General features: G+C 40.5%; 2 protein-coding genes across 8 annotated transcripts in view; one reads left to right on the top strand and one right to left on the bottom strand.

Moving 5' to 3' along the window:
• The window catches only part of TTC7A (tetratricopeptide repeat domain 7A), a 169,749-nt gene extending 150,014 nt beyond the window's left edge, over positions 1–19,735 (bottom strand). For 5 of the 7 annotated variants that reach the window (XM_031950434.1, XM_031950438.1, XM_031950437.1 and 2 more), the window contains exons 1-2: positions 18,441–18,836; positions 14,138–14,301 (exon numbers count right to left, since the gene is read on the bottom strand). In XM_031950434.1, coding sequence (XP_031806294.1) covers positions 14,138–14,301; positions 18,441–18,624 — 348 coding nt within the window. In that variant the 5' untranslated portion in view covers positions 18,625–18,836. Of the gene's footprint in view, positions 1–14,137; positions 14,302–16,794; positions 17,152–18,440; positions 18,837–19,166 lie in introns of those variants that run through there. The other 2 variants (XM_031950439.1, XM_031950440.1) reach the window with 2 other exon arrangements.
• A 32,142-nt stretch (positions 19,736–51,877) lies between these two features.
• On the top strand, positions 51,878–62,267 carry MCFD2 (multiple coagulation factor deficiency 2, ER cargo receptor complex subunit). Its single transcript, XM_031950441.1, has 4 exons — positions 51,878–52,268; positions 57,030–57,183; positions 57,702–57,861; positions 60,725–62,267. Exons 2-4 carry the CDS (start codon positions 57,053–57,055, stop codon positions 60,854–60,856), a joined length of 423 nt encoding a protein of 140 aa, XP_031806301.1. The 5' UTR covers positions 51,878–52,268; positions 57,030–57,052; the 3' UTR covers positions 60,857–62,267.
• The last annotated feature ends 9,822 nt before the right edge of the window (positions 62,268–72,089 follow it).

The following is a 72,089-nucleotide window of genomic DNA, read 5'->3' as shown; positions in this document are numbered from 1 at the left end:
CTCACTTCATGTGGTTCTGTTACCCTAACCTAGACTAAATAATCTGAGAGCAACATTCCTTTAAGTAAAAAACAAAATCCCCAAAACTTAGCACTCTAAAAACATAAACCAAATAAGTTTAAAACTGAACCAAGTTACAGCAATCCTCTTTTGGTCATTAAACTTCATGATCAGTGACCCCAATTTCCCTACCACCTTTATAACTCTTTGCACTCTTACCTACATAGGTCCATTCAGAGGCAAATGGAAACTAGAACCTATTTTTTTTAAGGTCTGTATTCCAAAGAAAACAAAGGGAAAAGGATCTATTTGTACACAAATATTTTTATAGTATATTATAATAATATTTTATATAGCTCTTTCTATAGTAGCAAAGAATTGGAAATCAAGGGGACATCATCAACTGGGGAATGGCTGAACAAGTTGTGGTGTATGATTGTGATGAAAAATTGTGCTATAAAAAATGAGGAGGAGGAGGATGGTTATAGAAAATCCTGGAAAGACTTATATGAACTCATGCAAACTGAAGTGATCATTACCAGAATACTGTACACAGTAACAGCAATATTGTTAACATGGATCAACTAGAAAAGACTTAGTTACTCCAATCAAAACTATGATCTAAAACAATTCCAAAGGACCCATGAGGAAAATGCTACACATCTCCAGAGAGAGAACTGATGAATTCTGAATATCAACTGAAGCTTTTTTTTTAACTTTATTTTATTGTCTTATTTTGTGTTTTCTTTTGCAACAAGACTAATAGGATAATACGTTTAATAATTGAAATCAAATGGCTTGCCTTTTCAAGGTAGGGGGGAAGAGTAGAAGAGGAGGAAGAGAATTTGGAACTCAGAGCATTTAAAAAATGATTGTTAAAATTTTTTTTACATATAATTGGAAAATATTTAATAAAATAAATAAAAATAATTTCAAAAAACCCTAATGATATAAATAAAGACATAGATCAAACCTGCAAGTCACATGAACTTGACAGGAATAATTAATATACTAGATGACAAAGTTAGGACCTAAAAAAACCTCGGTGAACTTGAAAATTGGGCTGAAATTAGTAAAATGAAATGTAATCAAGAAAAAAAAGTAGGGAAGGTATATTTCATAGATTATTATGGAAAAATCTTTAATTTTTGGTTTGATCAATCTTCTTACCCACCCCTAGGCCAACAGAATTCAAGCCTTTCAGTCAGTTAACAAGTACCTGTTGAATGTCTCTGGGCCCAACCCCATGTGTTTTTCCAGAGTCTAGAGGCTAACCTGTTTGCAAAGCTCTTCAGGGAAATAGTTTTTGTTTCTATCCCTCTTCAACCAATAAGAAGGTCTTGGATATGTTTGTTCACTCTTCCCTTTCCCTCAACACCCAACAACTATTCTTACCCACAGGGGGAATTAGAAAATAGATATGCTTTTCCAATGTTCCAGGAATTCCCAATAATCCTGAAGAAAATTGGCCACTGTTGCCTACACATCTTGGGTTTTTTCAAGCAAAGGAACCCAGCAAACCCTTAGAATTTGTCTTAGAAACAAATCTCCCCCCTCTCTGTACTTGTTCTTTCCTGTTAAGACTTCCCAGAATGTTCCCCTTGCTCTTCTCCAGGGGTACCTTTGGCACAAAACCTTCTCTGGCCACCCCAGACCAATCCTTCCTCCTCCCGACTTTTCAAAGTGATTCCTATTGACATCACTCTTTAAATAAAGCTGTTGCTATGTACAGGGAACACAAATTCAAGGAAACAAGCCCTCTTCTCAAATGAGCTTAGGTTTTTGATGAGGAGGAGCATCAGTACTGATAGACTCCGGATGAAAGCTGTTGAGGAAGGTGGCAAGATGCACAAAGCAGCTCTAGTGGGGGTGAAGTGGGCATGGTGAGGAGTCTGGCCTCCAGAGTTCCACTCCTAAGAACACGCTTCCCAATGTGAGTGGTTCTCCCTGGGGGAAGTGCAAGGAATGAGCTGAGTGAGAAATGAAATGAGCATGGCTCTGGCCTCTTATGGGCAGCCGGGAGCCATCAAGATTAACACTATTTTTATGACAAGAGTGCAAAGACCATGACAGCTAGAAAATGAAGAAGAGCATGTGGTGAATACAGTAATCAAGCAGGGGGGTAGGGGAGAGCCTGCTGAAGTGACCCACTTCATCTGAGAATTCATAGTGGAGAAGCTGAGGAAAGACAGAAGGGATGCTGTCACCGAGGCATAGTGGGATTAGAGAGAGCAAACAGGTGCAGACTTGGGGAGCACCTAACAAGCTGCTTCAGTCCTTTCAACAAGCAGAGCAGTTCTCCATTTTTGGACTCAATGTAACCCAGGGTGTCCCAAGACTTATCAGAACCTGAAGCTCTACTAGGCTACAAGTGCACTCAGGCTTCTGAGACACTCTACATATTCACTCCATCCTTCACAAGGGTAGAGAACCTTCTTCTAATTGGTAAAAACTGGAAACAAAGGTGTGCTCAGTGAAGGATGGCCTATGAATAACAGAATACACTGTGCTCTAAGTGACAGGACTGACAGCTTCAGAGGAAACTAGAAAGAGTCCTATGAATTGATTCAGAATACAGTGAGACATGCTAAGAAACAATGACATTATAAAGACAAAAACTTGGAAAGATTTTAGAATTCCCATCAATGCAATGATAAACCACAATTCTAGAGGTAGGTAAGGTGATGCAGTGGAGGGGGGAGCTGGACCTGAAGTCAGCAAAATCTATCAAATCTAGTCTCAAATATTTGCTAGCTTTATGACTCTGGGGAAGTCATATTGACTTCTGCCTGTTTCTGAAATGGGGAAAACAGTACCTACCCTTCCCAGGGTTGTGATAAGGATCAAATGAGATGTTTGTAAAGAGCTTTGCAAACCTTATAGGACTACATAAATGTTAGCTATCATGAGCTGATATTATTAGGACTAAGAATAAAGCACATCACACCCATTCTTATCAAAATTAATGGACTTAAAAAGCAAAAATGAGACACATTTTGTACATGGCTAATGTGGGGAATCTGTTTGGATATACTAAATATATTATGCAGGTTTTAGCTTTTAAAAAAATTATTATTATCCTTGTTGTTGTTCAGTGGGATAGTGGGAGGTGGGGAAATAATCCCTGCAAGAAATAAATGATTTTTTTAAAAACATAAAATAGGTAGAGAAACCAAGAAGGGAAACTTTTATTCTCATCTCATGAACTAGTTGCTGTGAGGGGCAGAGGGGGGATGGGATGGGGCAGAGTGACCCACTTCAGCTGAAAATTCATAGTGGAGAAGCTGAGGAAAGACAAGCCTGATGTGAATTTCACAGCAGAGCTCAGGAGAACATATTCCCAAGAGTTTAGAGAAAGGTTAAGTACTAAAAGTTATTATGACCCAACATTCTACAAAGAAAAATATTCAGCCATGGAGGGAAGGAAGTTCTCAAAAGCAAAATTCTCAGGACAGGAAGATAAATGATCCCAACGAGGAAAAGGTAGTCTAAAGAGACTAATATGGATACACATGGAATTCATCAACCAGCTCCTATTTTAAAAAGACAGAAGAGAAGGGCAAAGAACATAGAATAAACATATAAGCATAATGTGGCCCTGTGAGAATAGTACCAGAATCACTAAAGCTAAGGAAAACAAACAGGTTTGTTGTTCTTGTTATTGGTTAGCTCTCCTAAAAAGAAAGGATAGAGCTGCTCTTGGGTAGATAAGGCTGTAAGTGACAACAGAGAGAAATTACACTCAATTTTTACTATGCTTCTATTTTTTCTTTGTCAAAGAGAATGATCTTTGGATAATAAAAAACAAGCACAAATCGACTAATAATAGAAGGTTGACAGTGAAATGAGAGATGATAGTTGCCCTTGATGAAATCAAGTCACCCGGCCCAGGCAAACTTTGTTACATTCAGTTGAACATGACTATGTCAATCGATAGGATTTTCTTGGCAAAGAGAACAGAATGGCTTGCTATTTCTTTCTCTAGTGTGTCCCCACGAGGAACTGAGGCAAACAAGTGTTAAGTAACTCACCTAGGATCGAAGAGTAGTACAAACTACTACTATAATCCATCCTTATTCCAAACCTGTACTCCCTTCCCACTCTTCCTGACTCTCAACTTAACTACATGCTGAATTTCTCTCACTTTAACAAACTGTAAACAAATTCCCACAGGAACAGCCTTGGGAAAGTAAGAGCCATTGACAATGCTACTGTTTGCTTCTTCAGCTTCTAAACTTCTCTTATCTCCATTCTCTAGCCGCCAATCCCTTTATGGGTGTGGTCTACGGAGGAGAAAGGAAGCTCCTTGTAGGCAGGGACTATCTTCAACCTATATTTCCAGTCCTTAGAACAGTGCTTGGAACATAGTAAATGCTTAATAAATGCTTTTCCATTCATTTATTCATTAAGTGATAAGTCAACATAATAGATGAGTTTTGAAAAGTCTTGGAGGAAGATAAATGCTGTTTCTTTTCTTTTTTTTTTTAATGAGAAGGAAATCAGAGTGATGAAAAATTTTAAAATAGTTAAAGGAAAGTCAGCGTGACATGGTAGATGGAGAACCAGCCCTGGAGCTAGAAGGGTCCGAGTCCCACTTCTGACACATAATAGCTGGGTAACTCTGATGATCAGTTGCAGAAAGAGGCCCATCTTTACTGGTAAAAGGAGTTTCTTCCTAAGAAGCTCCTCTGCCAGAGAATCCACAGGTCCAGCTTCCATCCCCTGGGAAAGCCTGGTAGCAGTGGTCAGCTAAGGATGAAGGCCTGCCCTCTTTGTGACTAGGTAGAAGAGGCCATTCCCTGCCTCGTTTCTTGCCTTGTCTCAAAGACCGTGGCTTAAGGGGACCCCTGCATGTGGGCCACCTCCACTCCTGCTGCTGCCTCTGGCCACCGGACCCCAAGGCCTCCAGAGGCCTGGGTGTTGCCACACCACCTCTCTGAAGGAAGGAGCACCCCCCCCACACACACTCATCTCTGCGTGACCTCAGCGCCCCTTCTGCCCCTCCCCAGCTCTAGGGGACCCTCCTTTTCTCTGCTTCTCCTGCTCCCTTTCTGGGTTCCTTTGGCAGAATCCTCTCCCATTTCTCTGGCCCCCCAAGCGCGTGTTCTCCTCTCTTTGCCTTAGGCCCATCACCTTTACAAAAGGCCTCGCACACCTGTGCCAGCAGCCCTAAGCTCCCTTCCAGACTCTCACTCAGGTGGCCCTCGGTGCAACCCTGCCTCGGGCAAGCGCCCTTATTCCTTGTGAGGGGAGCACCTCCTCCCGAGGGGAGCACCATTTCCCAGCCACTTCACTGAACAGTTGCTGAGTAAATCTAGAATCATTCCCCTCATCCAGCAGATTAACCCCCCCCCCACCCCAGTTAAGCCCTATTAGCTCTATCTCCACAACACAGGATGCCAAACTGGAGAGCACCTCAAAGACATTGAGTCCAACCTCCTTTTTGTTTTGTTTTCTTCAACAATTAAGGAAACAGCTGCTTCTGGAGGTTGCAACTTACAACTTATCACAAGTGTGTCATGTATCGGAGACAGGATCCAAAGCCAGTACTTTTCTGCTCTACACACTTTTAGGAACACAGTTCTAGTTAATCACCTCTCATCTGATCTTTTACAGCAACCTCCTGCTTCCAGTTTCCCCTCTCTAGTAATCTCCCCAAGACCAAAGACTTGTCATTTTCTTGTTCAAAACCTAGGGAACAGCTCCTTACTTTCACTAAGATTTTAAAAGCAAACTGGTATGAAAAGTCCTCTCCAATATGGCTTCAGTTGATGTTCCCATCCTCATCTTGTTTTACTTTCTCCCGTCACGAGAATGCCCTGGCGTAGCAAGGCTGCTGCCCGAGTTTGTCGCTCCGTTTCTTACCTGCAATGTCCGCACCCACTGAGCGATCAGATGTACCCCATGTCCAGGGAAGTGGCATCTCCACTGTTGGGAATACTGGCGCACCCGCAGCCTTTTCCCAAGCTCAGTCCAAGGTGTCTCTTTCCTTTAAGGCCTTCCCTGATGCCTCCCTACTGCTTGTTGGTATGCCCTTCTTCCTGTTCCCCTTATATTTGCTTCTCCATGTAGTGCCATTCTCTGTCCCACCGCCTTCCTGAGGAACTCAAATTCTTAGAGAGCTGGGGCCATTTAGTCTCTGTCTTTGTGTACTCGCCCTCTAGCTTCCCTTTTTCCAAATATGTTTATTTAGCATTGCCTTTTTAAAAATCCCTTTTCTCTTGAGAGTCAGCACATTTTTAGTTTTACTCAAACTTCCTGGATCCCAATCTATCTCACTGCCAGATGTCATGGTGAGGTTTGGCCCACATTCTGGCCTGAGACCTTTTCAGATCTCGGGCTATGTCATCTGCCAAGTTGGCTATCAGTCTGTAAAAGTACTAAGTACCCTGTTTTCTACCTTGATTTAAGGCATTGATAAAATAGTGTGAAGCCAACTAAAGATCACTGGTCATAACACAAGAGATCTTTCAAGAATCACTCGTGATTATTCTTCAGGTCTGGTTTTTCCACCAGTTCTGAATTCACTTGGATGCTAAAATATGTATCTCTATCTTTTTCACAAGAACAGGACGCAAGAACTGGTCAGGTACTTTGCCAGACTACCTATAACAGGCCCTTCATATGCTGATCACTATTGCTTTTTCTAGCTCTTTCATAACCAGTCTTTAATAGGGGATAAAGGAGAGCAATTTGGGACTATGCTATAACAGTGCACACCTAAAGGCATACAAAAAAAGGGAAGGACCTATTTATACAAAAATATTATAGCAATTCTTTTAGTGGTGACTAAAGATTGGAAATCAAAGGGATGCCCATCAAATGGGGAATAGCCAAACAAGCTATATTATATGATTGCAATAGAATATTATTGTGTTATAAAAAATTATAAGGATGACTTCAGAAAAACCTGGAAAGATTTACATGAATTGATGTAATTCTGTAATAAACAGAACCAGGAGAAAGTTGTACACAGTTAATGCAATACTGTATGATGAAGAACTGTGAATGATTTAACTATTCTCAGCAATACTATGATCTAAGATAATCCCAAAGGACTAATGATGAATACTATCTGCCTCTAGAGAAATAACAGCTATTATTTAAACAGACTGAAGCATGCTATTTTTCATGTTCTTTAATTGCTTTGAGTCTCATACAAAATGACATATGGAAATTGCATATATATAACCTGTATGATTGTTTACCATCTGGGGGAGGAAAGGAGAGGACAGATAGAATTTGGAAGTCAAAATTTTAAATAAAAATGTTTTAAAATTTAATAAAATTTAAGTGGTATTAAAAAATTAATTGGGGAGGGATGGAAAGAAATTCAGGAGAATTCAGCAAATATAATTTGTCAGACTTTGCTCAAGATAAAGAAACATTTACCTAGATGATAACATAGCTAAGTCAGTTCAGAGTTAATGGTTCAATGTCCATTAAAAGGAGCAAAGTCTCTATTGAAGTGCTCCAGGGATCTGTCCTCAGTCTTGGGTTTAACATTTAACATTTTCATCAAGAAGCTAGACATACATGGACAGCATACTTATGAGATTATGGATGACAAATTTAGGAGAGACAGATATCACCTTGGGATGACAAAGTCAGAATCAAAAAAGATAAAAAGGTTAGAACGTTAAGCCAATGCTAACATAAAACTTAATGCAGCCTTATACTTGGATTCAACAATGTCAACCTCATTAATACAAGTTGGAAAAAAAAAAAAACTACACGACACTAACATCTGAAAAAAGTTTGGAGACTTTACCAGCTTGCAAGCTCAATGAATAATAACATCAAATGTCAAAAACATTGTAAAATAACAACAATAATAGTAGCTAATATTTATATAATGCATTGAGGTGTGCAAAGCACTTTACAAACAACATTTCACTTAATTCTCACAATCCTGTAACATGGGCACTATTATTCTCATTTGATAGATAAAGAAACTAAGGCAGGGATTAAATGACTTGCCCAGAACCAAACCGCTAGTGTCTCAGGTAAGATTTGAACTCATGTCTTCCTTACTCCAAGTAAAACATTCTATCCACACGCTAGGTGCTCTGAATCAATAGGATACACACAGAGGCCATTAAGCAGCCAAAAATGATAAACATTTAGATAAACGTCATCTCCAGGAGTAGGTAGGTAATGGTCCAACTTGCCCTTTCCAGGTCAGACCACATTTTAGTAAAGTTATTGATGAGGAAGAAGAAGCTTGGAGAAGAGCAATCAGATTAATGAAGATTCTCAAAATCATGTCGCATGACAATGGACTGGAGACCGTCAGACTAAAGGTAGGTGTGGGAAGAGAGGGAATTCATGGAATCTCTCAAGTTAAAAGGACCCATGAAGACCATTTATATCAACTTGTAGCTGAATCTGAATTTTCTTTACAAAATATCCCATCCTACAAATAGCATCTTAGCCTTTGCTTAAAGGTCATGACAGCTGTCTTCAAGGAATGTGAAGGGCTATCATATGGAAAAAGGATTAGGCTTATACTGCTAGACCCCAGAAGCAGAACCAGGAAGAGATAAAAATAACAGAATCAAATTTAAATTCAATATAAAGAAAAATCTTTTTAAAATAGCTTTTTATTTTCAAAATACATGCAAAAATAGCTTTCAACACTCACCCTTGCAAAACCTTGTTCCAAATTTCTCCCTCTCCCTTTCCCCCAGCTTCCCTGGACAGCAAGTAATCCAATATATATTAAACATGTACAATTCAAGAAAAACTTTCTAATAAAGTGTTTCCCAAAACACAAAAAGTCCAGCTGATTAACAGTCAGCTAGACTATACAGGTTAATCTGTTCAGTTGTCAGTTAAGACTAGGTAGCCTTCTAGGTCCCCCCCCTCCATCACCAAGATTCTGGAAATTGATTATACTCCATGGCTGAAAGGAAGAAATGGAGACTAAAAAAGACTAGATAGAGGATGAGAACTAAAACTGGAGTTCGTTCTCAAGACAAAGAGCTGGTTTAGAAGAAGCTGGAGGAGAGATCATGACCCTAGAGGAGACTTACAGAGTTTAAATTAAGAAGATAGAATAGTACTGAGTTACTTGGGAAAGACCAAGGTATGACCACTCCTTTCAGTGGCTGATCCAGGAGAAAGAGAGAGAGGAAAAGGAGAGGTCGGTCATAAGAGTTGATGCTGATGAAGTGGAAGGCTAGGGTTCTCACCAGCATGAATAATAAAACCTCTCAATTCAACCCCCGAAACATTAGTTAAGCACCCACTAACACGGATATAGGAACAGCACTAGAGGCTAGGGACTAGGGATACAAACATCAAAATGGAAATACTCCTCGCCTTTAATGAGCTTACATTCTACTGGGAGGAATGTAATACCCAGATAAATAAATACGTCATTTTAGCAGAGAGGGAGCTCTAACTGGAGTAGAGGGAATTCTAACTGGAGTAGAGGGAGAGAAATTAGGAAAGGCCTCAAATTAATTAATAAGGATTTATTAAATACCTTCTGTAGGGCTTATAAGCACTGTACGAGATGATAATGTAGTAATGTAGCTGTGCCTTGAATGAATTGAGGGATTCCAAGATGCTAAGGTGAGGAAGGAGTGCATGAAGGACAGACTATATACAAAGGCGCTGAGGCAAGAGATAATCACTCGTGGGGAACAGCCAAACAGGCAGTTTGACTGGAACATCGAACACATGAGGGAAGTCTGAAAACAAAAAGTGGAGTCAGGCTGTAAAAGGTTTTAAATCTTAAACTGAGAAGTTTGTGTTTTATCTTGGACATAACAGGGAGCCACCACTGAAGCTCCCTGAGAAAGAGAATGACACGATTAAACATGAACCCAGGAATTAGAATGGAGAAAAAGACTAGTCAGGTGCTTAACTTCTTTTTTGGGGGGGGAGAGGGGAGGGAATAAAAGGATACCTTGAGAAAAAAAGATCTTAAATTAAGCAACAAGAATTTATTAAAGATCTTTTGTTCAGTGCTTTATTTTTTAAAACTTGTCCAACTCTTTGTGACCCCATTTGAAGTTTTCTAGGGAAAGATACTAGCATGGTCTTCTATTTCCTTCTCCAAATCATTTTACAGATGAGAAAATTAATGCAAATAATTAAGTGACTTGCCCAAAGTCACACAGCTAGTGACTGAGGCCACATCTGCATTAAGGAAAATGAGTCTTTCTGATTCCAGGTCTGGGGCTCTATCCACTGTGACACCTTGCTATCCCTATACCAAATCCTGTGCATAAAAAATAAAAAACTAAGTGGTCCTTGCCCTCAGAGTTTAAATTTTATTGTGAGAAAACAGCATGTACACCTATAAATATATCAAAACTAAATACCAGACAAATGGGGGGGGGGGGGGGGGGGGGGCATCAGCAACTGAGGAAAGCTAGAAAGGCTGGAGAAGTTACTGTCTGAGAAAAGAAGCAATCTGGCTTTGAACCAGGTGAGATGGATAGAAGAAAGGCTATGGAAGGATATCAGAAACAGGTACTAAACTGGCAAGATTCCCAAGAAATGGGAAGATTTCTTCTTTGCCTCATGTATGCAGATAAGGATGGAGATTAAAAGGAGAGAATGTCTAAAGATAAGGCATTACTCAGAGAAAGCAAGATAGAAAGGAGATGAAGCATTTCAGAATAAGGGAGCATTTTCTAACCAGCTCAGTGATATCCTGGAGAGAAACAGCATTGACTCTGGTGTCAGGAAGACCCAAGTTTAAATCTAGCCTCAGACATTAAACAGCTGTGTGATCCTGTGCAAATCACTTAACCTGTTTGCCCATTTCCCCATCTGCAAAATGGGGATAATTGTATTTACCTACCAGGGCTCTTGTGAGGGTCAAATGAGAAGATTTGTAAAGTGCTCTGCAAACTTAAAAACACTAGCAAGCAAGAGGAACAGTATTAACAACAGGACAAGAGACTGAGTAAATTAGGTAATACCTGGACAACATGCTGGAGAGGGAGAGCCAAGAGGAGAAGCAGGAGTTATCAGAAGAAAAGAGGGGTTTGGGGGGGGGGGGTGTTTTTAATAATCTCTGCAAAGAAGTGACTCTGAATCATAGGGATTAGGGAAACAAGAAGTACGAGTCTACTAGCAAAGTACCAGCTGACTTGACTGAGCCAGGGAGACTGTTGTGATAGTTGTCCCAGGCAGTAAATGAGCAAGAGACAAAAGCTTCACAGTCCTGGAAATCACTAAGAGTTGAATGGGAAGAGTCGTAAAGGAGCCCCTCTCTAGTCCTGGGCCACCAGTTCTCGCTGGTGGAGACCAGAGTTATAGAGACTCCCCTTCTGCAGCCACAGCACCCATCCCCCAAGGCCTGCTGGCAAAGGAGGTGCGGGCGTCTGAGATGGCAACATCTGGCAGCGAGCTGGGACAGAGTACCAGTGCCTATGCTCTTTCTCCCAAGGCAGGCTTGGGCATGCGCACATGCTCCAGCACGCAAATCTGCAAACACAGGAGTTCCTCGGGCTTGAGATAGGTCTTGTTAGCACAGCCCAACGGGAGGCCCTGGGAGGTGAAGTGACTTGATTGCCCGGGACCCCTTCTGGCGCTAAAACTAGGAGTGATCCTAACATATCCTTGTTGAGGTTATTGTCTCCTTAGACTATTAATTAGTTCAAGTTGTGTCTTGTTTCTTCTGCAGCCACACTAAGCTAAGAGATGGGAATTCAAATGTATCTATTACATGCTGGGGACCTAAGAAGCAACCAAGGCTGTGACATTTGGGGGGGAGGGTGTTTCCCAAGCCCCATTTCTAATATACACTGCTGGGCACAGCCCTCTCGAGTTCCACGGTAACAAATGAATCATGACCTGCATCTTTAGAAAGGGCTTTATATCCTGGGGCTTTCCTCTACCCATTTTCTTTCCATTTTATCCCCGGAACATCTCTGGAAGGTAGGAAGGACCAGAAGTCTGTCATCTCGGTTTTAATTTTTTTTTTCCCCACCAATGAACAAAAAAATCAATTTTCTTTTCTCCTTCATTATCCTATCTTATAGATAGGATCAGGCTATAAGAACAAAAAAAAAAAAAAAAAAAAAAAAAAAAAGAAGTGCTTTGCCTAAGACTTCTCAGACAGACATTCTGCCATCTCTGTCCCTCAGGGGCAATGGACAGCCTCAACAGGTCAACAGCCTGTCACTAAACAAAGGATCAAGAACAATGTTGTCCTCTGAAGAACCAAGAGGAGTCAGCAAAGCTGGCAAACCCCAGGAACCCGAGATCCACTTTTGCTGGACAAACTCTGGGCAGGTTTGCATTGCCCCCTGTATCTTGGTTTCCTCATTTCTATGAGGCCAAGAATCACTACTTCTACCACCCATAATAATGAAGATGGTGGGGATGATAATAATAGTCATGATGCCTCGTCCTTACCCTTCCCTCACAAGGAAATAGAGAAAATTAATGGGCTAGCAGAGAGAAAGGGCTTTGAACTTTCCTGAAGAATAATAGCATGAGGTAAAACAGGGTAGGACCCAATCATCTAAAGGGAAAAAGCAGGAAAGTTCTTCTGGAGTGACAGGGAGTGACCTGGCAAAAGCAGCCCTAGGCAAAGAGTCTGGATGCCTACCCAATTAAACTCAGGCAATTCATTTTCTATGCTGTACTACCTATATAAGAGAAATTCTCTGGCTTTTCCATCTTCATAAGAATCTGTTTTAGGGGTACAGGAGAGATCGGGAAGTATTTTATTTTTCTTTTTTTCCCAGACTAACAAAAATAAGGCATCACTAACTTTCTAATTTTAATTTAAATATTTTATTTTCAGAGTTTATACAGGTAGGCATACCAGGTAGGCAGACTGTGGTGTCAGGAAAGATCATGGAGTAAAGGGAAAAGCTCTGGCTTTGGAGGCCCAAGTCCTAAATTCGGATTCTGCCTCCAATACTGACTAGTTGGGAAATTAGGCAAATCCTGTTCATCTCTCTGAGCTTCAGTCTTCACATAAATATCCCTTCCCCTTCTTGATCCAGAGTTCTACAATCCAGATTCCTGTCCAACTCCTGATTCCATACTATCTGTGTGACCAAGGCCAAATCCCAATCTCAAAATGCCCCCAGATAATTCTCTAAGTTACAGAAAAAATCAGAGAAGGAAGTTCTATATGTTCCCTTCACTCCAGGGATATAACCTAAAGCCCCAAAAGCCAATGTCAAAGTGGACTTAAATTGGAACCTGTTTTTCCCCCCAAGAAAAACAATTTTAGTCACAGACAGGAGACAGGAACAAAAAAGCAACCCCAATCCTCTCTTGCTCAGGATCCCCCTATAATGAGTAGCTTAAGAAATGCTGGTGGAATGGAACAGAAGCCAACCAGAGAGTCAAGCTCCTGCTGCCATCTGCTGCATTACTTGCCACCAATTCAGTCTTTCCCCTCTTTGCAAAGAATTCAGGAGCTACCGGAGCTGGAGGGTGTTCTCCAAAGTTTGTGCATCCAACTTCTGTTATGTGGTCTCTACAAGCAATTTAAAAGCCCAGCTCCCAGAGATCCTCCCACATGAGCTACACGGAGAAACTCCTTGGGGATAGGTAGGCCAATGGCCAAGTCTCAGCTCTGTCACCACCTTGCTATGTGACCTACAGCAAGCTGCCTCACCCCTAGGGCCCTCCTTCTTCCCCTGCCAAGTGAAGGTGTTAGACCAGAATCTCCAAGGTTTCTTCCAGCATTTGCAGTCTGTGACCATCTTTTCTATTAGGAAGGGTCAGTCCAGCTCGGTTCTTTTCCTCTCTCAGGGCCCAGCACAACATCCTGTGTCTAGGGGGATGGAGGGGCAGGTCCCCTAAAGTAGATCAAAAAGTCAGCCATCACAAGGGGCTAGAGAGCTGCTCCAGGAACTGGGAGAGTGAGCATTTTGTCCAAGGTTATCAAGCACATGTATGGCAGGGGACCCGGGAAGGCCGAGGACATCCTCCCATTTCACAGTGAAGGGAGCTAAGGCTCAGAAAGCTAAGTCACACAGTTAGTGAGCATGGGATCTGAATCCAAACTATCCGACCTCCAAGTTCAGCAGCCTATCAACATACTGCACTGCCTTCTCACTGGCACACAGGAGATCTTTCATAAATGCATTCTGAATCCCCTAGGCCCACAATGTCTGCGTCCCTCCCCCAATGTTGGGCAGCTACTTACCGACAACTTCCCTCTGTTGAGGATACTAGTCAGATACTTTTTGGCCTCAAACATTTTGGGCTGGTTCTTCTCCACCAAAGGGATGGACTCTTTTACGTCACTAACATTTTCCTTCAAACACTGCTCCAGCATGGCCTCTGCAAGGAGGAGCTTCCCAAAGTCATCTGAAAGACAGAGCCCCAGAAACAAAGGCAGAAGGTAAGGGCAGCGGTCAAGGAAAGGAACTGGGATCTGGGGTGGGGGGGGAAGCCCACCCAGCCAAAGCCTAATAATAATCATTCCCATCAGACTGTGAACTCAGGGAGACCTGGGGTCCTGGGTTAGTCACGTGTCTCCCATGATGACTCAAATGATGACTTTGGGCAGAGGGAGAGAAAAGAGGGAAATCTAGACCAGTGATTTAATTTGCTGTGGATGACTCTGAGCATGGAAACTGCCCTCCAGAAGGTTGTTATCAGCAACTTCTGGTTTTTGACAGTTACCTGGGAACACTGACCAAGCTGAAAGACTTGCTCATGAATGCCCAAAGTGAATGATCTATAACAGAACTAGTATGGATCACAGAGCACTTCAAACACTTCAAATTATTATCTCAGAAAATACAACAACCTTGTGAGTTAGGTAGGTCAGATATCATTCTCTTCATTTTATGCAGGAGGAAAATTATTGCCAAGAACTTATATAAATGATTTGCCCACAGCCCCATGGCAAGTAAGTGACAAAGCTGGCATTCTTAGATTCAATTATGACAAGTTGTTTACCTCTGAAGTAGACCAGGCTCCTCACTCCTTTGAGCCCCAGCCCCCTCAGACCACCCAACACTCTTCCCCAAAGCATTTTGTTTTTTTAAAGTGTAAACTTTAAATTTTATTTGTACACACACACACACACACACACACACACACTTTCATTTCTCCATGTTAAAGATATCAGCATTTCTGCCAAAGATTGAGATCTTAAAGTTAGAAGATATCTAAACATAGACCAGCCTGCCTCAGGAGGTTATGGATTTCCCCGCACTCTAAGTCTTTAAGTCAAGGATAGAAGATTACCAGATGTAGTTTCAAGGAGATTCCATGCTCAGAACTGTGAGAGACTAGGATGTCCTTGGAGGCCTGTGATGTGGGGTGTAGTTTTACTCAGTAAAATGTGCTACTTCAAAAAAAGACCACATATCAGCCAACATTGGCAAAGTCTGCTCAGGAAGCTTAAGGTCCTGTGACAGTTACAGACTGGCATTCTTTTTACTCTCTCATGGGGCAGGGCTCAACTTCTCTCAGTTCCCTTCTCAATCAATCAGCATCCTTCTCTGGGATGAGAATGTTTTCTGACTGTTGTACAAACATCTCCAAAGCCCAAAACCAACAAGAGTTTTCTCACAATGCTGAAATCTATTTTCTGAGAGTAACTTTCTTCTGACTGTTGGAGGCAATGGATGGTTCAGGCAAACCCTACTTTCAATATATATTTTTATTAATGTTTTGACCAAAAACAACCTGGGAAACAAGAGTCAAATTCCTCCAACAAATACTTGTTGAAGGCCCCACATTTCACTTAGGCTATCACCAGGTAATGTAAGATTCATTCTCTACAATCAATCAATGAGGAGACACTCTGTAAAAGTGTCATACTATGTTTCTGATCTGGTGTGCCTTCCCTTTCAGACACAGAAGCAGAAATTTAAAATGAGAAAGGACTTCAGGAAGGCACCTAATGACTTCCAACCTACTTTTAAAGAGGAGTCAAGGGATTCAATTAAGGTCAAAGAGATTGATGTTGAACCTTCTAATTCCAAGGCCAACTTGAGTATCCAATCTCATTTCGAGGTGGGGGTGGGGGAGATAAGTAAGGAACATGGGTGAAATAATCTTTTACATAAGTAGTAAACAGCAGATTTTGGATTCAAACCCATTACACTGAGTAAATCCAGCATTTTATCTCTCACATCACATTGTCTGGTTCAGTACTTCCTCTCCCTTTTCATAAAACATAAAACAGCCCTCTGAATCCAAGACAGTTGGATTTAGTTCCCAAGCCTTCCATGCCGGATAGTTTGTCTCCTAGCTTCTAAGGAAAACGCTGCTTATAGCATTTAAAAAACAAAAACAAAAACACTGGAAACACCAGGAAACCTCAAGCCCTGACATGCTAGAACATAAATACCTTCTCTTCAAGAGGAAATTTATTTTTTTTTGAAAACAGTAGCAGCGAACTTCATTAATGAGAGAGGGTGATGATACGAAAAATGCCCGGCACAAACCCACATATATCCCAGGACAGGCAGGTGCTGATGACCGCACAGAGGGCTAAAATGGGGGGGAGGGAGAAGAATGATCCCACCTTCTGAGTCCTGGAAAAAGGCAAAAACACTTCTCTCCTAACGGCCTGTGCTAATAGGGGTCCTGGAGAAAACCGTAAGCAGCTTTGGGGGCCACCTGAGTAAAAGTTAAAGTGGGAGCAGACCTCTGTCCCGCCACTCGGTGCCCTTTTAGGAGCGCCACTTTCCCTCTTGGGCCCTCGGCTTCCTCAGGCGTAAAACGAGAGCTCGCTCACCACGGTCCGAGCCAGAGGGCTTCTGCTTGGCCCCGGCACCGGGGACCCGGGAAGGCTGCAGCCAGCTTCCTACGGCACGGGGCCCCCAGCCCGGGCTCACTCACCGAGTCCCGCGCTCGGGGGCGGCCTCGGAGACTTTTTCCTCCCCAGCTCTAATGCACGCCCCTCCTTCACTCAGGAGGCTTTTTAATGTGCACGCCTGGGACACGGGTGGACTTCTCTGGCGCGGTGTTCTGGGTAACAGGTAGGTCCAATACGAGTGCTTAAAAATTGCACGGACGAGAGCCTGCGATTCTGTTTCAGACACAAACTGGCAACAGGAGCTCACGGCCACGCGCGAAAACAGGCGTTCTCTGCGTTCACACGGACCGCTGACTCCGGGCTGGGGAGAAGCGATGGAGTCTTACTCGGGTCTGAGGAGCCTCCTCCCCGTTATCGGGAGCTTTAAGGGGGAGCCACTGCGGAGGGAGATGGGTTCAGAAAGCTTCGCCCCCTCCCCCTTCCCTCTTCCCCAGCCCCCGGCACCGGTGCAAGGTGGCTCGGGCTCGCGGTCACTGCGCCCCCCCAGCAGTCTCCCCAGGTGGCCGGCCATTCAGAACGGCTTTCCTAAGGGGCTGGCGGTGCGGCAGCGACCGTAGCGCTGCAAAGGGGGCCGGAACCCCCTTTAAGGCTTGCAAAAGCCCGACTTCTAGTCTCCGGCAGCTTTTCGGAAGCACTTAACAGCAAGGCCGACGCAAGGTGCCCAGTTCCCCTTTCAGCCCTACTTCTCCCAGCGTTTCGGTTTCTCTCCATTTGCCCCACCCTCCCTACCTTCCTCTTCCACCAGCCCCCGCCCCTCCTCCCAGCCCAGAGCAGGAAGGGGGGCGGGGAAAGGTCCGTCCCAGGAAGGCAGGGAAGGCCGCTCTGGGGGCCCCCAGACAGCGCCTGGGACAAGATTCGGCCCCCGTTCATGCGGAGCAACGTGCCTCCCGCGGGCACACGGCCCAGAGTCCCCCTGAGACAAAGTCCGGCCTGCCCGGGCCCCGGCCCCGGAGGCGGGAAGGCTGCTCTCGGGCCGTCCCAGGAGGACCGGTGCAGTCCGGGGAGGGAGCCGGGAAGCGGGGCCCTCGCCGCCGCACCCCCCCGCCCCCCGGCACGTTTCCCCAGCAGGCGCCGAGGGGAAGGGGCTGATGAGGCTGAAGGCCAGGGCTCGTTCAGGAGGGGCCGGGGGAAAGAAAGGGTGGTTTGGGGGAAGGGGGGAAAGGAGGCTCCTCCGGACCGTCTCGGAAGGATCGGTTACGCTTTCCGGGGAGAGCTCCAAGTTACAGTGAGCGCACGGGCGGGGACGGCGCTCCGAGGACAGGTTTCCCGGGGAGGGCTGTGGATCGGGCAAGTGCACAAGGCGGCGCTGGGAAGCTTTTCCGAAGGGAAAAAGGAGACTGTGATTACGAGCGAGCGCCCAGGGAAGGGGCTGAAGAGGCTGCCGTCCCGGAGTCATGCCGGAGGGATCAGTCGGGCTTTGCGGGGAGCGGAGTGGGCAAGGCGAGAGGCGTGAATTGTGGGGGCACGGGGCTGGGGAGGGTCCCTCAAAGTTCCCAGAGAAGAGAGACTGATAAATCGCGAGAAGCTCGAGGAAGGCGCTGCGGACCAGGGCCAGCTTGAGCGCGCCAAGCAGCGGCCCGGAGAAGGCGGCGCGGGTGCCACGGCGAGCCCAGGAGCCACCACGGCGAGCCCAGGAGCCACCACGGCGAGCCCAGGAGCCCCGACTCACCGATGTCCTGCTTGGCAAGAGTGACGCTCCGGCCGCCGGCCCGCCGGCCGCCGCTGCCAGTGACCGGGATGCTCTGCAGCTGAAAGACGAGGTTGGGCACTCGCTCCCACTGGCCCTCGGCGCGGCAGCGCTCCAGCTCGCTCTCCAGCTTCAGGTGGGTGCTGTGTGTGCCCTTCGTAACCATTTTCGGGAGGAGGAGGGTGTCATCGGTGGAGCGGAAGGGAAGTGTAGCCCCGGCCGGGGGCGACGGCCGGGCTGCGGCCCCGTTGCAAGGGCCTGTGGCGGGGGGGGCGGCTGAGGTACGGGGGGGTGCGGCAGGGGCAGCAGCGGCGCTGCCAGAGGAGGGAGGCGAGGCAGGAGCAGGCTGCTCGTGGCCGCCGCCGCCACCACCGCCGCCGCCGCCGCCGCCGCCCGCAGGGCTGCGCTCCGGGCCGGGTAGGGGCTGGGGCTGGGGCTCCGCGGAGAGGCCGGCGGCAGGCGCCTCCTGCGCAGCAGCAGCGCGTCCCTCTGCTGCCGCCGCCTCTGCTGCAGGAGCTGCCACAGCCCCGGCCTCGGCCTCTGCCTTTTCCAGCTGCGGCGCCACCCCCGGGCCCGGCTCCACCCCGGCGGGGGCGTGCCCCGGGCATGGCGTAGGAATCTCGCTGGCCGCCAGCGGTGAAAGAGGCGCCAGCTGCGCCGCGTGCGCTCCCGGGCCCGCCGACCCGCGCTCCACGCCGAAGCGCTCACCTTAATGCCGGCTGGCCGCCCAGCGCCTCGTGATCGCCCCGTCCCGTCCCATCTGGGTGCTCCAGCCCTCCCCGGGGGGGGCTTTGAGGGGACCCCCGCCCACCACGCGGCTTTGTGTGCTGGGACCCCCGGGGCACGTCACAAATCCGGGGAGAGGCCCCCCCCCCGCCCGCCGGCCCCGAGGCGCGCGCGCGCCCCGACCTCGGCCTCCGGCGCTCTGGCCCGGCGCGCCCCTCCGTCTCCCGGGGAAGGCGGAAACGGCCCCGCGGGGTCAAGTTCCGAGTCCCGGAGGGCGCGACGGCGGCTCAGCGACCCGGCTGGGGAAGCCCCGCCCACGGCGAGGTCCCTCGCGTTCTACACAGTTCTGCCCTTCCCGGCCCCGGGCGGGCCCCGCTCCGCCAACGTGCCCGGGGCGCGGCCCCGCTCCGCCAACGTGCCCGGGGCGCTCCCCCGCCTCCGCGGGCTGCGCGGCGGCTCCAGAAACCGTTCCAGGGCGGCCCGGTGGTCACGCTGTGGGGGCGGGGCGGGGAAGCCGTGCACAGGTGCGGGCAGGTACCTCCGCGCCTCCAGGGGTCGTCCGCATGAAGACACGCTGGTCCAAAGGAGCTTGTGCCCGCATGTAAAGCGGTCCCCTCGGAGGTCGGGGGGGGGGGAGGGAAGACCTGTGCCTGTGTGTGTGTAATACGCCCTGCAGAGCCTCGGCGTAGTCACGCGGCGGGGGCATCCGCACAGGGGCGCACAAGCGCGGGCCCAAAGGCGCTCCGCCAGACGCGGGCGGCGGCTGTGGGCACGCACACGCGGCAGCGCGCATCGGGCTCTGGTCTGCGGGTCTGCACGTACGCGCGCGCGCAGAGATGCACACAGAGATGCGCACCGGTGCGCGGGAGCAGGTGTACGCGTACAGGTGGTGGTGTGGGAGCCGGTACACCCCGTGTGAACGTGTTCGGCCGGCTGTGCAGGGCTGGGGTGGGTGTGGGGGGTGGCAGTGTGCATCCAGGTGCACTTGCATGTGCGCCCGTGTACACATGTACATGAAGCTGCCCGCATGGGTATAGACACATATGTGTGTGGTGCGTATGCAGACGCACTTACATATACATACATATAGATAGATGCATTAAGCTGTCCGCGTGGATATAGACGTATATGTGTGTGGTGCGTATGCAGACGCACTTACATATAGATACATATAGATAGATACATGAAGCTGTCCGCGTGGATATAGACGTATATGTGTGTGGTGCGTATGCAGACGCACTTACATATAGATACATATAGATAGATACATTAAGTTGTCGGTGGGTATGAATATATAGGCATTATTTGAATGCGTTCGGCCTTACATATGTACATATAGATAGATACACTAAGCTGTCCTTGGATATAGGCTATATATGTGGTGGTTCAGCTCATATAGATACATATAGATAATACATTAAGCTGTACCGTGGATATAGGCGATATGTTTGGGTTTCGGGGCCTTAATATAGTACATATAGATAATCATTAAGCTGTCGGTGGATATGGCGTATATGTGTGGTGGTATGAGGGCCCCATATAGATACATATAGATAGATACATTAATTTTCCGGCGTGGGTATAGTTTAAGGCGTATATGTGTGGGTGCGTATCAGGCGGCACTTTATAAATCATAAGATAGATAATCTGTCGTTGGATATGACGTATATATTTGTGTGCTTACAGGCCTTCATAGATACATAAGATAGATACATTAAGCTGTACGTGGATAAGGGCGTATATGTGTGTGGTGCGTTGCAGGCCACATATAGATACATATAATGAAACTAAACTGTCCGGCGTGGATATGGCGTATATGTTGTGGAAAGTATGCAGGCGCCACATATAGATACATAAGATAATCAGAAGCTGTCAAGCTGTCTGTGTGGAATGGGTATATATTGTGGTGCGTGTGGATGCCATATGGATACATAAGATGATACATGAAGCTGTCCGGCGTGGGTATAGGCGTATATGGCGTATTGTGTGTGGCTATGCAGGCGCCACATATGATACATTAATGGGTCATTAAGCTGTCCGGTGGATATAGGCGTATATGTGTGTTGTATGCAGATGCCAATATGGATACATAAGATAATACTGAAGCTTCTGGTTAGCGTATATTGGGGGTGGTATGCAGGCGCACAATATGATACATAAAGATGATACATGAAGCTGTCGGCGTGGATATGATATAGGGTGGGTTGGTTCAAAGCCCATATAGATACATATGAATGATACATTAAGCTGTCGGTGGGGTATAACATATATAGGCGTATATGTGTGGGTTCGGGGGCGCCTTTATGATACATATAGATAGATACACTAAGCTGCCGTTTGGGATATAGGCGTATTTGTGGTGCTTGCAGGCCCAATAATCATAAGAAGATACATTAAGCTGTACCGTGGATATAGGCTATTTTGTGCGTATGCAGGCGCCACATAAATACATATAGAAGATCACTAAGCTGTCCGCGTGGAATAAATATATTGTGTATCTATGCAGGCCCCATATGAAACAATTGTAGATACATGGCTTCCCCGTGGATATGGCGTATATGTGTGAGTGCGTATGCAGGCCCTTACATATAAGATACATATAGATAGATACATGAAGCTGTCCGTGGATATACGTATATGTTGGGTCGTTGGCAGTCACCCTTTATAGATACATTGATGATACATTGCTGTGCGTGGGTATGGCATATAGGCGTATATTTTGGTAGTGCGTTAGGCCCTTAATCATATGATGTACATTAACTTCCGGGATATAGGCGTATATATGTGTGAATGCGTTGGGCCCATATGGATACATATAATGATACATGAAGCTGTCCGGCGTGGGTATGGCGTATATGGCGTATATGTGTGGAAATGCTATGCAGGCGCACTTAATAGAACATATAGATAGATGCATTAAGCTTCCGTGTGGATATGGGTTTTTGTGTTGATTATGCAGATCCTTACATATGGATACATATAGATAGATACATGAACTGTCTCGTGGATTGAGCGTTTGTTTTGCGTTCAGGCGCCTTACATATAGATACATATGATGATACAGGCTTCCGTGGATATGGCGTAATGTGTGGTGGTTGCAGGCCACATATAGATACATATAGATAATACATTAAGCTGTCGCGTGGGTATAAATATAGGCGTATTGTGTGAGTGCGTGAGCCCCAAATAGATACATAAGATAGATACATTAAGCCGCGTGGATTGGCGTATATATGGGAATGCGTGTCAGGCGGCCAAGATACATATAGATAGATACATAAGCTGTCGGCTGGGATATTAAAAGGTATTATTGTAAATGCGGCCTTACATATGATACTATGAAGATCATTAAGCTGTCCGGGTTTGGTATGGCGTATTATTTTGTGAAATGCATGCGAGCCTTAATATGGATACTATAGATGTATAAGCTGTCGGTGGATATAGGCGTATATGTGTGGATGCTATCGGCCTTCAATGAACATATAGATAGATCATAAGTGTCCCGCTGGATATAGGCGTATATTGTGGAATGCTTACGGGCCTTCATTAAATAAATATAGATAGATCATTTAAGCTTCCGGGGTTGGGATATAAGGCGGTGTGTGTGGTTAGCGGCGCACATATGTACATATAGATAGATCTAACGTCCGTGTGGATATAGGTTATTGTGGATGCGTATGCAAGCCCCATATGGATACATATAGATAATACATTAAGCTGTCCGGGTTGGATATGGCCAAATTGGGATGCTTTGCAGGCGCCATAGATACATATGTAGATCATTAAGCTGTCCGGTGGATATAGGCGTATATTTGAATGCGGTATGCAGGCCACATATGGATACATATAGATTAAATACAGAAGCTTCCGTGGTATGGCTATATTTTAGGAATGCGGAAAGGGCCCCCCTAAATACATATGAAGATACTGAAGCTGTCCGGCGTGGATAAAGGCGTATATTGTTGGTCGTTGCAGGCCACATATGATACATATAGATAGATACATTAACTTCGGCGTGGGTATAAGCTATATAGGCGTATATTATTAGTGCTTAATCAGGGCCTTACATATAGAACATATAGATAGATCTAAGCTTCCGTGTGGATTAAACTATATATTATGGTGCGTTCAGCCCATATAATAATATAGATGAATAAGGGCTGCCGGGGGATGGCGTATAAGGTTTTGGTGAAATGCAAAGGCCTTACATATGATACATATAGATAGATCATTAAGCTGTCCGGTGGATTAAAGCGTATATTGTGTGATCTTGCGGCACTTTATGGATCATATAGATAGATACATGAAGCTGTCCGCGTGGATATAGACGTATATGTGTGGTGCGTATGCAGACGCACTTACATATAGATACATATAGATAGATACATGAAGCTGTCCGCGTGGATATAGACGTATATGTGTGTGGTGCGTATGCAGACGCACTTACATATAGATACATATAGATAGATACATTAAGCTGTCCGCGTGGGTATAGACATATATAGACGTATATGTGTGTGGTGCGTATGCAGACGCACTTACATATAGATACATATAGATAGATACATTAAGCTGTACACGTGGATATAGAGCGATATATTGTAGCGATGCGTATGCAGGCGCGCCTATATAGATACATATAGATAGATACATTAAGCTGTACGCGTGGATATAGACGTATATGTGTGTGGTGCGTATGCAGACGCACTTACATATAGATACATATAGATAGATACATTAAGCTGTCCGCGTGGATATAGACGTATATGTGTGTGGTGCGTATGCAGATGCACTTACATATAGATACATATAGATAGATACATGAAGCTGTCCGCGTGGGTATAGACGTATATGTGTGTGGTGCGTATGCAGACGCACTTACATGTAGATACATATAGATAGATACATGAAGCTGTCCGCGTGGATATAGAGCGATATGTATGTGTGAGATGCAGTATGCAGATGCACTTACATATGGATACATATAGATAGATACATGAAGCTGTCCGCGTGGATATAGACGTATATGTGTGTGGTGCGTATGCAGACGCACTTACATATAGATACATATAGATAGATACATGAAGCTGTCCGCGTGGATATAGGCGTATATGTGTGTGAGTGCGATGCAGGCGCTTACATATAGATACATATAGATAGATACACTAAGCTGTCCGTGTGGATATAGACGTATATGTGTGTGGTGCGTATGCAGACGCACTTACATATAGATACATATAGATAGATACATTAAGCTGTCCGTGTGGATATAGACGTATATGTGTGTGGTGCGTATGCAGACGCACTTACATATAGATACATATAGATAGATACATTAAGCTGTCCGTGTGGATATAGACGTATATATGTGTGTGGTGCGTATGCAGATGCACTTACATATAGATACATATAGATAGATGCATTAAGCTGTCCGTGTGGATATAGACATATATGTGTGTGGTGCGTATGCAGACGCACTTACATATAGATACATATAGATAGATACATTAAGCTGTCCGCGTGGATATAGACGTATATGTGTGTGGTGCGTATGCAGACGCACTTACATATAGATACATATAGATAGATACATTAAGCTGTCCGTGTGGATATAGACGTATATGTGTGTGGTGCGTATGCAGACGCACTTACATATAGATACATATAGATAGATACATTAAGCTGTCCGCGTGGATATAGACGTATATGTGTGTGGTGCGTATGCAGATGCACTTACATATAGATACATATAGATAGATACATTAAGCTGTCCGTGTGGATATAGACGTATATGTGTGTGGTGCGTATGCAGACGCACTTACATATAGATACATATAGATAGATACATTAAGCTGTCCGTGTGGATATAGACGTATATGTGTGTGGTGCGTATGCAGATGCACTTACATATAGATACATATAGATAGATACATTAAGCTGTCCGTGTGGATATAGACGTATATGTGTGTGGTGCGTATGCAGACGCACTTACATATAGATACATATAGATAGATACATTAAGCTGTCCGTGTGGATATAGACGTATATGTGTGTGGTGCGTATGCAGGCGACTTACATATAGATACATATAGATAGATACATTAAGCTGTCCGTGTGGATATAGACGTATATGTGTGTGGTGCGTATGCAGACGCACTTACATATAGATACATATAGATAGATACATTAAGCTGTCCGTGTGGATATAGACGTATATGTGTGTGGTGCGTATGCAGATGCACTTACATATAGATACATATAGATAGATACATGAAGCTGTCCGCGTGGATATAGACGTATATGTGTGTGGTGCGTATGCAGATGCACTTACATATAGATACATATAGATAGATACATTAAGCTGTCCGTGTGGATATAGACGTATATGTGTGTGGTGCGTATGCAGATGCACTTACATATAGATACATATAGATAGATACATTAAGCTGTCCGTGTGGATATAGACATATATATGTGTGGTGCGTATGCAGATGCATATATACATTATAGATACATTAAGCTGCTCATATGGATATAGAGATATGTGTGTGTGGTGTATATGCAGATACATATATATATACACACACACACACACACACATATAGATATAAACATTAAGCTGTCCATATGGATATAGACATATATATGTATGGTGTATATGTAGATACATTTACATATATATGCATATGGATGTATACATTAACCTGTCCACATGGATATAGACATATGTATGTGTGGTGTATATGCAGATACACACACACATATATATATATGCGCACACACACACACATATAGATATATACATTAAGCTGTCCATATGGATATAGACTTATATATGTCTGGTGTATATATGTAGATACATTTATATATAGATACATATAGATATATGCATTGACCTGTCCACATGGACATAGACATATATATGTGGAGTATATGTAGATACATTTACATATGTATACATATAGATGTATACATTAACCTGTCCATAAGGATATAGAAATATATATGTATATATATATGTTTATAGATATATAGCTCTATATGCTGGTGTTCATATAGATATATGGATGCAGATATATACATGCGCATATATGGCAATGTACATCTAAATAGTGCATATAGATATATGCTTATATGTATATAAAACTGTGCCTAGATGGATGGACAGCGAAGGGGCTCCTGGATAGGGCTAGGCCTGGAATCAAAGAGACTCATCTTCTTTAGTTTAAATAGACTTTGGACAGGTGTTAACTGTGTGAACCTGGGCAAGTCACTTAATCCTGCCTGCCTCAGTTTCCTCATCTGTAAAATGAGCTGGAGAAGGAAAACACAAACTAGACCAGTATATATCAAGAAAACCCTAAAAAGGGTCATAAAGAATCAGACAGGACTCAACACTATATCTATTTATCTATCTATCTATCTATCTATCCACACACACATACATATACATGAATATATTTCTGTAAAGTTTATACATGTAAATAAGTATATGTGAAAATACATATGAAAATATGAAGAAATGCATGTGAAGGTAGGCATATAGGTACATGTATATGTAAAGTTATATGCATGTAAATATATGTACCTTTATATGTTTACACACATGCATACACATATAATGCATATATATGTGTGATTTGTGTGCACTTATTTGCTTCCTTGATGTCTCTCCCTCCCCACTTCACCCTTAGCATAATGCCACATATATCTACATACATACATATTCTAGACACTTAATAAATGCTAATTGATTGACTTCTGATCTCTTAATGAGGGTTTCTCCAAACATGTCATTGACTCTCTTCTCTATTCTCTCCATTCTCTTTCCCCCATGGTCTTTTACAGCTCCAGTCCTAGGAAGAAAGCTCTAGTAGGTAGTTCCCTCAACCTCTCCTCCATCAGCATCTATCTGAGAGAGAGGTTAGATCTAGATGCTAATTTTGCCTCTGCCACCAGCTGTGACAATGGGCAAATCCCTTAAACCAGATTCAATTTTGTCATCTATAAAGTGGGGATTATTACCCTCATCATAGGGTTGTCCAAGTTCAATAATTTGCATGAAATACTTTGCATACTTAGAAGTGTTGTAGAAATGTCTGTCATTCTCTGTTGGAGTCCCATTGTCACCACCCTGGTATTATAGGTCCTTGTTCCCAGACTTTGGGACACTACTATTACTACTACTACCACCATCACTACTACTATTAGTACCATTACTATTACTATTACCATTCCTCCTCCTCCTCCTCCTCCTCCTACTACTACTACTACCACCACTACTACTACCATTAGTATCATTACTACTATCACCACTACCACTACGACTACTGCTATCATTACTATTACTACTGCTACTATTACCGCCATCACCACTATTACTACTACTACTACTACTACCATTACCACCACCACTACTACTATTACTACCATTACTACCACAACCACCACTACTACTATTACAACCATTACTACCATAACCACCACTACTACTATTACTACTACTACCATTACTACTATCACTACCACCACTACTACTATTACTACCATTACTACCACAACCACCACTACTACTATTATTACCATTACTACCACAACCACCACTACTACTATTACAACCATTACTACCACAACCACCACTACTACTATTACTACTACTACCATTACTACTATCACCACCACCACTACTACTATTACTACCATTACTACCACAACCACCACTACTACTATTACAACCATTACTACCACAACCACCACTACTACTATTACTACTATCACCACCACCAGTACTACTATTACTACCATTACTACCACAATCACCACTACTACTATTACAACCATTACTACCACAACCACCACTACTACTATTACTACTACCACCACCACTATTACTACCATTACTACTATCACTACCATCACTACTATTACTACCATTACTATTGCTACTACTACTACTACCACCACCACTATTACTACCATTATTACTACTACTACTACCATTATCACAGCCACTACTATTATTACTACCACAACCACCAATACTACTATTACTACTACTACTACTACTACTACCATTACTACTAGTATTACTATTACCATTACTACTTCCAACACCACCACTACTATTACTACCATTACTACTATCACCACCACTACTAATACTATTACTACCATTACTACTACTACTAGCATTGCTGCTATCCACTTTTCCCATCCAGTGATAGCCCTTCTTCAAAGAGGGACAACAGGAGAGGGGCTTGGGACCACAGGATCATTTAGAGATGGAAGGGACCTGGTCCAATTGCCTTCCTTTGTGGATAAGGATGTTGTGGCAAAAGACCTTAAAGTGACCTTACCAGCGCCCCACAGGTAGTTAAAAGGCGCCAGAGTTAGAATTCGTACCCATATCTTCTCATTCCAAAGCTAGCACTGTTTCCATTCTTCTACTTTGATGGAAACAAAAATATCTGTGTTCATCCTCTTCATCTTCCCTTTCGTCCCATCTTTTGTCATCTTCTCCCTCTTACTCCTTGTCACCCTATCACCTCTGATCATGAAGCAACGGGGCTTAAATTCTCAGAGAAATCACAGCACCTTTCTCTGATGATGAATGGAGCAATAGTGTTAGGGGTTACATCCTCCCCTGATGTTTGAAGCTCACTGTTTCCATCATTATTAATGATGTTTTTCATTTACAAAATTTTTTTTCAAAGCCCGTTGCACTTGGTCCTGCTGTTGTTGTTATTTCTCCATCCAGATCATTGTGCACAGCAAGAACACTGCTGTAATGATCAACTTTGGAAGTCTTGTTTACTCTGATCAAACAATGATCCCAGACAATTCCAAAGGACTTAAGAATGATAAAATGCTGTTCGTCTCCAGAGACAGATAATGAATTCTGAGTGCATATTAAAATATAATTTTCTTATTTTCTCTATTTTTCTTAGATTTAAAAAATATAACATAGAAATGTTTTGCTAATTTTACACATGTAATTGACATATTGCTTGCCTTCTTAATTGATAAGGGGACTAAAAGAAGAGAGAGAATTTGGAACTCAAAAATTAAAGAGAAAAGAATGTAAAAAATAATTAATAAATGTTTTTAAAATATTTTTTAAAATAAAATAAAATATTCCAAGAAAAAAATTCAACTTACAATTATATATACACACTCTCTCTCCCTGGAAATATTTACCAGCATAACCTGTATTTGGTGTTCTAATGACTGTCACATCATTTCCAAGCCACACTTTTATTTCTTATTTTTATAAGAACCCTTAAATAAAATCCAGGGTGCTTATGTAACTTTTTTCTTTATCCCAACCTGTGATTTCATTTTCTGTGGGAAGCTTCTGATACAGAAGCTCTACCCACTGAAACAGATCAGCATCTGGTTTGTAATTTATATTCTGAAGGAGCTGGGGAGGGAGTGTTGATGGAAGCAATGAAAGATTAAGGGATTTGTCCATGATCACATAACTAAAATGTCAGAGGCAAGACTCAACCCATTTCCCCTTGATTCCAAGGTCAGCTGTCCACCGCTCCATTATGTATCTTGAATGTGTAAATTAATATCATTGTAGAGTTGAAGTATCAAATTGATTCTTTCTGATCATATTCCACTGGGCCTGTTCCAGCTTGTCACTGTCCTTTCTGAAATGTGAGGGGCTTCCAACTGAACATATGTTCAGACCTGGGACTATCACCTCCACCATTCTGGATATCATGCTACTGTTAATACTGTTTAAAATGGCATTCACCAATTATTTTGGCAACTATTTCTAACTGTTGAATTACACTGAACTACCTACCACTACCACGGGCAGGTTCTTTTGACATGAACTGTTAATCTTGTCTCTCTTATATTGTACCTGTGAAATTAATAAGCACTTTTTAATTGAATCCAAATCTAGTCATTTAGGTAAAATCATGAAATACAAATTTAAAAAGTCTCCAAAATTTCATTTGATGTGATACTAAGCACCCAAAGTATTGGTCACTGGGGAAAATTTTCCTAGTCTCTATTTCCCAAATGGCTATATGCAAAGTGGTGGTAACAGGTAAGGACTGTGATGGAGGAAGAATGTATAAAAAGTGGAACTACTAGAACATAAAGATAATAAAAATGAGGAGGACCCAGTCACACAGTAGCTCTTGAGGAAGGAAGCATTATATTGATTAAGTTTGTAATATGCAATAAGTTTGTAACAGTGTTGTTGAGCTCAGGTGTCCAATCAGTCAATAAATAAATCAATTAAATGTCTACTATGTACACTGTGCTAAGCAATGGGAATGCAAAAAGAGATAAAAGATAGTCCCTGACTTCATGGAGTTTACAATCCAATAGAGAAGACAACCTGCAAACAAAGCAAGCTATATACATGGTAAAAAGGAAATAATAAAGGAAGGCACTGGGAAAGGTTTCCTGTAAAAGGGATTTTAGCTGGAATTTAAAGGGAGGTTAGTGTTTAGTGCAGAGGAGGGAGAGAGAGCATTCCAGGCACAAGGAATACCAGAGAGAATGAAGTGTTTTGTTTGTGGAACATTAGGGAAGTCAGTGTCACTGGACTAAAGAGTTCACAGCAGGGAGTAAAGTGTGAAAATAGTGGAAAGATTGGAGGGCTCCGAATAATGAAAGACATTGAATGTCAAACATCGTTTTGTCCAGGCCTGTTGGATCTGGAGCCAGCAAAGTACATATATATATGTCTATACTCAAGAGGCTAAAGCAGATTTTTCACACCATCTGCTGAAACCAGACCAAAGATGCCTCTTTCCTTCACCTAATCCCTCAACCCTAATCCCCTGGGGGGACCGGGGGGGGGGGGGGGGGGGGGGGGGGGGGGGGGAGAGGGGGGGGGGGAGTCCTCATCTCTTGCAAGAATGTTTCAGGATAGAATGTTTGTCAATATCTTTATATTTAAAATTTAAATTTTAAAAATTATTTCACTACTTTTATTCCCATTTTCCACTTTGCTATTCTCAGTTACTCTGGCTATTTGCTTTAAAAGTGTGTCTGGTCTGGAACATAATACACTTTTGAACTGTATATAATGATGATGATGATGATGATAAGTGATATTTTTAAAGCACTCAAGTTTTGCAAAGATTTTTCCACGTGTTATCTCATATGATCTTCATAACAACCTGGGAAGTAGGTATTATTATTCCCATTTTATAGACGAGAAAACTGAAGCTAAGAGAATTCAGATGACTTGCCCAGAGTCCCATGACTAAATGTTTAAGGAAGGATTATCAATTTAGATCGTCCTAACTCCAAGTACAGCCTTTGTTCAATGAGCCACAAAACACCCCATACTGTACCTGGAGGTAGAGAGGGATTCTAGAGTTAAGGAGTCACATTACAGGTACATTTATCCCTAGTAAGTTTTGTTTTATTAGATTCCGCTGGCTGTTCCATCTTTTTGAATTTTGACTCTGAGGGATATTAGCCATCTCTTCCAGATCTAAATGACCTACAAATTTTAGCTGGGATGTAAAGGAAGGAAGGAATAGAAAAAACCACCAGTGTTTAGAGGATGCCAATTGTGCCTTTATCCAAGTCACTGATAAAAATGGAGCAGGACTGTTATAAAGATACCTTGCCTTGCTCCAGGTTGACATTGGGCCATATTATTGGATGATAGTCTAATGACTGTCATCCAGACTGTGAAGCACTATTTTGTCCATAAGGATGCTATGATTTCTGTCAGATTCTGCCAAATACCTTGCTCTGCAATCCAGGTGTGTGGAAATCTATGGCATTTACCATGAGATGAATCATTCTTGATGAACTTATATCTTGATTTTTAGCATTCACTGTTTCCCCTTTTCAGTGTTATTCAGTTGTCTGATTCTTTGTGACCCCAGTTGGGGTTTTCTTGGCAAACACACTGGAATATTTTGCTATTTTTTTCTCCAGTTCATCTTACCAGATGAGGAAACTGAGGCAAACAGGATTAAGTGACTTGCCCAGGGTCACCCAGCTAATAAATGTCTGAGGTTGGATTTGAACTCAGAGCACTGGACCTGGAATGATAAGGACCTATCTATAGTACCACCTAACTAAGTCCTATTTAAGCACCTAGTAAGTGCTTAGTAAATGCTAGTTAATCACTACCTTGAGACACTTTTCTTCCTTCAAGGCTTTCTTCAAGACTCAGCTCAAGTCCCCTTTTCTACAAGAGGTTATTTCCCTCACCCAGCCAGGCCCTTCCCTTTTAAAATTATTTTCCATTAACACCATATATGTCTCTTACAAACATGATTATATATTGTCGCCCCCATCAGAGTGTGAGCCTCTTGGGAGAATGGACGACTTTTGATTTTTCTTTGCATCTCTAGCCCTGAACCCAGTGATAAGTGGATTGGAGGGGAGAGAAGGGTGAGACTTGAAGCAGAGATATAGGAAATAGGAAATAGCCTATTTGTGAGGTGCTAAGGACCTGAACTAGGCTATATGACTGAAGAAAAGGAGCTGAATGAGAGAATTGTGATAGAGAATTTTTGTGTTTTCATAGAGATAGAAATAAATCAGATACCATTTGATTGGGAAATCACTAAACAAATTATAGTATGTAAATAGAATATTTCTTTGCTAGAAAAATGATGGATAAATATGGAAAAACTTTTATAAAATAATGCAAAGTGAAATGAGGAAATCTAGTTCATCCTTTTTTTTAAGTGGACCAATTATATCATAGGGCAATGTCTTAATTCTTTTCAAGAATTGGATGTAGACAGAGTTATGCAATTCATCAACCCAACTTTCTCTTCCTGAATAATTAAACTCCAATGGAAAGGCAAAAGTCACGATGATTGGTGAAGGCCGAGGATGCAGTGGATGACCTTGGGATTTTCAATGCCTGAGCAAGCTCTAACTCTCCATAGTGCTTGCTTGTTGAAAAAAAAAAATTATTTTCATCCATCCTTCAGGTAGAGAAAGACTGCACATAATTCAGGTAAATATCTTCTTACTCAGATCAGTAAAATGATACAGAAAATAACTATAGCAATGTCAATGGAAAGAATAACAGCAATAATAGAATAATCAAACTGGATTTTGCAAAAATTAAAATGACCAAGTTTGGCTTTAAAGAAGGTAAAACCTTCTCCCTTCCTTTTTTTATAGGGGACCATGGATGTAGGAACCTTTTTGGATATGTTGCTTAGTTTTATAGCATTTCTTTTTCTTGTCTTCTTCCCTTCTTATATTACTATAAAGGATGGATCTCTGGGAAGGGGTAGAAGCAAAAATACAGAGGGAAATTGTGATATAACACATAAGATATTAACAAAATTTTAAAAAAGAAAGTGAGAAAAAGAGAGGAAGGGAGGGAAGAAAGAAGGAAGAGAGTAAAAAAGGAATGAAAAAAAATAGAAAAAGCCAACAGATGTGGCCATTAACGTAACACTGGTGACTTTGGAAAGAACACTATTTATTACACTGCCTGAAATTCTACCGATTAGAGATTCATTTGAGTTTACATAGGCTTTGAAAATATAAATATTTCTTGGAAAATTAAATCCATCAATCATTTATACATTCATATAAATACATACCATTGTACTTCCCTTAATGCTAATGCTTTCCTTCTATGATTATTTCTAGTTTATACTGTCCCTTATCTTGTTTCTATATAAATGACTATTGTCTCCCTCTTTATGAGGGAACTCCTTAGAAGCAGAGACTTTGGGGGTGAGGGTGGGGATAGGCAAGAGGCTTTTTTTCACATTCCTAATGCAGGTACCTGACATGTAGTAGGCACTTAATAAATGTTTGTTGGTATGACAAGACTTGTTGACTTCTTCTCTCCTAAAACCTAACTAAAAAAGTTAGAGGATGGACTGAAAGTTCTTTGGAGAACAGGAATGGAAGTAAAGATAGGGTTTTTATAGGAGAGTGCAACATGGAGTTCTAGGTAATGTGAAAGTTTAGAACATTTTGGAAAATAAGAGCAGTTTCCCTGAAGTTTCAGTGCCGGAAGAGAGGCACTAGGAGGTGAGATAAAGAAGATGAACAGATGCAAAAAAAAAAAATATTCTATTTCCATATTATGCCTAAGTATGGCCCTGTATACAGGACAGAGAGAAGAAACTCTCTTCTTTCTCTTACTTTCTCTATGATAGCTCCTTGCTTCCAGGTAGTAGAGCTTAAGCTAGAATTATTAGCATTATAGTTCAGTTATATTTTTTGTCAGCATGTCTTCTATGGGCTAACCCAATTACTTCTTATAAAACTTGTTTCTCTGGCAAATGCATTCCAAATTCCAGATGCTGAAATGTCTACAAAAGTACAGCAAACAACCCACTCTTAAGTTAAGAACTGAGCCATTTCTACTTTCATAATATTATCCAAACATTGGGCAATGAAATGTGGCAGAAATATTACATCATCAAGGAAATTTGTCAAAGAAATGGAACAGAATATACAAGTCTTGAGTACTTCCTGGTTCTGTTGTAGATTTTTATTTTTGAAATGGGTCTCAGAGCTTTTCCTGGCATCTCACATTCTGCACTTAGAGGGAAAAAAAAGTCAAGAGCATAATAAAGTATATTCATGTTGGATATAATTTGCTCACTCATCAGTTTGAACTTTGCACAGTCTACTGTGAGTCTGTCTTTGTCAGTGTTGTTCATCTAGATGGTGAAGATATTTAAAAGAAAAACATTGCACTTTATTAGCAGCAGCCTTCCGTTCTCTATACAAGTGTTCAAGTTTCTGGAATTTTTTCCTAGGACCTTTCTTTCAATTCCTCATTTGTCTTCTGAAATTTATCCTCTGAAATCCTCTGAAACCTGAAATCACAAGGTATTTTGTGAGATAAGTGCTGTTTTTATCCCCATTGTACAGATGAGAAAACCAAAGTAAGCCTATTAAGTGTCACTTGCCCAAGGTCACATAGCTATTAAGTGTCTGAAGCTGGATTTGCATTCATCTTCTGACTCCAGCTTCAGCTGTCTCCATCCTTTGAGGGGTCCAAACTGGACTGATTCCTCCTATTCTTATGCTGCCTGTCCACAGGCTCTCTTATTTCTGTCTGTGATAATACGGATGCATTAGCCCCTGAATGGAATATTCCACCAAGAAGTGAGTTGGATGCTCCTGCATAAATCCTTGTATCTTGGTCTGAAGGTCACAATTACAGAAAACATCATGTACAGCAGTTATCCAGGTGGGTGTTGTACAGTAGTTATCCAGGTGGGTGTTTTCCATCACTGTAGTCAATCACAGATAAGTAAAGTTCACCTTTAAAGCTAGCATGGAGCCATTTCAATTAAGCCTAGGGAGAAAGAAATATTCAAAACAAAAGCAAATAGTATCCTGAAGGACACTGCATTGGGAGCCAGAAATGAGTGACTAATTTATAGGGTTCTTTCCCTTTCAAACATTAACTCTCAGTTTCTTTCTGGTTTTTTGGAAATGGTGATCATAACATGCTAGGATTCAAGGCTAGAAGGAATGTTAGGGAACCTAGCACAATCCTCTCATTTATTCAGATGAAATTAAGTCTGAGAGGGGAAAGGGACCTGTCTCAGCAGTTATAGGAGAAATACAGACCCTGAAACAATCCAACTCCCTGAGAATCCAAAGCTAATATTGTTTATTTCTTCCCCTAATACTTTTCTATAAAAGACAGGACCTCATGTAATTTTAGATGGCTTCTTTTCTTAGTGGGAGAAGTGGATCCTAAGATTGACACTGTTTACTTTGCTCCAGTCCCTTATAGAGAATAATGAAATAACTACTTAAGCAAGGAAAAGGACTGAACAAATTCTCTGGTAAATCTGGCTAGCTAAAACAAGCTGAGATGATTAGGATAATGTAACCAGATGGGAATGATGAATTTGCAAAAGTTGTAATGTTAAAAAGTTTCACATTAAAATAAACATAGAAAATTACATTTTCATGTCACTGAGAAATATTATTTATTTAAAGCAAGAGGCATTTTTTTTAAAATCCTTTTCTGTGATTAGGATTTCTTTGGCAATCTGGTGAAAGTCATGTAACCCTTCTTAGAAAAATGTTTTTAAATGCTTTAAATGTATGTGATTTTATACATATATATATTTTGAAATATAGCATATTAATATAAAAAATAACATAACACATATTGCATTATACAATATACTAAATATACTGAAATACAGTATATTTTTAAAAAGCAAGTAGTTCTCAAGTTAATAAATTTTTACTTAAAGATATTATAGGATAAACTTTATAAAGGAAAGAATTTTATATAAAGCCAATAATCCACCCTCTTCAGAGTCACTAATTTGGAAAAGACCTTCCACTTCAATGCTCATTTTATAGATTAAGGTCCAGAAAGATAAAAATGTGTATAACCACAGGGAATCAATCAATGGGCCTGGAAAGCTGAGGTCAGCTTTTCTGACTCAGTTCAGTGTATCCTTTAATTTAAAAAAAATAAATTTTAGTATGATTTTTATACTTATTTTACATATATTTATAAATTTTAATATAATTTTACTCATTTTAATCTATTTCATTTTATCTGCTTATTCTTCTGGCCTTTAGATCCAAGGTACTCATTTAACAAAACCATTTTTCAAGGCCCAGTGCATATCCCCCTTAGATTATGAAAGTTTTTCCTAGGATTTCAGTCTACAACCACTCCTGTCTCTGAATACCTATTGTTTCTATTGTCTATACACCAGCTTCTTAAACTGTCTCAACCTTATATGGTATTTCATAACTGAATGTGACATCATGAAATTATAATTTATTATTACTAAATATTTGATTTTTATACCTATTTTATAATTTATCTACCCAGGATCACATACAAATTTCTTGGGTGAAAAAGGATCACGATAACAAAAAGTTTTAAAAGCCCTGGTCTATACCACTCATTCCAGTCTTTTATCATATCATATCTTAATTTTTCACTGGTTTGTGAGCAGAAATCACTTTTCAACAAAACTCTGTGAGATTTTACTTTGATGAGGACTGAACTGGACAGTGATTCCTTCTCCCTGGTAGCTAAGTTCACTGAGGAAAACAGTACTTGGTTCTATTCAGGGGAGTAAGGAAAGGACAGAAAAGTATTAATGTGCAATCATGTGGGATGCTGCTGCTATGGTAGAAAGGATGACATGATTCCCTGGTCACTGGCAGAACTATCAAAACCAGTCATTCAGGGAATTAAATTACCCAAAGTGCAGCAACCCTTCCTCCTCCCCCTATTATGCTAGCAGGGTGCTAGGGAACATTTGATGTTCAATAAATATTTGTTAGTTGATTTGAATTGAATGATAATATTATTTTTCAACTAGTACACATTAATGGAAAGGTCACTGAGTGTTCAAAATGTGCTGGGTGGGCTCCAACATTTAAATGTACAAAGGCAGAGTCTCTGCCTCCTGAAACTTGTCACGCTGAGGAAAGCATTCTGTGGTGATTAATTTGATTTATTGTTAATAATTCTATGTTATTAACTATTTACTTATTAAGAAGCATGGATAATATTTATCTACACATAACCATCTATTCCAAGGATCTCCACAGACACATTTTCACAAGGGAACCTTAATATATCTTTTCTGCAGGGAAAGGTAGGTTGACCTTATTCATTCCTTTATTCATTCAACAAGTATATTTAGATAAAGTTCTCTGTCATTTTGAAGTAACATCTCATTGGGGTATGGGTCAGAAATGCTGAAAGTTATCATACATAATGTATTCATCAAAGAGTTGCAAAATAAAATGCTATGTAAGATCTGAAGAGGGACAGGTTTTGGTTTGATGGGAAGGGAAGGAAGACTTCAAAAAGTAGGCTTTAAAGAATGACTTTGATGTTGTAAAAACGTTGAATATAAATCAGAGAAGTGAGGGAAGCCTGAACTAAATCAAGGTGATGAAGCAGCAATAAGGAAACAATATGCAGAATGAATATAATATTGTAAATGGAAAGAATAATAAAATGAAGCCTAATGTGTAATTGTTTTATTTTTTATGCTGAACTGAACAAATTAAATGAGCATTTCAATATACATTTATAAGAGAAAAAGAATTATATATAAAACTGAATCTTTTTTAAATACAGCTTGCTTTCCCTTTAAGTATACAGTAAATTCAGCATATAAGACAATCAAGTGTTGCAGTGGACAGAGTCTTGGGCTTGGAGACAGGAAGACTCATCTTCTTAAAGTTCAAATCTAGTCTCAGACACTCACTACTACTTGTGTGACTGTTTGCCTCAGTTTCCTCATCTGTCACACTTCCTCAAAAAAGAAAAAAACTAAATCGACCCTAAAAATAAATACAATCTAACAAAAGAAATGCCTATACTGACCATTTCCAAAAATTTGTATCTCCTTTTAATGCTTTCTCAAGAGGTGGGTAGCTTGCTTCATCATAGGTTGTCTGGAATCCTTACTTGATCATTAAATCTTTCAAAGTTGTTTTTCTTTTCAATTTTGTTGTTACTGTATAAATTGTTCTCTTGGTTCTCTTTGTTGTACTCTACTTGAGTTCAAACACGTCTCTCCAAATTCTCTGACACTGCCCCTTTCATCATTTTGTATATATTCATATTCTATAAACTGTTTGATAGGGGCTCCTTAATTTTCTGTTCTTTGCTATTACAAAAAGAGTTGCTATAAATATCTTTATATATAAAATACTTTCTCTTTCTCCTTAGTCTTTGATTTTTTGGGGAGAATATTAGCCCACTAATTCCTAGTCTTCTCAGGAGTATTGTAAGTAATTTTGAGAACAATAAACATCACCCATTCTTTGCTTGGAAAAGCTTATATATATATAAAAGGCACAGAACCAACCTGTCTGTATGCTACTCAAGCTGGCTTAAGTAGTATACTTCAGTAACATGGCACCAGCCCAGCTTGGATCTCATTTCTGTCTAGCTTTGGCTCTGCAACTGTCTCGATATATGACTTTGAGCAAGACCTAGATCCTTGGGAGTCCCAATAAAGGGATTGGACTAAACTCTTAAAAAAGAAAATAACTTATTTTCTCAAAAGTCATTTTAAAAACTTGCTATTATATATAATATTCTCTTGGTTTTATTCATTTTGCTCTTTATTTCATGTAACTATGTTTTTTCTAAAATCACAGCTCATAATTAGTAGTCTATCAATCACACTCATTTAATACAACTTATTCAGTCATTCTCCAAATGACGGGCATCCCTGAACTTTTTGGTTCTTTGCCTCTACACAAAGAACTATTATAAACATTTTAGAATATATATAGGTTCCTTTTCTTTTTCCCTTAATCATTTTTGAAAATAGACCAAGAAATGGTATTGTTGTGCTTAAGAGTATAGGTAGTTTACTCTTTGGTTGTAATTGTTCTCCAAAATAGTTAGATTATTTTACAATTCCACAAACAATAGTGTCCCAATTTTTCCATATCTTCTCCAACATTTGTCCCCATCCCTTTCTATCATTTTAGCTAATCTAGTAGATGTAAAATACCTTAAGGTTGTTTTAATCTGCAATTATCTAATCAATAGTGATTTAGAACATTTTTGTATATGACTATAAATTGTTTAGATTTCTTCATCGAAAACTTTCTGTTTATATCCTTTGGCCATTTATCAACTCATATTCTTATAGATTTGACAAAGTTCTAATTACTATTTGTGAATTTCCTTTCATTTTATTTTTACTCCCTATTTTCCTTCTCTGTCTCTCTTTTTACCCTATCCCTGTTACTTTATCTTTCAATCTTTCTTATTCCTCATTTTACTCTTCTGCCTTTCTTCCCTTCTCCCCTGATCCTCCTAATCTTATTCTGTATACCCTTTTAAAATTCCCACTCCTTTTCCAGTTTTTTCACTTCCCTAGAAATTCAGAAGATGTCTAAACCTCTTCAGATGTGCACTTTGTTTCCTTTTTAATCCAGATGAAAGTAAGATTACAAAATTACCAGGATTCTATGCAACCATTCCCAACTTCCTCCGTATTAATTCTTTTCATTCCTCATTTTTGAGATAAGAATTGTTCTTTTTCACCTTTTCAACCCAGTTTTGTTTTTTAGAATCACCCCATCACATACAGCTCAGCCACAACCTTTTCTTACTATCTTAGTAATGATAAGTTTTAAGAATACAGATATTGTATTATATATATATATATATATATACATATATGTAATATGTATATAGATATAGATATATTGTAAGTAAACAGTTTAACATTTATCTGTGCCTTATAGTCTTTAACTATTCCCTTATATTTATTCTGGATCTTTCATATTGAAATTTTCATTGAGTTTTTGGTCTTTTTTATTACAAACACCTGGAAGTATTTCAATTAATCAAATATCCATTTTAAAAAAAAATTCAGGATTGTTGGGGTCCTGTCAGGATTATTTGTGGGGTTGAATGAAAAAAATTCAGCCCTCAAGCCATCTCCAAATCAAGTAAAGGCATTTATTGAGATTTACTCAAACTGTAGGCTCTTCTCAAGGGAAAGAGCAAACTAACAAAGTAAGCCAAGAACATTTATAGAATGGTTCTGATTATATCACAAAATATGTAAATTTTGAAGGTATAGGAGGGATTTGCTATCATGGGGTGGTCCTAAAAAGCCTTGTTGGTACCCTGCATGCAGTTTCTCAGGCTGTATACAGGGAAGCCCACTGGGAAAAGTAGGTATTAATGTATGATAATATAACTAGTCTGACTAAAGGATAGCAAAAAGGTATAGTGCACAGGTGCCATTTTGGTTTGGGCAGGGGGTAACAATAAGGATTCCAACAGGATTATATGCTGGATGAATCACTCTTAGATGCAACCTCAGTTCCTTTGCTCTTTGAAATGTGATTTGTTTTTTTTTTTTTACTTGTTGTTTGCAATATTTTCTCTTTAATGTACGAATTTTGAAACTTGGTTATAACATTCCTCTAAGTTTTCTTCCCACGATCTCTTTCAGTTGGTGAAAAGTAGATTCTATTTCTACTTTATCTTCTTGTTCTATAACTTCTGGTCAATTATTTCTAATAATTTCTTGTAATATTGTATCGAGATTCTTTTTGTGATCATAACTTTCAAGAAATCTAATAACATCTACATTCAGAAGTTGGACAGGGCAATTGTCTTTAGTAATTTCCTATATTATATCCAGATTCGTTTTTTGATCATAACTTTCAAGTAATACAACAATTTCTACCTTTAGAAGTTCTGGAAAGTTCTTTTTTCCCCTTAATAGTATTTTATTTTTCCAAATACATGTAAAAATAGTTTTCAGCATTCATTTTTATAAGACTGTGTTCCAAATGTTTTCTTCCTTCCTTCCCTCCCTTCCAATATAGGTTAAACAAACAATATAGGTAAAATCCTTGTAAACATATTTCCACATTTGTCATGTTGTGCAAGAAAAATCAGATCAAAAGAGAAAAAAATGAGAAAAAAAAAGCAAACAAATAAATGAAAATACTATGCTTTGATCCACATTTAGTCTCTATAGTTCTCTCTGAATGTGAAGGCATTTTCCATCGTAAGTCTATTGAAATATAAAGAATTTTTATTATTTCCTTCATTATTGTGTGAAGGGTTTTTTTGTTTTTGTTTTTTTTAATCCTGTCATATTCTGGGCCACCTATGATCCTTAGGTTATCTCTATGCATTCTTTCTTTGAGATCTGTATGTTTTGCTTTTTTATTAAGCATATTTTCTTTTAACATTCTAATTTTTTGCTTTTCTTCTAGAGTGTCATTCAGGTCTGTGTATTTGCTTTCCTAACTGTTCTTTTGTTTCTTTGGTGGAGCTTGCCATTACAAATTCAAGTTTTTCTATTCTGCTTATTATTTTTGCTGTTCAGGACATACATTCTGTTCTCATAATTCTCATCATTTCTCTTTTACATCACATAGGAACAGTATGTAATGATTACATGCTCTCCTGAACTTTCACAGGATCTTCTGTCTCATCAAATGAATCATTTTCTTTCATTTTGCAGCATAGATGTCTGAACTTGTTTACTACATCTGGAAGTCATAATCCCTTCTATTGTCCTGTTTTTCTATTAATTTACCTTGGTTTCAGGTCTTTGAGAGGTCTTCTTCCTGGGATTTTTGGTATTTTCAGTCTCCCCTAACTATTCCCCCCCATGTTTTTTTAATTGCTCAGTTCTAATTCCCTTTCCTTTGTAGTTTCTTTGGGGACTGGATCTTAAAGCATCCCAGTCTCCTCCCTTACTGGGCAATTTACCAGCTTAGGTCTCTTCTCCAACCAACTTTTGGTGATCAGAACTGGCACTGGCTGAACCCTGCCTTTCCTTCAGTGCTAATCAAGTGCCTCATGCAGTTTCCTATCTTGGTGAGCTGTTCCACTCCCTCTGTGCCTTGATTCTTTGTCCTGACACTGGAAGTTCAGAGCCCACTTTTCCCATCACCAGCCACTCAGAGATACTAGCAGTTCAGAGCTTTGCAGGTAACAGGTTACATCTACTAGCAGGGTTTAGCTTCTGGAGAACTGTGGCTGGGCTGCCTATCAAGATCCGAAGAAACTTCAATAACCTGCAGCCTCAAGGGCACTAGAAGAGAGAGGGACCATGGTATTGTTCTCCTGATCTTTGGGGGGTGGGGTAGACCTGGATCCAAAAACCTTAATCACAACCCCTCCAGACCTTTGGGAGTGGCCCCACCCTCCTATTCCTAGGGAAAACTCCCAAAATAATCTCCACCTACAATTCAATTGGAGATCTTGCCCTGGGTCATAATTACCACCCATTATTGATTAGTCCCTCAAATTCACCTGGAGATTGCTCCCTAGCCCCAAATGATAGAAACCTAATATAATCAAAGGCTCTGTACCTTTCTTTCCTAATTTCCTATTAGGATTTGGCCCACTGGTAAATTGTTTCTCAGTGTAAACCCATCTTTGCCAAAAATCCACCTTTGCTAAATTCCTTTTGCAACTAGCCCTCAGGGAAGTTGTTTCACAGCGTAAGAAATCCATTTTTGCCAAAAACCTTGCTTGTAGATCGGTATATGGAATTCTTTCACAAAGACCTGCGACACTGGCCTGGGGATTCCATTGCTGTTAGGGTGTCTCTCACCCCTCATTTTTTTTTTAAATTAAAGCTTTTTATTTACAAAACATATGCATGGGTAATTTTTCAACATTGACCTTTGCAAAGGCTTCTGTTCCAAATTATCCCTCCTTCCGATGGCAGGTAGTCCAGTACATGTTAAATGTTAAAATCTGTTAAATCCAATATATATATACATATTTATACAGTTATCTTGCTGCACAAGAAAAGTCGGATCACTAAGGAAGAAAAGAAAAACTGAGAAAGAAAACAAAATGCAAATAACAGAGAGCAAGAATGCCATGTTGTGATCCACACTCAATTCCCACGGTCCTCTCTCTGTCACCCTTTCATTTCTCACACCTCAACAGTATGAGGCTGAGTTTTGATATAGTTTTATGTCATGTCTTTGAGTCTATACAGCTTTTCTGCTGGTAGCTCAGGAGGTTGGGAAGGAGTGTTGAATATCTTCAGGCAGTGAACATCAGTTCTTGGATCTGAGGTTTTTCTTTTTTTAATCTTTTGCTTTCTTGGCAGCCCAAGGGAATAGCTGGATTTGTTTTATCTTTATCACATAATTTCCTTTCTAGGGAGATTTGAGAAGTCATAGGGATTGTAGAATAGATTGTAGAAAATGTCAAGTATAGCATCTTGTAGCTCATGTCTTATAATTTCCTTTAAATCAATCTTAGACCTTTTTACAAAGGAGGCTCTCTACTTCCCTCCTATTGAAGCCCCACAAACACAGACGCTGATATCCCTTCTGCTGTAATTACTATTAGAATCATGCTGTGTATTTTGAGAAAAGTTTTACAGCTCTTTTTATTAGCTGTTGCAGTATTCCTCATTACTATCCAGCAAAGCATAGTTACTTATTACCCTTGTGTATGAGTAAATCAAGGCTTAGGATAGGGTAATGAAAAACTATATTCAACTAACCCATTAGGAAGCATATATCTTTAAAAACTTGATTAAGAAGCAACTCAAAATTTGTTAAAATTGAATTAATCTTCAGAAAGTATTCTTTCAGATCTGGCCTCTCTACTTTCTTCCCAAATTAACCTTAAAAAAAAAAAAAAGAGTAACTGGGTAATGATTTTGGTTCTGTTTTCTCTAAGTACTTATGACAAGTATTGTTGAAACTTCATGAACTAGAAGGAAAAACAAGATTTCCAGTAGTTACTAACTGGATAAATGATGACAATAAAAATATGTCAAAATCTACCTCTAAGTCTTCACTCCTGGCTGATAACTCTCATGGCCTAGTAGGACTGAAAGAGATAATTTCATCTAGCCATCTCATTTTATGAATGAGATCCAGAAATGTCACATGATTTTGCTAAGACTACATGCAAAACATTGGCAGAGTCTGCATTGGGATCCAGTTGGAATCCTGCATTGGAGTTTATCTTTTGCTTTTGCTCAAGTTGTCTTATGTGTGTCGAGTAGTAATAATCACTTGTATCTGATGTAAACTGAGATTTTGGGGGGGAAATGATGTAAATGGTGTCCCCTTTAATCTTTGGGAGGGCCAGATTTGGTGGTATTCTCAAACCCTGGGAAAAGCACACCTTTCCCAGACAACACCCTTATTCAATGGTCATATTCAATTGTAGATCTTGGCCAGGGCCATAATCACCACCCTCTACTGAATTGGAGATGAGTCCGTTGAACTGCTCTCAGGTTAGGGGCCTGGGAAAAGCCTCAGAAAGCTAAATAAAAGGCAACTCTGAACCCCAAAATCTTTGCAGAAGTCCTAACAGGATTTCACCCACTGGTGAAGATGTTTTCTTCTCAGTGTTAACTCACCTTGGCCAAATTCCTAACCAGGAGCTATTTGTCCACTGGATTTAGCCCACTGATGAAGATATTTTCTTCTCAGTGTAAACCCATCTCTGCAAAAGTCCTGACAGGACCTTGCCCACTAAGAAGGCTGTCTTCCTAGCAAGCTGTCTCCTTAGGGTAAATAAGTTCCCTTTTGCCACACTTCAGGTTTGTGAATTTTTGGCAAGGGACCTGCAGCACCGACCAGAAGGGATCTCTTACCCTTAATTCTTGCACCTCATTATATCTATGTATACTCTAGTCTGTACAGTACTTAACTCACAGCACCCTTATCAGATAGAGAGTACCATTCAAGTTATGTTGCCTCTGAGACGAGAGAAAAAGCTATCTAGATAACAAAATTAACTATTTGTCTGATATATATACACTCTGATCCCATTCTCTTAAGTCAGGCTTGCTATTTTTTCCCATACTAGGGTACCTGGATGGGTTTGTGAGGCCTTGAGTTGTTCACTGGCTTAGTTTAAGGCTAGTGACTAACAGCATAGTTCTATTTAATCCCTTCATATGAGATATAGAATAATTCTTTTGAATGTATAGTAAGAATAAAATATAAACATTTCATACACATATATATACACCTTCCCTCAGGAGCATACTCTCTCATATCCTTTTTTCTCTGAGGGGAATAGGTTCAAATTATCTCTGGATCAGAGACAACAATTTCACAGATGACGTGGATGCCATACACATCCTTTTCTCAGTTATTATTAGGCTGGGGTCCTAAATATCACTCTCTGCTCCTCAAAGTGCTGATTCTGTGCTGGCTTATAGCCAGGACGATGGAATATAGGGTTGTTAAAGGAGGCTCTACTCCCTTCAGAACTGTGCAAGCCCAAAGTCTGGAATGATGAGATGAGAGTCTGCTGAAGCTTTTGAACTCATGAGGTCATCCTTCCGTTAAGAGTGCTGAAACAACATGACAAATAGCCAACTGGCCCTTTTGAATGCCTTGACAGCCAACAAAAGAATTTTCTTTTCCACATACAGTTAGCCAATCAGAAAGAATATCTACAGATGCTTCAGTATCTTTCTCTCTCCATGGTATCATCATGATTTCCCTAGAAGCAATTCACCACGAGCCTCCTTCACAGGAAGAGACACTATCTTCTCCCTAGTATCCTCCATGTAGAGAGGTACCATCTTCCTCCCGGCATCCTCTACATGGAGAGATACTACCCTGCACATGAACCCAATATCTGAGGCACTTTGCATATGTGCCAAATCTCCATTACCCTGACATAAGTTGCTTTAAACAATTTATATGCATGTAGTTTATATAATGTAGATATTTATTTTTATATATAATATATATGTAATTTATTTATATATATGTATATTGAATTTGTTAGCAACTATAATTTCCTTGAATTGTCTGGTAGATTTTGATTCTTTAACAACAAAGAATAAATCAAAGTACTCCAAGATTGAATTAAGTAGAGGATTTTTTTTTCCTCCATTTTTTGTATCTGCATTACCTAGTACAGAGCCTAGATGGTACACAGTTAAGTCCACCCTGACTAGGATTCAAACTTAGGTCTTCTTTAGTGTACACTTTATACACTATTCCACAGCTCAGTGATATTGTCCTGAATGGCAGAAAAAAAGAAAAATTCTTTAGATAGCCATAAGAGCAGTGAGAGAGAATGCTGGACTTGGAGTGAGCAAGATCTTGGTTAGATATATATCTCAGATATTTGCTATCTATGCGATCCCAGGAGACCCATGATCCTCTTTCAGCCTCAGTTTTCTCCTATCAGTTCAGTTTCCTCATATCCTTATTTGTGAAATTTGTAATCAGGGATGATAATAGAAATTATCTCCCAGGTTTATTGTGAGAATCAAATAAATAACATATGGATAGTGCTTTGCAACCCTCAAAGTCTGATATTAATACTGCTATTATTGTTACTTTTCCCTGATATATCCGTTCTTGTTTTATTTAGTCCAACTGTCTCTTCTTATATTGTTGTTTAGTCTGAATATTGTTGTTCAGTCTGACTCTTCAGTACCTCATTTTCAGTTTGTTTGTTTTTTGGCAGACACAGATGTGGTTTGCCATCTTCTTCTCCTGCTCCTTTTACAGATGAGGAAACTGAGACAAACAGGGTGAAATGACTTGCCCTGGTCATATAGCTAGCAAGTGTCCTTGCCTTCTGTACCAAACTGAAAAGATAGTCCTTCCCAAGTGCTGCTGCACTTAAGGTATCCTATTTTCCAAGTCACTGCCAAAGAAAATGAAAGAAATTGTGAATATTATAGATTAAATATCCAGGAGACTAACTCTTTTCTTGTCTGTCCCCTACTTCTACCTACAGTTCATGCCCTCCAACTGTCTCCTCACTCCCTCAGTCCTTGTTCCCATCAGTATCTATATAGGTTCCTATCATTATAGATGATTTTTCCTAGCCTCTCCCTGGAAACTAGGTGGCTCAGTGGATAGAGTGTCAGGTCTGAAGTCAGGAAGACTCATCTTTGTGAGTTCAAACTGCCTTCAGACACTAGCTATATGACTGTGGGCAAGTCATGAAAGCTTGTTTGCCTCAGTTTCCTCAGCTGTAAAATAGCAAATCACTCTAGTATCTTTGCCAAGAAAACCCCAAAAGGAATCCCCAAGAGTCAGATGCATCTGAACAAAAACAACTATTCCTAAAACTTTATAAATAGACCCTGTCTTTTTCCTGAGCTCCTGATGTACATCACCAATGTCCTACTGGATATTTCAACCTAGAGATTTGGAGACATTCAAACGCAACATATCCACAACAGAATTTATCTTTCTTCCAAGTCTATCCCTTCTCTAGGTGCTGTCATTCTTTCAGGCTCCCATATTTGTGGCCTTGGCCCATTATTTGCCTCCACACTTTCACTCATTCCATCTATTTAATCTAATCTTGCCATCTTTAACCTCTATAATATATCTATACTCTGAACTCTCCTCTCCATTCACCTGGCCACAATCTTAAATCAATTAGATTATTGAAATAAACTCCTTTAATTGGTCTCCTTACCTCAAATCTTGCCCTTCCTCCAAAAAACAGCAGGGAAAGTGATTTTCCTTAAGCTCATATAACCAGCCTACTCAATGAGTCCAGTGGCTATTGGCTTTAGGATAAAATACAAATTCCTTTATTTGTCTATTAAAGCTATTTGGTTGTTGACCTATTCTGCAAGCCTCATTGAACATTATTGTCCCTTCCCACACTAAAGTCCAGCTACACTAACCTTCTGTTCCTCCTCCCCACCACTCTTATCTTGTTTCCTTGCTTTTAAATGGCTATTCCTAATGCCTGAAATGGACTCCCTCCTGTTTACTCTGCAGAGTCCTTCTCTATAAATCACAATTGAAACACCAGCTTCATGAAGCTGAATCACTTCCCCTCCCCATTCCAGCTGCTAGTGACTTCTCTTCCAAACTATCTTGAATTTAACTACCTTAGATTAATTCTCTTTATATTTAAATACAAATATTTACTCATTCAGAGTAAAGATTTAGTCTTTGTTTTCCAACTGTTTACCACAGCATTTCTCACATAGGAGATACTTAATATATGCTTATTAATATTGTCCATTTTGTGTGTGTGTGTGTGTACTTTATACAACTTTGCCCCATAATGTTAAATTGTGTGTTTGCAAGTGGTAAATTACCTTAGTATACTATGGATTCAAGCTATAATTAGGTGAGGGCAACTGGAGCTTTTCTTCATAGGACTGAATTTAAGAGGATCCTGAAAGCATTCATGTTTATTTGGCAGACTATGAACCATGGACCATAGTTTGCTGATCCCTGTAGGACAGAAGGTACAAAGTATCCCAGGTATCCTGGGTAGATTCCCATTAGCCAAAAGAAAGAGTTCATTTCAGCTGTTGCCAAATCATACTTTTGTGTATTTTGCCTCAAATAAAAAAAGTCAATGTTTCAGGGCACTTACATTAGTTGACTGATTAACTAATGATCTCAATCTTCTTAGTAGAATGCAAAATATGGGTCTGAGTAGAGGAAGTAGACATAATGAGATTAGAGGACATTAGAAAATCAATATGATGAATAAAAGGATTGCTCAACTGAAGTTGAAATGAATTTTCAGTGAGCCAATTCTATACAGTTTATATAGACTTTGCTCCAACATCACAAAGACAAATAAGACAATTTGTGCCTTCAAAAAAAAAAAAAAAACTATTTAGTAAGGAAAGACAGACATATATAGCTATTATTCAACCTGGGAAGGACATTAAAATTAATCTAGCCCACTACATCACTTATTTTACAAATAAGAAAACTGAAGCCTGCACTTACAAGGGGAAGTGATATGCCCAGGTTTATGTAGGTTTTAAATAAAAAAGTGAGAGCCATACTCATATCATCCAGACTCCAGATGCAGTCCTTTAATGCAATGCACTGTAGAAGTTACTGTCTACCCTTGATTTTCAAAGAGAACCAATGAGTTGGATTCAAGTGAGGCAGAGTTGTACAAAATCAAAGTGGTTGGTCTCATTCTCTTTTCCAGAGTCATCCAAGTCCAATGGTAGGACAAAAGTCAAAACGACTAGTGATGGCCTGGGATGTCCGTAATGACCTGGGCATCTTTAGTATCTGAACAAGTTCCAAGCTTCCTGACCAAGTTCCTGATTTACCTTCCTGGCTCCTGGAATGAATTATTCTCATCCACCCATTCTATTAGGGGAAGTCTAGACTGCAGAAGTTAATATGAAGGAGAAATTATTTTAGAATGAGGAAGCCATGGAAGTCTTCCTGGAAGAAGTAAGATTGAAACAGAGTTTTGAACAATGGGCAGTATGTGTGAGAGAAAGCAGACAGACAAAGAGACAGACAGAAAGACAGACAGAAAGAATATGGAAATCCAGACTGGAGAATCAGAATGGAGACAAAGTAGACCTCAGATGCTCCTCTTCCTTTTCCTCTGTAACCCATACACTTCAAAGTTTATAGCAGCAATTTTTGGAGTAGCAGAGACTTGGAAACCAAGTTTCTCTTGATTCGGAATGGTTAAACAAAATGTGATATGTGAATGTAATAGCAGGATACTCTCCTATAAGAAAAAACAAATAGGATGAATATGGAAAAATGTAGAAAGATTTACATAAACTGATGCAGTGTGAAATAAGCAGAGCCAAGAAAACATTATAGACAGTTTTATTACAACATTGTAAATAGAAAGAACCACCACCATGGAACAACTGAAAATTAATGCTGCAAAATCACAAAGAAGCATAGTGAGAAGATACCTCCCCCAACTCCTTGGCAGAGGTGGAGAAAGTGATTTAATGGTTTATGGAATACAAATTCCCACTGTGTTTACTGTATTTCCCCCCAATTTTATTTTGTATTCAGCTCTGAATTCTTTCCTTCTCTTTCTCCCTCCTCCACCTGTCCAGAACTCAAAAAAAAAAAAAAAAAAAAAATGTATAATCAAGCAAAACAAATTCTTGTATTAGCCACATCTCTCCCTGCCAAAAAAAAAGAGAAAATATACTTCAATTTGCCCACTGAATCCATCAACTCTGTCTGGATGTGGATAGTATATTTCATTATGAGTTCTTTGGAATTTTGGTTGGTCATTGTGTAGATCAGAGGCTGGGTCTTTCAAAGTTGGTCATCAGTTCATAGAAGTCTTCCTAGGTTTTTTCTGAAACTATTCTCTCTCTCTTTTTTGTTTTTTTACATTTTTACAATGTACATTTTTTACATTTTTCACATTACATTTTTTACAATACAATCATATACCCCAATTGATAAATATCCCTTCACTTTTCAATTCTTTATTACCCCCGCCCCAAACAAAACCCCCCAGTTATGAATATTTTCTATGTATGGGTCCTTTTCCTTTTTTTTTTTAAAAGCCCTCTTTGGAATAAAAATAGGAGTATAGTTAAGTCAAAGGTATGTACAATTTAATAGATTTGGGGGAGCATAGTTTTAATTTGGTTTCCACAACCTCTATAGAATTTATTATTTTTCTTTTTTTTTGATAACTTTGCCAACCTGAAGGATGTGAAGTGGTTCCTCTGAGTTGTTTTTTTTAAAAAAAACAAACATTAAAAATAAGTTTATTGTAACTAAACAACCTAAAATCTGACGTTTTAAAACATTCTTGCAAAAAAAAAAAAAAAAGTCCCCGTCCCCCACCCCATCCTATCTTATCTCAATTGATATACAGGATGAACTTGCTAACAGCAACAAAAACAATTAGCTTTTATTTGATTTTGCTCAGTGGTAATCCGAGCCTTTATGCTCTCCCCAAAGAGATACTAATGGAGAGAAATTAACAAACTATTTAATGGCGCATCTTTTAAGTTTTTTGTCTATTCGCTCCAGATGGGAGACCCCCTGGGATGCTAAAAGTTCAATTACGAAACCGCAGAAGCTGGAGAGAGAAAGACAAGGCACGAGCCGGAACGACTGTTTTTAAAAATAAGTGCGAGGAAATAACCTCATGTACCTCTTAGTTTTCCGCCTCTACTGACCAAGTCCTTCTTTATTATACGCCACTCCGGCCATCCCTGGTTTACACTTACTCTAGCAATAGCTTTCCCCTCAGAGTTGTTTTCGTTTGCATTTCTCCAGTTATTCGCAGTTTAGAGCATTTTTCATACGCCTGTTGATAACATTGCGTATACTTTTATCACGTCAGCCTAGGGAGGCTCAGGTGAGATAGCCTCGGATGCAGTTCCGAGTCCGGCCACCGGGGGGCCCCCACCAGGCCAGGCTTTGTGGCGTGTTTTTGGTCGCTGGGCAACCGGCCCGCGCTCTCAGAGCCGTTGATGGGAATGTGGGGGCAAAGCCACATCGCGATCTCGGGGGTGGGGGCAGAGGGAGGAAGTTGGGCGGGGTGGGGAGAGCAGGGGCGGAAGGCCCCGCCCTCTGCCGGGACCCGATTACACGTGTAATGCTCAGAGAGTCGCCACAAGCCGGGCTTCGGGAAGTGGGAAGGCGGGGCGGAGCGGTTGCCAATGGGCGAGCGATAAGGGGCGCGCATGCGCCGGAAGGGAGTTCCCCCCGAAGGGGCGGAGCGGTAGGAGGAAGAAAACGGGGAAGCGGGATCAGGACGTCTGAGTCGGTGCCTGGTGGGCTCGGCGTTCGGGGTGGGGGGGTCTCGGCTCGCTGACCGCGGTCGGGGCCAGTGAGGGGGGGGGTGTCGGGGTCTCAGAACTTCCAAACCTTGGCCCGGAAGCGGCTCCCGGCGGAGTAACCGAGGTAACGGGACCCCGGGGCCGGAGGGAGTGGGACCCCGGGGTCGGGGAGGGAGGGTTTCGGGGGGCCTGGGCGGAGGCGGCCCCCGGGGAAGGCGGTGGGGCTTCAGGCGGAGCACTCCGGGGATCCCGGAAGCAGGCAAGGGTCTGGAACTGGGGGGCCCGGGGGTGGGGGGGGAAGGGTCTGGAGATCCGGGCGGGGAGAGGACGGGCATGGCGAGGGATCTGGGCACCCGGAGAACCTGAAAGCGTGCGGAGCCTTCGGGATCCCCGGGTGCGGCAGAGTTGGGGAACAGCGGGGAAGCTTCAGGTCGGTCCTGCCTGCGCGGCGGCGTTTGCAGCAGGGAGACCCCACAGTCCGTGCTGTGCCCCAGCAAACCTGCCGCAGCGGCGACCCGCTGCTAACCCGGGCATCGTCCGGCGGGGACTAAGGAAGGGGGCTCGCGCTTCTGAGAGCCGCGGTGGGAGGCGCTCCGCTTCTGTCTGGTGACCGGCCAAACCCACCAGCATATGCTTCCTCTCTCACCGTCGAGCAGGTGTGAAACGGGGTCCCCGGAGAATCCTGCCCCGAAGCGGGCCGCCGCCGGGGGCTCCGGCCAAGCCGTTCGTCATCTCTGTTGCCTCGGTTCTGTAAAACGAGGGGATGGGACTCTGGTCTCTTTCAGCTCCAAATGTGACAGACAGAACCGGACTGCGGGGCGTCGAGTCTGTCTTGGGCACCATGTCCACTGCAGGAAGCTGCTGATGGCTTGTGGTTGTGGGTAACCAGATGCTTATCCATGCCCATGGTACCCTGATGGGTCCCACTGGGTGGTCTCAAAGGTCCCTTCTCACGCTGTCCTTCGGGAGTGACAAAGCCGGGCTCCGCCAGCTTCCTGGGAGGACCGACGAATCCGTAAGGGCCTTCAAGCTGGAAGAGAGCCCCTGAAGGAGTCTAGGCCAGGCCCCTCATTTTAGGGATGAAAAACAGCTCTAGAAGGCCGTGACTTCAAGGTCTCGCAGATGGTACAGGGCAGAGATTGGACTCCACATCCAGTTTCTGGGAGGTCGCACCAGCTCCCTCCTTGGTTCAGTTCACCTTCCATTTCACCAAGTGTCCAGTGTATCTCCATCTTTAGGCGCTGTGAAAACCATGAGACAACCAAGAATTTCCCTCAGGATGTAAAATCTGCTAGAGGGAAAAAAGTAAAGTGTATGTGAAAAGTGGAAATGTGAATAATAATGCCTGATGTGTATGTAGCAGGAGAAGGAAATAGCAAATCCAGTATTTCACCAAGAGAGGTCACAAAGAGTGCCTGGATAGATAGACTGCAACAGTAACAAAAAGCACTTTAATATTTTCAAAGTGCTTTAATCCTCAAACCAATTCTGCAAGGCATAATCTCTATTTTATAAAATAGGAAACGGAGGCTTTTAGTGATTTGCTCAGACTCATAGATGAATTCTAGAGGCACAACTTGAGGTCAAGTCTTTAATGACCCTTGAATCCAACACTTTATACTATATGATACTTTAGACATTAGTACTTATCGAGTCATCCAAGGGGAAAGTTGTTGAAGGAAAAGGATAGGTTGGAAAGATCAAAGGACCTTAAACATCATCTGAATGGATCTTCTCGTTTTATGGATGGGGAAACTGAGGCCCATTGAGCTAAAGCACCTTGCCTGAGAGCACACCGGTTTGAGAAACTTGAGAAATCTACTGACTAGAGTTGGTGCTCTTTTCACCAAACCACACTGCTCCATGGTAGTTGAGATTTTAACATCTGACACTGAAGGTGACGAAGATGAGAAATGAAGACTGGGAGTGAAAATAGAGGCAGAGGTGCTGTAGCATGGTATAGAAGTAGGAAACTTGGTGGGACACAAAGTATGGTGGGGAAAGTAAAGGAAAAGGTTGGATAGGGAGAGAGGGGCCAAAATAAGAAGTATCTCAAATGACATAAGAACTTTATACTGAGAAACAATTCTCATTCTTTTAAGTCAGATGGCTTATTGTCTTTTCTCTAAACACAAATCAATAAATATTCATTGTACATTTACTGTGGCCATGACACTGTGGGAACTAGTATATTGCGGCCACAACATTGTGGGGTCTAGTATTTAATGTCTCAAGTTGGTGACTTTTTCTTGGATGGTATGGTAACTTACCATAGGAGTGATAGGTGCATCCACCTCTAGAGCTATCAGAAAAGTAAGTTCTATGCTGAGCCATTCATCACTTATATGTAATGGTGAGCTTGTCATTTTCTGGGGGAACACTGAAATATGGACATTAAGCTCCCATTGTTTATTAGGCTGTTTGTGGAGTAGAGAAAGCCCTTCATCTGGTTTGTTTGTTTTTTTTTATAGTAACTTTTTATTGACAGAACCCATGCCAGGGTAATTTTTTTACATTATCCCTTGCACTCACTCTTGTTCCGATTTTTTCCCTCCCACCCTCCACACCCTCCCCTAGATGGCAAGCAGTCCTATATATGTTGAATATGTCATAGTATATCCTAGATACAATGTATGTGTGCAGATTCAAACAGTTTTATTGTTGCACAGGGAGAATTGGATTCAGACATCTGGTTTGGTTTTAAAGGCAGAGGGTTTTTTTTTTTTCAGGTGAGCATTTTGAACTTGGAATATATTATTAGATTCTGACTGGCGACTCTCAGATTATCAGATCCAAGCCAGGGCATGACTCTGAGTGCTCTGTTTTCTCTTCCATTCAGTGGGTTTGTTTTTTGTTTCCAAGAGTTAGAAACTTTGGGTAAATGCTGCTTTCAGAGGGAGCTAACTAAGCAAGAGTATGCGAGAGGAATTGAGTCAAATACCCCCAGTGATTTTGGATTGTGGAATTGACAATATATGCACAAGTTGGAAATGTCTGTGAAGACCTGGCTTTCCTAACCTTTCCTCAGTGTTTCTCAGAAGTAGGAGACCTGACTTAGACTTTAGATAGTCATCTTAGTGTACTTAGTATATCACTCTTAATAGTGTTCTACAGTATGGCAGGGGCATGGTCACTGCTCAGAGTTGACTTTTGAAAGTTAGAATGGGGTTTCTGACTGTTCTCCAATTTGTAATTTTTTATTCATGTTCGTTTGTTTCAGTCAAGTCCGACTTTTGGTGACTCCATTTAGGCTTTTCTTGGCAAAGATACTGGAGTAGTTTGCCATTTCCTTCTCCAGCTCATTTTACAGATAAGGAATCTTGAGGCAAACAGAGTAAAGTGACTTGTGCAGGGTCACATTTAAAGTGAGTGTGAGGTTGCATTTAAATTCAGGTTTTCCTGTCTCCAGGCCCAGCACTCTCTCCACAGTGCCACCTGATCCGCCCTATTTTCTGTCCTAGTCAGATGGTAGTTAACACGGAAGCCTTTTATTCCACGTGGTACAGAATAGATTTCATCATGAAGAGTTTCTAGGTTCAGTGGGACTGGGGGGGGGGGGGGGGTAATGTGGCATTTGTGTATGCGTGTGCTGGATTGTCTACACCAGTATTTCACCACATATCCGTCCAAATGCTGAGTGGTGCTGCCAAGAATGATGACATTCCTCCAGTTTCCCCTCCTCTTTTGATTGATGACTTTGTTTTAACGTTTGTTATCTCCTTGAATATTTCCTTCACTCTCCATTGAGACTTCCTTATAACAAAGAAAACCCGTTCTGCAAAACTAACAAAGCAGGAAGTTTTTGGAGTGTCCACAGCACCCTGTGCCCTCATGCTCTTGCCCACCCCAACCAGCGAGCGGGGGTGTTCTTGGGAATCGAGGTGGCTCCGTTGAAATTAAGGGGAGCTTAAACTGCCTCTTGGTGTTTTTGTCTGGGCCACTGAAGTCCAGGACATGTCCAGTGTTTGTCCTGAGTTTCTGTAGCTTCATTCAAGTCATTCCTTGTTCATCTGAATTCCATTCTCACATCCGGCATAAGAATCTTCGCTTTGTTCCCATGCCATTCTCCAGTTACCTTGCTGTCAGTTTTTTAAGACCAGAAAGAGTGCTGCCCCGAATATTGTCTCAGCCTTAGGCCTTTCCAGGCTGTTATTGACCTCCTTGGACTCCATCTCCAGTTGCACCCAACTGTTCTTATGAGGATGGGGATGTAGTGAGCAGGTGACGATGCCCTTGTATTAAAGCTGCTGTTTGGAAAAGATGAGGAGCATCTAAGTTCTCCACCCTAGATCCCTCTACCCTCACCGTTGCTGAGTTGGGGGTATAGTGGGGAGATGGGGAGCAGCTTAAGGTACAGTCAGTGCTATAACCCAAAGGTTTGTGGACTAGAGCTGTCCCGAGACAGTCTGCCTCAGCAGAACCTGCAGCCTGCTTCTGGAAATCAACTTTGCACTGCCTGCTGTTAGCCTGTTTGATTGTGCATCCACTTGCTGTCTCCACACCAGATGGTTGATTCAGGGAAGCCCTGAGACTCTGGGCCTTTAATTGCCATGGACGGCCGCTCCTTGGCAATTCATCTTGTGCCAGGCCTCTGGGCTCATCCACCTCCCTAGCACTTATCCTTTCATATCTGCTGTGCCATTAGTTAGATCATCTCCGCAGCCAGGTGAGACAGGCAGGCCAGGGGCTCTTAGGCCTCATGTGACACAGTCTGAAGACACACTTGAGCTGGAAACAGACCTAGGAGGCCTCCCTGGAGCACTGTTTCCCTCCTCCCATGCCCAGCCTAGGGGGTCAGTTGCTGCTTTGAATCAGTGGGATCAGTGCCTGGGTTCTAGGTGAAATCCCTGCCTTTCTGGTCACCCTTTGTATTTTCTCCCATTAGACGCAGCCATAAGCTCCCCGAGGATGCTTAGTGCCACTCTTCTCTGCTGCCTCCTGGGGGCACTGGGCTTCCTGAGCACTGGGGCAGAAGAGCACGTGGACAGCCATGGCCATGGTGGTGTTCGCCTGGATAAGAACATGGTGCAGGACAAAGAGTACGTATTGTGAGGGCTGCTGGGCGCTGGAGAGCGTGTCTGCCGGCTGCAGCTGCACTTTTACCCAGAACATTTTTTCCTAAATCATATTCCAATCTCTGATTTTATTTGCTCCAAGCAGTAAATCCTGGGAGGTGGGTAAGTCATGATAGTTATTACCTACAGTGACATGGATGGGAAAACTGAGGCTCAGAGAAGTTAAGTGAGTGAGTAGTAGATCTGTGATTGGAGCCTCCATTTCTTGTCTCCTAATGTACCCCATATGTTTCCTTGGTGAATGGGAGATAATCTCAGAGGGTTGTTCATCCCTAAAACTTCTGGGGTAAGTCAGGTAACCAGAGCAGGCCTGACCTTTTACCCTGTACTTGTCTGCTGCCATTCCCCTTGGCTGCTCTAAGATAAGATGCCCGGCTTTAAGCCATGGTGGTAGTTGGGTCTGCCTTGTTCATGTGCTCCCGCCTTGTGGTCGGAACTGATGATGTCTAAACAAGGGTGTCAGCCTGATTGTTGGTTTTTAGGCACATCATGGAACACCTAGAGGGTGTCATTGAGAAATCTGAGTCGGAGATGTCTCCACAAGAGCTGCAGCTCCATTACTTCAAGATGCATGACTATGACGGCAATAATTTGTTGGACGGCTTAGAACTCGCCACTGCTATTTCTCATGTCCACAAGGAGGTGAGTGAGAATCCACACAGGATGCGGTGCCGTGTGAAAAGGTCCCTCGGGAATCCTGGGAATGACCTTCATGTGGGATGTTCTCATGAGGCCCTCATCTCTTCCTCAGGGAGAGACTCCTTGCCCTATAGCTTCTGCTTAGAGACTTGTGTTCAGTTCTGGACACTGCACCTGTGGCAGGACATTGATAAACATGAGAGATCTGGAAGAGAGCATCCCGGATAGAAAAGGGCCCGTGGCTCACATGTAAGAATTAGGGATGTTCATCCTGTGGCAGAGAAGATTCAGGGGAGATGTTATATTTGTCTCCAAGTGTTCAAAGAGCCTTCATGTACAAGAGGAATGAGATTTCTTCTGTTTTGTCCCAGATGGCAACCTATATATCTAGTAATGTTTGGGGCTGGCAAATCCAAATTAGGTGTCAGCAGACAGTAGTTCTGTCCTTCCTCTGCCATTTACCAGTCTCAAAGTTATCTACACCTCAGTTCCCTCATTCCATTCAACTCTTGTTCCTCCCAAGGAAAGGACCCCCTTAGCAGGGGTGTGTGTGGGTGTTGGGGAGGTCTCTTTAGAACAGGGAGGGGGACCTTGTACAGAAAGTGCTGGGGGAATCCTTTTTTCAAGCAGGGGCTACACTGGATGATCTTCAATTCCTTTCCACATCTGAAATTTTGTGATTTTCTTGTCACATCCCACAACCTGTTTTTCCTCTTCCTTGTTCCCTTGCCCTATAGAGAATTTATTTTTTTAAAATGCCCTATAGAGGACAGAGAATTATTTTTTTTAAACTAATACATAACAATGTAATGTACCTTTTGAATAGCTCCTTTCAGAAAAAAAAGTGGTCTGAAAGTGGAATAAATAGGCTGACAAGGCTCACATGATGGCGTGGGTTTTGCTAAATCTTTCATTCCCAATCATTGCCACAGATAATTGGTTTTAAATGCCTTTTTAAAAAAATTAGAAAATTCAAAATCAGCCTATGGGAATTTCTTAACACTGAAGAATTCTAAAATATCAAGAAGGAAAGACCCTTAGAGATCATCTAGTTGAGCCTTTTTTTGTTTTATAGAGGAGTCACATTGTGGGGGGAGGAGTCACATTTTCAGGACCAGCATAGTACTTGTTTGTGCATAATGTAGGTGTTTAACATATGCCTGTTGAATGGAATGAGGGAACTGAGATGTGGAAAACTTTGAGACTGGCAAATGGCAGAGGAAGGACAGAACCTTTGTCTGCCAACACCTAAGTTGGATTTGCCAGCCCCAAACATTACTAGATATATAGCCCTACAAAGAAGAGATTCTAAACTGTTTTTCATTAACAACTCAGGCTGCAAACACTTATGAGAACCTACTTTATTCTCTTCCCATACCTAGAAGCTATTGGAAATTCAAATATGTATGGTTTCTGACCTTGGAGGATTTGAAATCTAATTAGGGAGTAAGAAGTAGCCGTATAAAGAAGGTAATTAATAATTTAAGGCTATGTGTGTTACAGTGTCAGATGAGTAGTATAAATCACATATGCCATAGAATCTTAGAGGAGGGGGATGATGATAGAATAAGCTGGGAAAAACTATTTGGAGGATGTGGGGTTTGTTTTAGATCTCCATAGATGGGCAGAATTTGGAGAATAAAGAATATATTCCATTCAAGCAGAATGATGTGTGTAACAAAGTGTGGAGGCAAGAAAGTACAAGGTAGATTTTGTAGGATCGGGGGATTTCTGTAATGGAAAGATAAACTGGGACTAGATTCTGATTACCAGGCTTAAGGAATTGAATTATTTATTGTGTTGGTGATGAGAAGCCTTGAAGGCTTTTGACCAAGGAGATGGCTCCCCCAAGCAGTGTTTTAAGAAGATAGGGCTAAACTGGGAGTCAGGAGGATGGACTGGAGGCACTAAGACTGATTAGGCTTTTGCACCAGTTCAAGGATTTGGGTATTGGCTGGGCAGTGAGTTAGGGCTGGGACTAATAGAAATGGAAAGATGGCATTGCTATAGGAAGTATTTCAAAGGAAGACTTCACGGGGCTTGTAAACAGTGACCCACTGTGAACTAATTAGAGAAGTATTGGGAACAAATTCTGTATTAAACATCATTCAGGTTTTCTCTGATGCCTCTTGGCTCTCGACCATAATCTTGTTCCTCTTTCCCCCATGGCTCCCTGGTTTCTATTATCCTTAAGTGAAGCGGGCTTCTGGGATGGGTCACTGTGGTATCCATACCAAACTTGCCCTGATCTCCTCTTACTTGGGCTCTTCCTTGTGAGTTGTTTCCCCAGTAATCGGCATGGATTTTGTGTGATCATTCACCCCCCCCCTCCACCTCTGGACCCTTGCAACAGCCCTTAGACCAGAGCAATAGGCTGGGTTTGTGGGGATAATAGGGCAGAGCTTATATTATCTCAGAAGTTTTCTGAAATGATGGCTTGTTTAGGCTAGCATTGCTTTCTTCATCAGTAACTGATAATTCTGAATTGTATCTAAGAACTATTTTTGTCAAATGAGGGTCAAAGAGGATAGAGAGCCATTCTTGATGGATAAGGCGGAAAGGGAGAGGAGGGGGCTGTCAAGAAAAACTTCTAAGTTTTGCTTCTGAACATCATTTTTCTTTTCATTATCCTGACAGCCATCTAATCCAATATCTGATGAATTGTTCTGCTAATTCCCTACATTGCTGAAATCACACAAATTGATACAATAAATGATTAAGTGGAGTCTGGTTACTACATGGTTTTTTCTCCTAATCCACCTGGGTCCTGGGGCCATTTTAATGTGCTTCTTGGCGTATTTGGGACTGACCTCTGTTAGCATTAGCTTTTGTGTGTCTCATTATTTTATCCCTGATTGTTTCATAGGAAGGAGGAGAGCAGGCTCCAACCATGAAGGAAGAAGAACTGATGAATTTGATAGATGGTGTTTTAAAGGATGATGACAAGAACAATGATGGCTACATTGACTATGCCGAATTTGCAAAATCACTGGAATAAAAATCCTTCGACTGCCTGCTAGTTATATGGAAATGTGACCCAGTATAATGTGATCGAATGCTTGCTGTATTACAGAGTAGTTGTGCTTTTCCAACTTCAGTGCTGCAGGATGAGACCTTGTAGCAGCTTGTTACTTTGGAGTGAAAATAAAGTTTTGGGCAGACCTGACTCAGAAATGATGGAAATGCATTCCACTCCTGAATTAATGTTTAACTTCTTAACAGACAGGCACTTTTTGAGAGTGAGATATATCATTGAGGTGTGGGTGCTTAGCATCTCAGTTTTGGATGTAGGTTACTACCTGACTCTTGGTTTTAATAATAGTATTAGTACATCTTCAAATGAATACTACTTTCATGTGGCCAGGGAAACTTCATGTGACCTAGGAAATAATTGGTGTCCCAATCATATAATCTCAGCTGAACATTTATCAACCCCATAGGTCCTTGTGTAATCAGTGTTCTTTCTAGTTTGCCCTGCACAGATAATTGCTTGCTGTGGGCAGGCGGCTATTTGCTGTTTATAGCTACAAACATTAGAAAGGAAGGTTTGCCAAATACTGAACTCAACTCTCAGTAGAGCTTGTTGATAAAAACAGTTTTGACTTGGGTCTATATAAAAACCCCTATGTTGACCTCAGCATTTAAGCTTTTCAGTCTTTCAATATTTTGCAGGACTACTGCCACATCTCTATACTTTTATTTTTGTTATTTTTAATACCATGTTCAACCTAGGTTAGGCCTTGAATGAATGTAATGAGGTTCTTTACTCCAGATGATGTAAAAAATGTTAACTTTCTTAATGTTTGTATTTAACATTAATTTCTGGAGTTCCATTTTATGGTCTATGAGTAATAGGTGGGATGTAAAAAAAAAAAAAAAATACCCAGTCAGGGTACATAAAATACAGTTTTAGATAATCTAACCTGCGTCAGAATGATAATGCTGCCAGTTAAGGGTTGATGAGACACCTTAACATTCAAACTAGGTGATTTCAGAAGGAAAGCTGTTTAAATGAGCTCTCCTAGTCAAGAGAATACTTGAATTCTTTCATCAGTACTAAAGTCCTTTGAACTTTGTAGACTCAACAGTATTTGAAAACTAAGACAGGAAGACACTGAGACAATGTCTCAGTACTACTTTGGATGTCATTGATATATGACATTAGAAAACCTGAAAAGATGTCATTATTACAACTAATAGGAAAAGAACTGTGCTCTAAGATGTTCAAAGACCTATTTTCTGTATTAAAGTATTCTTAAAAGAAAACAATGTATTTGTAAAAATGGTTTCCTGTGTCACGTGTGCAATCAGAGCTATGTTGTAAACTATTCTTGTAATATCTAGTTATTTTGAAAGATTTGTATAATGGATTATTCTGGATATACGAGTAATAAAGATGATGAAATTGAGTAACTGGAGAGTGGAAGATTTCTTGAATGCATACTTTTTGCTCCTTTTAATCGGTTAATTTTTATCATTTATCTTATTAAGGGGTATATCATAGAGTAGTAGAGTATTGGGTTTAGAGTCAAAAGGCCTGGATTCATATTTCAACTCTGAAATGTACTATGTCTGTTGTCCTAAAGTCCTTTTCTTGAATGTCCTTTTCTTCATCTGTAAAATGGGAGTAATATCAGTTCACTTCTCTAGTTGTTGAAAGAAAATATGTGAGTGATCCTTAAAGAACTAATCCATCCCCAGATCTAGTTATGTACAATTAGCCCTAGACCAGGGTGCTTTCTCAAATGGAGCTCTCAATTGCCATTCAAGGGCTGTATAAACTTCATAGACCTTGGATTTTTCACTTTGGAGGTCATTTTCCATTTTTAGTCTTTTTTTCTTAGCAATTAAGTGACTTTTTGGTGCTTGCTTCACTGGCCAAGCAAAGCATATTACGACATTTCCAAGAGCAGAATGCAAAAATTTTTCACCCTGGGCCTGATAGCTTATGTTGCCAAATACTAAAATTGGCCAACATTGCAGAAAACGCTCCAGGGTCTAGGCAGAAAGTGTTGGATTCACTGGCATTTTCCAAGTGAAACATTTCACTTTGCCAGTGGAGAAGGAGCCTCGTATTTCATGATATCCAGAAACTCCTCATTCTTCAAGATGAAATCAACCCTGTGACACGCCTCAGATCATTTTCCCATCCCAGCTGCAAGACTTTTATCGTGTCTGAGAGCTGGGGCTTTTTGTTTTGTCTTCCCCCATTAGATTGTGAGCTCCTTGGGAGTAGGGAGTGCCTTAAACCTTTTTTTTTTTTTTTTTTTTAATTTTTTTTCTTTTTGTATCCTCAGAGTTTAGTATACTGCTTGGCACCAAGTAGGTACTTAATGTTCATTGATTTGGACTTTAAGGAAATCATAATTGTTCTTTTTTTAAAAAAAAATTCTTTTTGACCAAAGCAAATACATGTGACGTGTCTGTTGAGCAAAAACTTGTTATTCTGTGTCTCTTTTCATCACGTTAGCTTTTCTACAATTTTTAGAAAATAGGGAATGTCTCCTTGCTCATTGCCAGTCATAGATTATACACCTAATAAATACCTTCTGAATTGCCTAATGGAATCGGTGCATCACGGAATAATTTCTGGAAGGGGAACCCTCAACAACATCTAATCTATCTTCATTTAATACTTGGAGAAACAATATGATAGAACAAAGCTTCTTAAACTAGAGAGTGTGACCCCATATAGAGTTATATAATAATATAAAATTATGATTTATTATCAATAAATGTTTCATTTTTATGCCTGTTTTATATTCTTATATATTTAGCATCATGTATAAATTTCTCCTGTGAAAAGGAGTCATGAGTGGAAAAAGTTTGAGAAGCCCTGCTAAAAACCACAAGAGAAATGTGGGCCAAAAGATAGGCTTTGGGATCTGAAGGCTTACCTTTGAATCTTAGCTATTTTGCTCTCTCAATAAATGCTCTATGGATGGGAATACAAACATTGATTATTATAGTTTTAATTAATGGAAAGCTTAAGGTCTAAGAAGACCTACTCAGGAGTTGGTATGCCAGTCAGGGGAAGCCAGAAAGATCTGACCAGCTCTGACATTGGGTGCTTGGTGTAAGGGTTGGCAAGGGAATTGGAAGAAAGGAGAATACCAATGATGGGCAGGGGTTCATCTATGCTATCTGTAACCCTGGGAGGAGGAAGGAAAATGAAAGTGATTTCATAATAATAGCTAGCAAAGTGCTCCACAGATGTTATCCCATCTAGTTTTTCCTCTTTATCATCTGTTAGCTTCTTTTCATAAACTGTTCTTACTAACTAGGTGCTAATCTCAGTTATCTGTCCCTGCTTAAGAAGTACAGGTGCTATCAGCATCATCCAACTTTCTACACCTTGGAACAAAGCCTTTTTATTACACATACATTTTGCATTTAAATACTAATTCATCAACATTTCAACTTTTGAACAACAGAAAAAGAGAATTGTTTGGGAAATAACCATTTTAGAGTTTCTTTTTCAGTTTGTATTTCAGTAACTAAATTTTTGCAGTGACTTAAGATTTACAATCTGATAGCTCAGAGACAGTATAAAAACTACTTTGTTTTTCTGTGTCTCCTGAACCTCCTATTTTTTTTTTTCTGGCAGTTATGGGATATAATTTTTAAATATTTATTTTCAGTTTTGAGTTCTTTCCAGCTCCTTCCCTACCCAATGAAAAGACAAATAATATAATAGCCAGTATACATGTGAAATCATGCAAAACGTGTTCATATTCACCATATTACCAAAAAAGGAGGAAAAACAAAAGAAAAACATTTTACCTTAATCTGTACTCAGAATCTATCAGTTCTTTCTTTAGAGGTGAATAGCATTTTTCATCATGAATCTTGGAATTGTTATGTATCATGTATGAATCAGTCTTTCAATCCTATATTTTAAATGTTTCATTGATGCCCCTCTTCACTATTTTTTACATCATACTAGTTACAACTCTTACAAAAATAGAAGTTTTTCTTGAAGCAAAAGTTAAGCAAAACACACACAGGTTGGGCAAATCTGAAAATATCTATCTCATTTTGAACCTCTAGTATCCCTATTTTAAAAAATACACACCCCTTTAGTAAAATTTTCAGCATCTGCCCCCAAGGAATGTACACTTATTTACTTTTTCTAACAAAGGTATTTCTGTATGAGGTCAGATTTTTAAAAAAAATTTTGCAAATTTTTTTATGCATATGCATATGCAAGGATAATTTTTCAAAAAACTTTGTATTCCAGTTTTTACAAATGTATGCCCACAAATATATGCATATGTGCATATGCCCATCTATATAATACACACACACTCCTCTGTGTGTGGGCTGTTTTGTGTGAGTGGCTACATTGGGATTGCAGGAAGAATTTTTTTTCCAGGAGCACCCAGGTCTTAAATATCTGGGTAGCAGTTTATTACTACTGACTAATAGTCTAGGGCAGAAAAGGGGTGATTGGGAAATTGGAATAGCAGTGGCAAGAGAAAGAGTTGAGGGGGAATAATTGTGAATGAAAGATAGGTATGATTGTGTTGGATACAAGCACCATATTGAATAATACAGTAGTAGTCAAACCTATCTTCCCATCCCTTTTTAGTTAAACTTATCCCTTGGAGTTCTTGGGCTTAAATTTCTAAGAACATTGCTCTGATCCATCATCTTTTTAGTCTAGAGGGGGAAACATGCTTTATGATAGTCTTCTGAAGTAAAGACTGGTCCTTGTATTGATTATAATTATTAAGTTTTTCACTATTATTTCCCTTTATTTTAGAAATGTGGTGGTTAACTAATAACTCAGGGAACAATCAGAGTAAATATAACTTATTAGCAAAATTGGCATGATAAAGGGGTATTTGAATTGACTGGGGAATTTGTAGAGTGATTTGGAGTCAAAGAAACCGAACCCCCTTTGGATTTGCCCTGAGAACGAAACAAAACCTCTTCCAGAATGTCCAAGAAAAGCATCCAGGATAATTGGGATTCAAAATGAGCTGATTACATGAACTGTGGGAGTGGGTTACAAGGGCAGCGAGGTGACACAGTGGATGAAGTGTCAGGAATATCATTTTCCTGAGTTCAAATCTGGCTTCAGACACCTCCTAGCTGTGTGACCCTGGGCAAGTCACTTAACTGTTTCCCTCAGTTTTCTCATCTGTAAAGTGAGCTAGAGAAGGAAATGACAAATAAAACACTCTGTATGTTTACCAAGAAAACCCGAAATGGGGTCATAAAGAATTGGACATGACTGAAATGATTAAAACAACAATTAAGATACAGGAAGATTTGATGTTATTTAATTTTGATGATCATCCTTGAATTGCTTTGACCTTTTGTTTCATGGTGTTTACGTTTAAGTTTTTTGTGTTGCCTTTTTTTTTTGGTTACCTTGGTGACAAATAAGTCTCCCTTCTCAAAATTAGTCTGTTGTAAGTCCTTTTAAGTAGTTTGATCTGTAGCCTTACTTATGTAATTCTGATTATGAATATATGAAAAAACCTTATAGATTTGACATTTAGATAAGTGATCCATGAGGTGGAAGAGGCTGAGGGAATCGAGGGAATTTAAACAGAACGAGGTAGTAGGAGTTGAGTGAACTATATTGACTCCACCTTGTGACTCAATTCTGGAGCTAGCTCAGTTCTCTTTCTGTTCAGTCATGGATGTATTCCAATTTCTTTCTTGTGAGAAAACTATATTCAATTGTGGGAATTGCAAGAAAACTTTATTGCATTATCAACCCTTCATGGCTGGGAAGCTGGACCACCTCTACCTGCTGCTTAGAGATGTTTAACCAAGGACTTGGGTTATAACAACCAGAAACTTAGTCATATATGAAGATTAATGTGAAAAGTTTCCTAATTTTGGATGGTGGTTTATTAATTGTTTTCTCTTAATTCATTGGTATTATGTGATTAATTATTTTAATGCATAAAAATCTGTCTCCTTTATTCAGATCCAGTGCTAAAGCTGAGGGGCCGGATTCTGATTTGTTTTGCATTTGTATTGCTTAATAAATTGATATGCTCAGAAGCTTAAACTTTTATTTCATCAGTCATTTAATTTGTCACTACATAGTAATTAGATAAATTGTTCTCTTGGTACTAATTCATTCTGCATCAATTTACACAGATCTTGTCAGATTTCTTTGAAACTGTCCCTTTTAAGCTTTTTTTCTTTATAATTTAAAAAACAACATTCATATACTCTAATTTGTTCCAGCATTTCCCCATTTTATAAGCATTTACTTTGTTTCCACTTCTTTGCAAAAAAAAAAAAAAAAAGGTTTGCTATAAGTGTTTTTGTACATACAAACCCTTTCCCTTAATCTATTCCCTCTTTGAGGTTATGTACCTCATGGTGGTATCAAGGTGGGGCAGTGAATTTTGAAGTATAATTTTAAATTGCTAACCAGAATGGTTAGGTCAATTTATAGCTTCGTTGGTAGTGAATTAGGGTGCCTGACCTCCTATATCCCCTTTAACAATGACCATTTTCACTTTTTGTCATCTTTGTCAATACTTTTATATCTTTGTTAATAATTTGCTTTTTTTTTTAAACTTCATATTAAGACTAAAATGAACTGATGCTGAGTCAAGAACAATTAGGAGAATATTATATATAGTGACAGCAATATTGTATGATGATAAATTGTGAACAATTAGATTATTCTCAGCTATACAGTAATCCAAAACAATTCCAAAGGACTCATCATATAAAATGCTGTCCAGCTCCCAGGAAATAACTATGGAATCTGAATGCAGATTGAAGCATATATATTATTATTTCATGTTATTTCTTTTGTGTGTTTTTTTTTCTGTGTTTTCTTTCACAGCATGACTAATATGGAAGTACATTTTACATTATTGTATATATATAACCTATATCAAATTGCTTCCTATCTTAGGGATGGAGAAAGGGAAAGAGGGAGGGAAATAATTTAGAACTCAAATTTTTTTAAAAGAGAATTATAAAAGAAATATGAAGGAAAATTCTATCTGCATTTAGAGAAAGAACTGATAAAAAGAAATATGTATAGAATGTATACACACATACACATTTGTATCTAATGGTAGCCATTTCTAAGATGGGACAGAGGAGGAAAGAAAAAACAAAAAGTTACATGATAACTTTTTTATTATATATTTGAAAGGAATAGCAAATTTTCTCTTATTCTAACTGTATTATAGAAATACTGGTTTTATTTCTCATGTTCAGAATAAAATACTGTAAATAAAAAATTTTTTAAATTGTTTTTACATCTAATTGGGGAAAATAAAATATTAATTAAAAAAAACTTCATATCCTTTGATCTACTAGGAAATGACTCTTGTTCTTAAATATTTGCTGTTTGTATTTATCTTGGTTAGTTTGTTGTTGTCCTTCATTCTTGAAGAGGACCAAAATGTCATCACTATATAAAAGTTGAATTACAATATGGCCAACTGTGGCTGATCAGACCAATTTGAGCTCAGAATCAGACTTCCTGATGAGGAAACTCCTTCTACAATTACAGGTTGGTATTTTCTCTCCTGCTTTCAGGCTTAAGAATTTGCTATAGCATGGATGAAGATTAACTGACTTGCTCAGGATTGTATAAAGTCTGTCAAAGGTGTGACATGGATCCAGTCTTCTTAGTTCCAAGTCTGGCTCTTTATTATTCATGCCATGTTGCTTCCAAAGTCTTGGATATTAAAACTTTATCAAAGAAATATGCTGCAAAGATTCTCACTTGACGTAGTAGGTCATGTGCCCATATGCCCATGTGCCCATGAAGTTTACACAAATGATAAGTTGCTGAGCCCAGGATTCAAACCAAAAGATCCTCTGACTTCTACCACACCAATGCCACCTCTAAGTTTGTAAAGGTAAAGTACATTTTTATAGTTTCATTCATATAATTCCTGTGTGCATCTAAACTGAACTCTCATATTTCATGCAATCTAAAGTTATTTCAAATGGAATTTCTCCTATTTCTTTCTACTGGATTTTGTTGGAATTCATTTTGGTTTCATTTTGTATACTACTTTGCTAGTTATTTTTGCAGTTAATTTTAGTTGAATCCCTAGCATTCTCTATTTTTAAAAAATGTAGTATATTTATTTTTAATACACATTATTTTACGAACCTCGTTGGGAAGAGAAAAATCAGAGCAAAAGGAAAAAAAAAAAAAAAAAAACCATGGACTCTTCCACTTTTAAATCTCTATTAAAAAACAGAAGAAAAAAAAAGGGTACATGGCATGTGTTGATTTACATTGTCTCCTTAACTCTTTTTCTAGATGCACATAGCATTTTCTGTCCAAAGTCTATTGGGATTGCTTTGAATCACTGAAGCACTGAGAAGAACCAAGTCTTTCATAGTTGATCATTGCACATTCCTGCTGTTACTGTGTAAAATGTATTCCTGGTTCTGCTTGTTTCACTTAGCATCAGTTCATATAAATCTTTTCAGGCCTTTCTAAAATCAGCTTGTTCATCATTTTTTGTAGAACAATAATATTCCATTACCTTCATATACCACAATATGTTCAGCCATTAATTCCTAATTAATGGGTATCAAATCATTTTCCAATTCTTTGCTACCACAAAAAGAGCTGTCCCTGGCATTCTATTAAGTAAACCATCATATAATTTGCAAAAAAAAGGACATTTTTGTTTCTTCTTTGCCAATGCTTATTCCTACAATTTTTTTCTTATTTTATTGCTTTAGCTAAAATTTCTAGAACTATATTAAATAAAAGTGATGACAGTGGACACTTTTGCTTCATCTCTGTTCTTTTTTTTTTAAACCCTCTAGTGTTTTGATATTATAGATGCTAGTCCTTGATTTCAGATAAAAATGTTATCAGAAATGCCCATTTGTTTCTATATTTTTGACATAGGTGGGTACTGTTTAAAAGGCCTTTCCTGTATCTGTTGATAAGCGTTTGTGATTTTTATTACTATAACAAATTGTTTTATTACCAATATGATATTTAATGTATTATTGTTGTTTTAATATTAAAACCATAATGTTTACAGTTTTTAAAATATTTATTTGAACTTGTATTCCTGGGATAAGTCTAACCTGATCTCTGGTGCATAATCTTTTAAAATTTTTGCTATATCTTCTTTTCTAATAGTTTGGTATTTTTGCATCAATATTTATTAGAAATATTAATCCATACTTTTCTTTCTATGCTTTATCTCTTCCTGGTTTAAGTAGTAAGAGCATCTTTGTCTCATAGAAGGAGTTTGGGAGAATGCTTTATTTATCTACTCATAATTATTGATGTTATTCTTTTTTCTTCTGGAATTTTATCCTGGATTTCTCTTATTTCATTTTTAAAAATGTTTTTAATTTATTGAGTCTCTCTGCTAAGGACATCTGATGAAGTTTCACTCTCTCTTTTTTTGAACTTCTGGAATTGCTGAAATCTCTATCATTCTGATTCCTTACCATGGGACTCATGGGGTAAATTGAAGACTGTTCTCAGTCCCACAGAACTTTTAGAAAGTAGGACAGATAACAAGCTAGGTCCACAGTATTTCTGGGCCCTTCCTCCTAAGTTCCCAGATAGAGTCCAATGCTGATTTGGACAAATGCGTCACCTCCCTCACTTCTACTTTGGTTCTGATCAGAAAGATGGTGATTAATAAGAACCAGAAGATAGACGCCACAGCTTTATAAACAAACTTGACAATTAATTGTAATGATCAGCCTTGGCCACAGGGAACAGATGATGAAACTTGTCTCTTTGCTTTGAGTAGAGAAGTATAGTACTACAAAAGCATCAAATACAGTGTCAGGTACAGCAAATTTATCAGTGAGTTTCCTTAATTGTTTTGTTTCTATGTGTTACATTAGGAATTTCAATGGAGGTGAGGGCTTGTGGGCAAATGATTGGTGTAGGGAAAAAAAGCATCAATCTAACTTTAAAAAAACATAAATTTTAGGGGATCCTCAGGACTAAACCAGGTTAGTTTTTAAGCATTTGGACTCCCATTTCTTCAGTATTTCTTACACCTTCAGGTAATATTTTCCCTTGGCTAAGAAAACAAGGAGAAGAGAACCAAAGCTAACTAGGACCCCAAAGGGAACTTCTGAGAGGCCATTCATCTAGTCTCTTATTTCCTGACATCCCTGTTGCCTCTCTGTCCCAGCAAGGTCAAAGGTATTGCCTGGTATTCTCTCTTGGTGGCTCAAACATGGCATTTTCATTCTGTTAGCATGCTTGTAGCCTTGACACATTTCAATGGGATGGCTGATCATGCTGCAGGAAGGAGGAATGAATATTGTACTGGCAACCCTCAAATGTTCAAAGAAAGCAGAGGAAGGCCTCTCCTGCACTAGACAAATCTGGGTAGGATTTCACAGAAAGACTAAACATAGGGATTTTACAGGAGAAGGGATGGGTGCATTATAATTTGTGTCAGAAAAGGAACCTACACACAGATTTCATCTGGGTACCAAAATTTTAAAAATGCTGGGAACACTCAAAAAATCCTTCTTTCCTAGGCTTCTTTGTAGTGCTAGAGCCAGGAGACCAGAGGGACCATCCAGTTCAACCTCCTATTTTTTTTACACATGAAACTAAGGACCTAGCACAGTGGCAAACATCTGGCACATCTTATGCTTAAGGATAACTCCAGAGGCCATCCAGTCCAATCCCTCCATTTTATTATAGGCGATGTATTTGGGGCCCAACCATGCATCTAAGTGATTGTCCCCAAGGTCCTATGGGCAATTAAGTGTCAGAGGCAGGATCAAAAGCCAGTTCCTCTGACTCTTGAACCACTTATTTGTATATTTCCCTTCCCTCTCTTCCTCTCATCAATCTACTGAATCAGTAATAGGTCCATTGTCATTCTTTCCTAAATAATCCATATAGCATTGTACTCATAAAATCTCACTTATTAATCAGCCAAGTATTTATCAAGTACTTTCCATGTGTCATCTACTCTGTTAGGCCTGGAAATTAAATATTTTCCACCTACTTAAACTTCTTACTAATCTGTGAAAACTCATGGAAACCTTAGAGAATCTGTTGACTCAGAATTAGAAGAAAACAAGTATCTTTAAGAAGTAGGAGCAGCAGGCAGGGCTGGCTTGCTGTCGTGATGTCCCCTTTGCCCCATGACGCTATTCATAGACTCAGTGATTCATACTATTTTACTCAAAGCATCATCACATTCTAGAATCCAAAGAAATGAAGACATCATAGTTCACAGGGAATTTTTGGAACATCTAAATCAGAG

Source organism: Sarcophilus harrisii, chromosome 2 (genome assembly GCF_902635505.1).
Source record: "Sarcophilus harrisii chromosome 2, mSarHar1.11, whole genome shotgun sequence".
Lineage (NCBI taxonomy): Eukaryota > Metazoa > Chordata > Mammalia > Dasyuromorphia > Dasyuridae > Sarcophilus > Sarcophilus harrisii.
This window is presented reverse-complemented; position numbering and strand designations above follow the sequence as displayed.

What these genes read in the sequence shown, in the direction of transcription:
- MCFD2 (XM_031950441.1), top strand. Translation starts at nt 57,053, where the DNA reads ATGCTTAGTGCCACTCTTCTCTGCTGCCTCCTGGGGGCACTGGGCTTC. An exon ending in AACATGGTGCAGGACAAAGA is followed by an intron (nt 57,184 to 57,701) that starts GTACGTATTGTG and finishes GTTGGTTTTTAG; the next exon opens with GCACATCATGGAACACCTAG. An exon ending in TTTCTCATGTCCACAAGGAG is followed by an intron (nt 57,862 to 60,724) that starts GTGAGTGAGAAT and finishes ATTGTTTCATAG; the next exon opens with GAAGGAGGAGAGCAGGCTCC.